The 71,664-nt window shown below is 54.3% G+C and overlaps 1 protein-coding gene across 1 annotated transcript; it reads right to left on the reverse strand.

Moving 5' to 3' along the window:
* Positions 1 to 18,149: 18,149 nt before the first annotated feature.
* selenoe (selenoprotein e) lies at positions 18,150 to 34,717 on the reverse strand. The gene is made up of 4 exons (XM_072516365.1): positions 34,496 to 34,717; positions 20,732 to 20,808; positions 20,314 to 20,392; positions 18,150 to 18,474 (listed from the first exon to the last, which is right to left on the reverse strand). The coding sequence occupies exons 1-4, from the start codon at positions 34,610 to 34,612 to the stop codon at positions 18,331 to 18,333; spliced, it is 417 nt and encodes a 138-aa protein (XP_072372466.1). The 5' UTR covers positions 34,613 to 34,717; the 3' UTR covers positions 18,150 to 18,330.
* Between the last annotated feature and the right edge of the window lie 36,947 nt (positions 34,718 to 71,664).

Below are 71,664 nucleotides of genomic sequence, written 5' to 3' on the forward strand. Positions count from 1 at the left end.
TGTGTGCCACGGTTTCCCGCCTCATCCGGAGTCTCCTCCTGCATTCCCGGTCCGTGAGGTCCTGGTATGACTGCCGGGGCCGGTACACACGGGGCGCCCTCGGGTGCCTCCGTTGCCGTGGGGCCGCGACGTCCTCCTCCCCCTCCTCGTCCTGTCGGTCAGGTGTCCCTCCAGCCTGGGCGGCTGCCGCCTGTCCCTCTGCGGCAGCCTGCGCCGCCTCTCTGGCACGCTCCTCCTCCTCCTCCTCCTCATCCAGGGCAACATAGACATTAGCGGCTGCCGCCACGGCGGCCAACATCGCTGGATGATCGGAAAACATGACGGCCTGGTGGGGGGGAGGAGAACAACGACATGTCATCGTTGCCCATATCCCCTCCTGCCCCCAGCCAGGTGGCATGGACCGCATGGGTCCAACTGTTGGAGGCTGGCACCTGGCCAGGTGGACCTACTCACTTGCCCTCGCATCCCCCTCCCCGGCACGGACCCCACATCCCCCTCCCCGGCACGGACCCCCCCAACCTCCTCCCCGGCACTGACCCCCCATCCCCCTCCCCGGCACGGACCCCCCCCAACCTACTCCCCGGCACGGACTTTCAACCTCCTCCCCGGCATGGAACCCCCATCCCCCTCCCAGGCACGGACCCCCCATCCCCCTCCCCGGCACGGACCCCCCCCAACCTCCTCCCCGGCACGGACCCCCCCCCAACCTCCTCCCCGGCACGGACCCCCCCCCCAACCTCCTCCCTGTCACGGACCCCAACCTTCTCCCCGGCACGGACCCCCCATCCCCCTCCCTGGCACGGACCCCCCCCAACCTCCTCCCCGGCACGGAACCCCCCCAACCCCCTCCCCGGCACGGACCTCCCCAAACCTCCTCCCCGGCATGGACCTACCGAAACTTCCTCCCCGGCACGGACCCCAACCTCCTCCCCGACACGGACCCCCCCCCCAACCTCCTCCCCGGCACGGACCCCCCCCAACCTCCTCCCCGGCACGGACCCCAACCGCCTCCCCGGCACGGACCCCCCATCCCCCTCCCCGGCACGGACCCCCCATCCCCCTCCCCGGCACGGACCCCCCCAACCTCCTCCCCGGCACGGACCCCCCATCCCCTTCCCCGGCACGGACCCCCCCCCAACCTCCTCCCCGGCACGGACCCCCCCCACAACCTCCTCCCCGGCACGGACCCCCCCAACCTCCTCCCCGGCACTGACCCCCCATCCCCCTCCCCGGCACGGACCCCCCCCAACCTACTCCCCGGCACGGACTTTCAACCTCCTCCCCGGCATGGACCCCCCATCCCCCTCCCAGGCACGGACCCCCCATCCCCCTCCCCGGCACGGACCCCCCCCAACCTCCTCCCCGGCACGGACCCCCCCCAACCTCCTCCCCGGCACAGACCCCCCCCCCAACCTCCTCCCCGTCACGGACCCCAACCTTCTCCCCGGCACGGACCCCCCATCCCCCTCCCCGGCACGGGCCCCCCCCAACCTCCTCCCCGGCACGGAACCCCCCAACTTCCTCCCCGGCACGGACCCCTCCCAACCTCCTCCCCGGCACGGACCCCAACCTCCCCCCCGGCACGGACCCCCCATCCCCCTCCCCGGCACGGACCCCCCCCAACCTCCTCCCCGGCACGACCCCCCCATCCCCCTCCCCGGCATGGACCCCTCTCCCGGCACTCCCCCGGAGTCCAGCCCACTCTAACCACCCCCCCCGCCGCACACACACACACACACACAACCCGAGACACACCTCTCCTCACACATTCAGACTGCGGCCACGCCATCGCCTGCCCCGAGCCAACCCCCCAGGCCGTCACTCACCTCCACGATGGTCGGCGTGAGCCTGGAGCACAGGGTCACGCCGATGAAAAGGAGGTTTAATTTACGTCGACGTGAACGGTCATCACGTCGACGGGACTTCGGCCCATCCGGAAGGGAGAATATCGCCAGTGCCACGCGGTGACAGGTGTGCCAGCAGGTGGCAGATGTGTGCCACGGTTTCCCGCCTCATCCGGAGTCTCCTCCTGCATTCCCGGTCCGTGAGGTCCTGGTATGACTGCCGGGGCCGGTACACATGGGGCGCCCTCGGGTGCCTCCGTTGCAGTGGGGCCGCGACGTCCTCCTCCCCCTCCTCGTCCTGTCGGTCAGGTGTCCCTCCAGCCTGGGTGGCTGCCGCCTGCCCCTCTGCGGCAGCCTGCGCCGCCTCTCTGGCACGCTCCTCCTCCTCCTCCTCCTCATCCAGGGCAACATAGACATTAGCGGCTGCCGCCACGGCGGCCAACATCGCTGGATGATCGGAAAACATGACGGCCTGGTGGGGGGGAGGAGAACGACGACATGTCATCGTTGCCCATATCCCCTCCTGCCCCCAGCCAGGTGGCATGGACCGCATGGGTCCAACTGTTGGAGGCTGGCACCTGGCCAGGTGGACCAACTCACTTGCCCTCGCATCCCCCTCCCCGGCACGGACCCCACATCCCCCTCCCCGGCACGGACCCCCCCAACCTCCTCCCCGGCACGGACCCCCCATCCCCCTCCCCGGCACGGGCCCCCCCCAACCTCCTCCCCGGCACGGAACCCCCCCAACCTCCTCCCCGGCACGGACCCCCCCCAACCTCATCCCCGGCACGGACCCCCCCCAACCTCATCCCCGACACGGACCCCCCCCAACCTCCTCCCCGGCACGGACCCCCCCTACCCCCTCCCCGGCACGGACCTCCCCAAACCTCCTCCCCGGCATGGACCTCCCCCAACTTCCTCCCCGGCACGGACCCCAACCTCCTCCCCGACACGGACCCCCCCCCCCAACCTCCTCCCCGGCACGGACCCCCCCCAACCTCCCCCCGGCACGGACCCCAACCGCCTCCCCGGCACGGACCCCCCATCCCCCTCCCCGGCACGGACCCACCATCCCCCTCCCCGGCACGGACCCCCCCAACCTCCTCCCCGGCACGGACCCCCCATCCCCTTCCCCGGCACAGACCCCCCCCAACCTCCTCCCCGGCACGGACCCCCCCCACAACCTCCTCCCTGGCACGGACCCCCCCAACCTCCTCCCCGGAACGGACCCCAACCTCCTCCCCGGCACGGACCCCCCATCCCCCTCCCTGGCACGGACCCCCCCCCCAACCTCCTCCCTGGCACGGACCCCCCCAACCTCCTCCCCAGCACGGACCCCCCCATCCCCCTCCCCGACACGGACCCCCCCAACCTCCTCCACGGCACGGACCCCCCCCAACCTCCTCCCCGGCACGGACACCCCCCAACCTCCTCCCCGGCATGGACCCCAACCTCCTCCCCGGCACGGACCCCAACCTCCTCCCCGGCACTGACCCCCCATCCCCCTCCCCGGCACGGACCCCCCCCCAACCTACTCCCCGGCACGGACTTTAACCTCCTCCCCGGCATGGACCCCCCATCCCCCTCCCAGGCACGGACCCCCCATCCCCCTCCCCGGCACGGACCCCCCCCAACCTCCTCCCCGGCACGGAACCCCCCCAACCTCCTCCCCGGCACGGACCCCCCCCCCAACCTCCTCCCCGTCACGGACCCCAACCTTCTCCCCGGCACGGACCCCCCATCCCCCTCCCCGGCACGGACCCCCCCCCAACCTCCTCCCCGGCACGGAACCCCCCAACCTCCTCCCCGGCACGGACCCCTCCCAACCTCCTCCCCGGCACGGACCCCAACCTCCCCCCCGGCACGGACCCCCCATCCCCCTCCCCGGCACGGAACCCCCATCCCCCTCCCCGGCATGGACCCCTCTCCCGGCACTCCCCCGGAGCCCAGCCCACTCTAACCACCAACCCCCCGCCCCCCCCCCCCCCCCCCCCCCCGCCGCACACACACACACACACACACAACCCGAGACACACCTCTCCTCACACATTCAGACTGCGGCCACGCCATCGCCTGCCCCGAGCCAACCCCCCAGGCCGTCACTCACCTCCACGATGGTCGGCGTGAGCCTGGAGCACAGGGTCACGCCGATGAAAAGGAGGTTTAATTTACGTCGACGTGAACGGTCATCACGTCGACGGGACTTCGGCCCATCCGGAAGGGAGAATATCGGCAGGCCGAAAATCGGCTGCCTTGCGTCGACCCATGCCATTCTCCGACGGCAGCGGCGCCATTAACGCCCCGCCGACTTTTCTCCCTTCGGAGACTTCGGCAACCGGCGGGGGCGGGATTCACGGCGGCCAAAGGCCATTCTCCGACCCTCTGGGGGGTCGGAGAATGACGCCCCAGGAAAGTCATGTTCCTGAGAGAATGAAGGGTAAGTATGGGAAGTTTAGGGAGCCTTGGACAATGAGGGATATTATGAACCTCGTCAAAAAGAAAAAGGAGGCCTTTGTACGGTCTAGAAGGGTGGGGGACAGTCAAAAACCTTGAGGAGTATAAAAAAAGTTGGAAGGTAATTAAGCGGGAAATTAGGAGGGCTAGAAGGGGGTCACGAAAAGTCCTTGGCAAGTAGGATTAAAGTGAATCTCAAAGCTTTTTATTCATATGTAAAAAGCAAGAGGGTGGCCAGGGAAAGGATTGGACCACTTAAGGACAGTGGGGGGAATCTATGTGTTGAGCCAGAGGAAATGGGCGAGGTACTAAATGAGTACTTTGCATCAGTGTTCACCAAAGAAAGGGACTTTGTGGAAGATGATTATTGGATAGGGTGTGTGGACAGTCTGGATCATGGTAACATCAAAAAGGAGGAGGTAATGGGTCTTTTAAAAGATATTCCGATAGATAAATCTCCTGACCCGGATGGGATGTACCCCAGAATACTGAGGGAAGCAAGGAAAGAAATTGCTGGGATCCTGACTGACATCTTTGTATCCTCATTGGCTACAGGTGAGATCTCAGAGGACTGGAGAATAGTTAATGTGGTATCGCTGTTTAAGAAAGGTAGCAGGGATAATCCTGGAAACTATAAGCCTGTGAGCCTCACGTCGGTAGTAGGTAAATTATTGGAGAGAATTCTCAGGGACAGGATTCATACCCATTTGGAAACAAATGGACTCATTAGCGATGGACAGCATGATTTTGTGAAAGGGAGGAAGTGCCTCACTAACTTGATTGAGTTTTCTGAGGAGGTGCCAAAGATGATTGATGAGGGGAGGGTACCTCATGGCAGACTGGTACAAAAGGTGAAGTCACATGGGATCAGAGGTGAGGCGGCAAGACGGATGCAGAAATGGCTCGGTCACAGAAGGCAGAGTGCAGCAGCAGAAGGATCTTTTTCTGAATGGAAGGTTGTGACTAGTTCCACAGGGATCGGTGCTAGGGTCTCTGTTGTTTGTAGTATGCATAAACGATTTGGAGGAAAATGTAGCTGGTCTGATTCGTAAGTTTACGGATGACACCAAGGTTGGTGGAGTGGCACATCGTGTTGAGGACTGCCAGAGGATACAGCAGGACAGAGATAGATTATCATAGAATTTACAGTGCAGAAGGAGGCCATTCGGCCCATCGAGTCCACACCGGCTCTTGGAAAGAGCACCCTACCCAAGGACAACACCTCCACCCTATCCCCATAACCCAGCAACCCCACCCAACACTATGGGCAATTTTGGACACTGAGGGAAATTTATCATGGCCAATCCACCTAACCTGCACATCTTTGGACTGTGGGAGGAAACCGGAGCACCCAGAGGAAACCCACGCACACACGGGGAGGATGTGCAGACTCCGCACAGACAGTGACCCAAGCCGGAATCGAACCTGGGACCCTGGAGCTGTGAAGCAATTGTGCTATCCACAATGCTACCATGCTGCCATGGAGACTTGGGCAAATAGAGAAATGGCAAATAGAGTTTAATCCAGGCAAATGTGAGGTAATGCATTTTGGTCAGTTGGACATAGAGGGGAAATATGCCGTAAATTGCAAAACTCTTAGGAATATAGAAAGTCAGAGATCTGGGCGTACAGGTCCACAGATCTTAGAAAGTGGCAACCCAAGTGGAATGCTTTTGTTCATTGAACGGGTCATCGAGTATGAAAACTGGCAAGTCATGCTACAGTTGTATAGAACGTTGGTAAAGCTGCACTTGGAATATTGAGCGCAATTCTGGTCGCCACACTACCACAATGATGTGGAGGCTTTGGAGATGGTGCAAAGGACATTTACCAGGATGTTGCCTGATCTGGAGGGCATTAGCTATGCTGGTTGTGGTCGGTGGGCCCGAAGAAAGTGTAGTCACCGGTGTGGAGATTGGCTTCAAGCAAGGAAGTGAGGCCCCGCTGAGTTGCGGTTCCCGTGACACTTGTGTCACCCCTCCCCCAACAGCACTCTCACCCCCACACTGCCCTTACACCACCCTCACCCCAACAACCCCTCACAACCACCCTCATGCCCACACCACCCTGACACCCACACCACCTGCACACCACCCCCCGTCCCTACTCCACCACCACCACTCCCCCCAGCCCACAGTCTAATCATGCGTCTTGTCTTGAGTCTTGCAGGAACTGCTGGTGATGGGGAAGGTCCTTGTGGTGCTCCCAGGCACAGCCACAGCCAAAGCCCTAGGTGTCAAGCAGGGATGGGGACACTGACACAGACGCGAGCCAGTGACCTGAGACCCAGGACGCCCCGGAGCTCGAGTCTGAGGATGACATGGATTTCCCGTCACAGCTGTCTCCCACCATCCACCAAAAGCCTCCACCAACCCTGAGACACTCACCTCGGTTGGGCACTTCAGTAAAGACGCTCCTGGGACACTATCTGTTGCGCACCACACAGCTACTCCAGTACATCAGGTGGAGGTAGGAACACCCAAGGGCTAGACGGTCGGAGGGCTGGCCGACCCCAGGGACTAGCTGTCCAGAGGGGTTTCGGGCATCTGGAATGGACAGTCCCATCGAATGTGGAGAAGCAGTCAGAGAGCCAGGAAGTACACGAGGGCTTGTTGGTGAGCATACAGCACCTGCAGGTGCAGGTGGAGGAGTCCAACTACCTTCAGGAACAGGAGATGGTGCCGGCATCCGTGCCTCCCAGGCCAACACCGCACTGGTGGTATCCGCAGTGGAGGCCTTGGGAGCGAGGGTTTTGGATCAGCGTGTCCAAAGCCTGGGGCATTCTGTGCAGGTGGTGGCCGAGGCCCAGGACAGAGCTGCCCTATCACAGGCAGCCATGTGCCACAGCCACCTGGACATCGCAAAGGCGCTCCTGAGCATGGCCCAGTCACAGTGGCCCATGGCTGCGAATGTCGTTGGCATTGTTGAGGCGTGGCGCCGAGGGATGTGGCGCATTCCCAGAGGGAGGTGGCTCAGTCACTGGCTGACGTGGCACAGACCCAGAAGGTGGTGGCACAGTGGCAGCGTGATGTGACACAGTCCCACACGGAGGTGGCCCACTCCTTATGCTCCATGGCCGTTAGCATGCAAACCCTGGTCAAGCCGGCTGCGGGTATCCAGGACTGGCAGTGCCAGGTGGTGGGGGAGGCTCAGGGGTTGGCTCCGCTTGAACCCCATTCCCATATAGTAGCCAGGGGGCCATCGTGCACCCTGAGGGAGGAGGAGGTGATTGTGCCGGTGACTCCCACAGCGGAGGTGCCGAATCACGCCCCTGGTCGCTGCATGGGTGTCATTGTAGCGGTCTCCATGTCGGTCTGTGGTCTCCGGATAGGCGTCATCAGCCACAGCTGCAGTGGATAACCCCTGTTCCCAGGAGCTAGCTCCCCAGCCAGTGGTCAGGAAGAGGTCGGGAATCATTGAATGTGTCAGGATGAAGGAGTCGTGCACACTCCCTGGGTTTCGGGTGCAGACGTGCATGATGTGCGTCTGATGGTCACATACCAGCTGCATGTTCATCAGTTTGTATAGAGCGGCCTGTCATCATAGGGCGATATGCATCCCATCGATCACCCCTTGGACCCAGGGCATCTCGGCGTTGATGACGAACCTCACTGCCCGGGCATCCAGGTGGGCTCGGTCCACATTGAAATAGATGTTTTGTGCTGACTGGGCATACAGGGTCTCCGTGATGGCACAGATGCACCTGTGCACCGAGCTCTGTGAGATCCCAGCCAGGTCACCACTCGGCTCCTGAAAGGACCCCATGGCGTACAAGTTGACGGCCTCCTAGTTCGGGTGTCCTTCCCAATACCCCCACCATCCAGGTGCACCATGATCTGGCAGATATGTCGCACTTTCCCCCTGCTCAGCTGGAGGCATCGATTGCATGCCCGGTCCGGCAGGTCCTTGAATGGCAGTAGCTGCCGGGAAGCAGGAGGCCTCATGCGGCGCCCCCTTTGCAGCTCCTCCTCCTTCTTCTCGGCCTGTTCGGCGACCGTCTGTCCATCCTCAGAGGCTGCCTCCTGTTCCTCTGGGGCACGCTCCACTGCTGCAGCTTCCTCCACCCCAATCAGCTCCAGCTCATACAGCCACAGTGCATCCCCCAGGGCTGCGGCAGCTTGCAGGAAGGCCACCATTGCTGGTTGTACTCTTTCCCCGATTGTGCCCCCGCCCATCCCTGCATCCATGGTGCAACGGTTCCCAGGGGGTGCCTCTGGGCCTCCCCCCCATCGCTGCTGCCAGTGGTACCATTGGCTGGTGCTGGTATGCTCCACGACCCCGCCCGGCGCCCCCAAGTAGGGGCTACTTGGGCGGGCCGCGTGATGCCTGCTGGCGGGGCAGGTGGGTGGTATGGTGGAGGGTCGGGCTGGGGTGCAGGGATGGTGGGGTGGAGGGCGGGATTGGTGGCTGAGGTGGGAGGATGGTGAGATGGAGGGTGGGCGCTGGTGGCTGGGGTAGGAGGATGGCGGGGTGGAGGGTGGGGGCTGGTGGCTGGGGTGGGAGGATGGTGGGGTGGAGGGTGGGATGCAGGGGTGTTTGGGTGGTGGCACCCATACGGCTGGTCTCACTCTGCAGAATCAGTGGCCAGGGTGGATGGTCAGTGGGGGGCGCAGCAAGATGGATGTTTTACGGGCCGCAGTAATGGCGGTTCATGCCTAGACACCGGCCCAGTCTCGTACGGGGTCACCCCGGCCCCACGGCCTATCCCCCCGTCATCCCCACCCCACCCCCAGCCCTGGTAGAGCCCCACCACCCCAGACAGCCCTCCTGTGTCATGAGCAGGAGCCCATGGTTGCAAATCTGAGTGTCCAACCTCCTCTCCCTCCTTCACGGCGGCTGTTTCCCAATTTTTAAAAGTACAAATGAACCTTGCCGTCTGGAATTCCCCCCAATGGAGGCGGACAATCGCGGAGGCCTCAGAGAATACCGGGTCAGGCCCACTAATAATGTGCCAACGCCGTTTAGTGTACGTGTGGAGTGGAACCCACAATGCGGTCAATGTGATGGAGAATTGCGATTTAGTGTGAAACCGGCGCCCACCACGATTTCGGCATCGGAACCAATTCTCCACCCAATCGCGTTTCCCAATTCCTGCGTCGGCCGATGTAGAGTCCCGTCCATGTCTCTGTAACCTCCATGTAGTCACAGCATGTACGTTGAGTCACTTCAAACCCAGGTGTCGGGCAGTCAATTTATCCTCTTGTAATTCAAGAGTTCAAAGAGCTCTAAGTACATAGAACATAGAAAAACAGCACAGAACAGGCCCTTCGGCCCACGATGTTGTGCCGAACCTTTGTCCTAAATTAATCATAGATTATCATAGAATTTACAGTGCAGAAGGAGGCCACCCAGACCATCGAGTCTGCACCGGCTCTTGGAAAGAGCACCCTATCCAAACTCAACACCTCCACCCAACACTAAGGGCAATTTTAGACACTAAGGGCAATTTATCATGGCCAATCCACCTAACCTGCACATCTTTGGACTGTGGGAGGAAACCGGAGCACCCGGTGGAAACCCACGCAGACACGGGGAGGACGTGCAGACTCCGCACAGACAGTGACCCAAGCCGGAATCGAACCTGGGACCCTGGACCTGTGAAGCAATTGTGCTATCCGCAATGCTACCGTGCTGCCCTTAAGAACAAATAAATCTACACTATATCATTTTACCGTAATCCATGTACCTATCCAATAGCTGCTTGAAGGTCCCTAATGTTTCCGACTCAACTACTTCCACAGGCAGTGCATTCCATGCCCCCACTACTCTCTGGGTAAAGAACCTACCTCTGATATCCCTCCTATATCTTCCACCTTTCACCTTAAATTTATGTCCCCTTGTAATGGTTTGTTCCACCCGGGGAAAAAGTCTCTGACTGTCTACTCCAACTATTCCCCTGATCATCTTATAAACCTCTATCAAGTCGCCCCTCATCCTTCTCCGTTCTAATGAGAGAAGGCCTAGCACCCTCAACCTTTCCTCGTAAGACCTACTCTCCATTCCAGGTAACATCCTGGTAAATCTTCTTTGCACCTTTTCCAAAGCTTCCACATCCTTCCTAAAATGAGGTGACCAGAACTGTACACAGTACTCCAAATGTGGCCGTACCAAAGTTTTGTACAGCTGCATCATCACCTCACGGCTCTTAAATTCAATCCCTCTGTTAATGAACGCGAGCACACCATAGGCCTTCTTCACAGCTCTATCCACTTGAGTGGCAACTTTCAAAGATGTATGAACATAGACCCCAAGATCTCTCTGCTCCTCCACATTGCCAAGAACTCTACCGTTAACCCTGTATTCCGCATTCATATTTGTCCTTCCAAAATGGACAACCTCACACTTTTCAGGGTTAAACTCCATCTGCCACTTCTCAGCCCAACTCTGCATCCTATCTATGTCTCTTTGCAGCCGACAACAGCCCTCCTTACTATCCACAACTCCACCAATCTTCGTATCGTCTGCAAATTTACTGACCCACCCTTCAACTCCCTCATCCAAGTCATTAATGAAAATCACAAACAGCAGAGGACCCAGAACTGATCCCTGCGGTACGCCACTGGTAACTGGGATCCAGGCTGAATATTTGCCATCCACCACCACTCTCTGACTTCTATCGGTTAGCCAGTTCGTTATCCAACTGGCCAAATTTCCCACTATCCCATGCCTCCTTACTTTCTGCAGAAGCCTACCATGGGGAACCTTATCAAATGCCTTACTAAAATCCATGTACACTACATCCACTGCTTTACCTTCATCCACATGCTTGGTCACCTCCTCAAAGAATTCAATAAGATTTGTAAGGCAAGACCTACCCCTCACAAATCCGTGCTGACTATCCCTAATCAAGCAGTGTCTTTCCAGATGCTCAGAAATCCTATCCTTCAAGTAGGGTGCTTTATAAAGAATAGAGGACTAGACACCAGTTAAATTGGCATGGGTGTAGCACATAAGATAGCATTAGGGCCTAGGGTGCAGTTGTTGTTTGTAGCATTGTCACCAATAAACACTGGTTCACCGACATTCAGAACAATCTCTCTCCGCAGGGTGTGAGGAGTGGGGTGGGCTGAGTTGGGTGCCGGGTGTATGCCGGTTGAGTGTGGTGGCGGTGTGTGGAGAGGTGGGGGAGGGTGAGGTGTGGGAGGCCGCTGATGTGGGATGCGTGTGTTGGAGAACGGCAGGGGGCGGGGCCCCCCAAGGCAGTCGTGGGTACCCCAGTGGCCACCCTTGGAGGCGGCAGGGGCCTGGGCCAGAGACGCGGGGGCACCGTGTGGTAGGGCCTACCCCGTGCATGATCCATCCTCACTCGCTCTGTCCGCCGCCCAAGACCCAAACCACCCCCCCCCACCCCGCCACCAAAAAGTCTGTGGGCCGGAGCGATGGAATGGTTAGTTAGAATGCAAGGATCAGCTGGGATGTGATACTGGGGTGGGAGTCAGACATTGTCAAACTTTGCAGAGCACCAGAGCTCATCGCAGAGCGGGTCATCCTCCATCCCATGGACCAGACCCGCTGATGCTGCTGGCCCAGGGCCAGTACCCTGTGGGGCAGCTGGTGGGAAGACTGGCGGGGGGATAGGGGTGCTGGAGTGGGAGTTGGGGGATGGGGTGCAGGGACGGGGCATTGTCCGTGAAAGTGGGTGGCGGGAGAGGGAGATTTTTGTAGTCGTGGGCTGGGATGGTTGAGCTGCCGGTGGCCAGGTCCCCTAGTCGACAAACCTGGAGGCGATCAGGTTGTCCTGTATGTGACGGCCCCGGCGCACACGTCGTACAGCCACCTGTGCCAGCCCCGCCCCCACGTCGCTGACATTTATTTTCACAGTAACTTCACGGCAGTGTTAATGTAAGCCTACTTGTGACACGAATAACGATTATTATTGTTATTATGTCCTGCCCATTCTGGCCCTCCTCCACATCCTTCTCGTCAGATGCGAAATGCCATTCCTCCACCTCCTCCACCAGCATGTTCCCTCCTCTGCTGTGCGATGTTGTGGAGGACGCAGCAGGCCACCATGATACGGGAGACTCTGCCAGGTCTGTACTGGAGGGCCCCTCCAGAGCGGTCCAGGCACCTGAACCCCCATCCCCACCTCTCCACACACCGCCACCACACCCAACCAGCACACCTCCTGCACCCAACTCAGCACACCGATGCACCGCTCAATGATGTCCCTGCTTGCTGCATGGGCATTGTTATAATGATAACCCCTGTTGCCCAAGAACGAACCCCTCACCTGGAGGAGCACCTTGAAGGTGTCGGGCACGGTTAAGTGTGTCAGGAGAAAGGCATTGTGCATGCTGCCTGGATAGGGAGCACAGACGTGTACAATTGAGGGAGTGGAATCCCTTCCAATTGATGAAGGGCACCCCCTCATACGCCGGTGTCCTTCGGGGGACATGCATCCCGTCAATCGCCCCCTGGATCAGGGAATGCCAGCGATGGAGCGAATCCTGCTGCCCCGACAATCTGGTGGGCTCAGTCCACATTGAAAATAATGTATTGTGCCGCCTGGTCATATAGGGCCTCCGTGATGGTGCGGATGCATCTCTGCACAGAGGTCTGTGAGAGCCCAGGGAGGTCCACACTCGGCACCTGGGAGGACCCCATGGCATAGAAGTTCAGGGCAACTGTCACCTTTTTTTATTTTTGCAATTAAGGGGCAATTTAGCGTGGCCAATCCACCTACCCTGCACATCTTTGGGTTGTGGGGGATGAGGCCCACACAGACACGGGGGAATGTGCAAACTCCACACGGACAGTGACCTGGGGCCAGGATTGAACCCGGGTCCTCAGCGCCATGTGGCAGCAGTGCTGACCACTGCACCACTGTGCCTCCTGGGTGACCGTCACCTTGACGGCCACCGGGAACGGGTGTCCTCCCCATCCTCTAGCGGTTCCAGATTCACCATGATGTCGCACAGTCCCCCTGCTCAGTCACAGTCGACAGCAGCACGTCTGGCCTGCAGACCCTCCTACGACAGGTGCTGCCAGTATCGACGAGACCTGACGCGATGCCTCCTTTGCACCTCCTTGTCTGCCTGCTGGGCGGCCGGCTCTCCATGATCACCGGCTGGCTCCCACTCCCCTGGGGCAGGCCCCAGTTCAGCAGGATCCTCTCTGCGCAGCTGCTGCTCATGTAGCTCAGTGCAACTGCCAGGGCTGCGTCAGCCAGGCAGATGCCAACCAAAATCCGTTTTCTGCAGCAAGTGAAGGGGCAGACATATTAGCATGGTGAGTACTCCCATGCCCAACCAGTTCCAAGGGGCTTGCACTGCGGCCGCTGCACCCGCTCAGCAGCCACAGTGCCCATTTCTCAGTTTTAATTACCACAAGTGAACTGCGCTGACGTCACTACCGCCAGGTGGACACAGAGCATCGCAGTAGGCTGGAGACTACCATTTTGGGCCCGATAATAATATGCTAACGGCTGTTACTGTACGATGTGCGTGCTCAGGCAAGCGTGGGACATGGAAAGTATTCATGCCGCCACCGAGGCGCCAACCTCAATTTTTCGGCCGGCGCCCAATTCACTGCCGTCGCTGGATGGAAAATACCGCCCAAAAACCCCTACAGGTAAAGTAACAACTGGCCAGCCATGTAACAGGCAGAGGATATTGGAGGACTTGCTTTGACGGTCAGGGATTCGGAACTAAACTCGTCAGCCAATTTTTGTTTAGCAACATCCTGAATCAATTGCAAAACATGTGGTAATTAGGCCATTGTAAAAGAAGCTCTTACATTTTTTTGGTTCGGTCATATCCTTCATTGTGGTTATTTCATATTGTGAATGAGGTGTAAAGACCGACCCTTATAATAATCGGAATTATATCAGGTAAAGATGCGATTGCATTAATATAACATTATTATGTGTGTGGCCAATTAAAAGAGAGAAAACTAACTCGCTCCCCTCCCGATCCTAGCCCCACCCCGTGACCTCTTCCCTCTGCACCATGCCCCTAACCACGCCACTGGGGGGCTTCCTGCCCCGCCACCCCTCTCACCCCCACCCCTGCCAGCATCACGCTCTGTGGCCCCTGTTCCGTATTCTCCTGCCGGATCTACCGTGAGTGCCCTCCTTGGATGGACCGCTTGCTACCCCGCCAGCCTTTTATGGATAACGGGGTTAGTTCATTTGGACAGATTTTTGGAAGAGTTACTGGAAAATAAAAATGGTTGCAAAAAGTGATTGCAGATTGAGTAGTTTGAAAAAGAAACGAATAATCAAACAGCATCTGCTTTGTTACCTCAGTCCCAGCAATTCAGCTCTTCACTGATATCGAACATCAGAATGCTCAAATATGTCACTTTACTTCCAGCAAATAAACACTTTTCCAATATCAAGTTCAACTATATTGTCAACTGTGGTCATTAATGCTGTGCATTTGCTAGTTTGTTGTCTATCTTAGATTTATCTCAGAACAATGCAGTGATGACTCTAGTTATAAATCCAAACCGGTTCATTTACAGAACTTTAAAACATATTAGAACTTACAGGATGTTATATATACTCAGGGCAGCACGGTAGCATAGTGGTTAGCACAATTGCTTCACAGCTCCAAGGTCCCAGGTTCGATTCCGGCTTGGGTCACTGTCCGTGCGGAGTCTGCACATCCTCCCCGTGTCTGCGTGGGTTTCCTCCGGGTGCTCCGGTTTCCTCCCACAGCCCAAAGATGTGCAGGTTAGGTGGATTGGCCATGATAAATTGCCCTTAATGTCCAAAATTGCCCTTAGTGTTGGGTGAGGTTACTGGGTTATGGGGATAGGGTGGCAGCGTGGACCTTGGGTAGGGTGCTCTTTCCAAGAGCCGGTGCAGACTCGATGGGCCGAATGGCCTCCTTCTGCACTGTAAATTCTATGATACACATGGGCCTAGATTTTCACTGAGCCAGAATGACATGGATCCCATTAAAAATGGCAACTGGGGTGTGATTCTGGGGTTTCAGATTTTTGGTAGAGACATTTAAGGCTGTGAACTGGTTTGGGTCAGAAGTCCACACCATGCATTCCTGACCTGGCTGGCTCCGTTGCAGATATAGACTGGTCCTAATACTCTGCAAAAAGATTTGGGCTAGATTTTCAATGTGTCACGATTCATGGCTCTTCAGAGATGCCATTAACCATAGTCTGCATGAAGGTAACTTTTAAAAGCTAAGTCTAAAGGTCTTTTTCATGCCACCTATACTAAGGTATGCCCCCCAAATAACCCCACAGCTTCTCATGTCTGATATGCCAAGTTATTCCATTCCACCCATGGCCATGGCCCCTCGTTCCCCCTATGCCAAGCTTTGGTGTTTCCATGTCCATGACCCACAATGCATAATATATAGTGAGGATGGGCTGAGAGCTCAGAAATCCATTAGCCTGCAGGAACCCCAGAAGAAATTTTACCTTTTTGACAGTTCTGGTTCTTTCACATCTGCTCTCAATTATACAAGGTTAAGCAGTTTCAAGTGCTTGCAGTTTCAGTTACTGGAATCTTTTAGAGTCGAGATGGATGACACTTTTATTGCACTGTAGTAAAATTACTTTTTAAAAACATAGTGAAAGGTTATGAATGATTGTTTCTTAAAGTTTTTTTACACATCCAAATGTCACTGTCATTTCATAGATTTCATACAGTGTCTAATGGGTCAATGGGCAAGGGAATGCTACAGCTTGGCATAGGGAGTATGAGTGGACATCAGGCTGTGTGGAAGGGCATACCTTGCACAGGGGGTTTGAGGAGTCATAGAGTTGGGTGGGGAATAAGGTGGCATTGATGGGGCACGGGGATATGTGGGAGGTGGGGGGTGTGAGGGGTGAGGGTTGGAGGCCCATTATGTTTTCATTTCAACTGGAATGAAAACCCACAATACCAAGGTCAGCCTTTCAAACTGCTTGCGTCAATGCCCGGCTGCCCCTGTGCTTCTCCAATCTTTTCCCCAGGTTGTCTCGCGCAACACCAGCCTGCACCCGCACCCCTCAATGAAAATCTGATCCTTGGGGGGAACTTTCTGCCAAGGGATGGAGGCCAAGCCAGGAATTGTCCCAGCTCCTGCAATTTGCATCAAGGATGACAATCCAGTCAAGCTGTGGGATTCTCCATCAGCAGGATCCTCTGCATCACCGACAGCGCACCCACTCCCATGGGTTTCCTGACAGTGTGAGGTGGCCACAATGGGAAACCCCAATGGCTGGCTGTGGGGACGGAAAATCCTGCTACAAGCAGGGGTGCACCTCACCAGAAAACGGAGCTGGCGGGACAGAGAATCCCACCCAAGGTCTCTGAAGGAAGCCTCATTCTTTCTGGAACATTCTTTGTGTGGTTTCAGTACTTAACTATCTCATTCCATGAATAGGTTTAAGCAATCAAGAACAGTTACAAGAATCAAAACACTATTTAACTTAGTCAAATTCAGATCAGTCAAACCATTGAACAGTACAGTAAAAGCATCAGATGTTGCAGACCCCTGTAGTTTTATACACTTTTGATGATCAGTCAGAGTCTCTCTCTTTAAGATCTCTGTCCTCCAATTTGTGGGAATCTCTTTCTTTGAGTGCAATATAAGTCTTTGAGATGTTCAATCATTTAGATCCTATTTTAGGAAATTGGGTTGGTTTACTATATTGACAAGGCATACCATCCAATGAAGACTCTTTTAAAACACAATACCCAATTTTCTGGAACACCATCTTATCTCAGCTCAAGACCCATCTTTATAACTATAAATAAAAGTAAAGTAGCCATAGTCCCCGATGACCATACGCTGCTTTACCCTTCTAGGGGGGGTAAGAGCTGACTGGTGGTGATTTAACCTGAGGATAACCACAGCTCAGGTAAGAGGCAAGCTGGAGAAGGCGGGCCTTTATGAATGACCTCAGCCGTTATGGGAATTGAACCCGTGCTGTTGGCCTTAGTCTGCATCACAAATCAGCTGGCAACCCACTGAGCTAAACCGGCCCCCTTCATAACTAGTGTCACTCACAGTATTGCATTATCTCTGTTGTTTCCCTTGATAGCCTGTGTCTCAGTCTCTCAGCTTGCTAAGTTCAGCAAGGTTAATTTTAAAAGACTGACAAGCGTCTTTCCAAGTTTCCCAAGGCATGCAGAATGTCAAGCTTAAAACTTAAATCAAAGGGATTTTTGTTTTGCCCCACAGCCCACTGCAGTCAAATCATACTGGGATGTTCAAACAAAAAGCAACATAAACAACTGTAGGAGTCTATGCTAGGTGCTAGGTGCCCCTCCCTGTGACTCCGATGTTGCAGTGCCCATGATCTGTGATAATGGAGGACTAATGCTGCCAGTGACATTGCTGAAGCGCCTGTCAGTGGAAATCTGCACTGGGATAATGTGACCATCTAGACTGTTTAATGTGGTGACGTTGAAGCGGATAGTCTGAATGGCAGAAATCTGAATAGCCAACAGATGTGCACAGACTTGTTCAAAAGGATGATATACTTCACTATAGAGGATCATGGGGCTGCCACTCTCTCCAAGGTTGATCGTTCCTTCCCCTTGTACCCAGTAATGCTCAGTGAAGAGGAAAATATTATATCAGGTTTAACCCCCCCTTGTATTCCCCACAGATTAGCAATTAAGGGAGCTCTTCTAAGGAAGGAGGCAGAGAGGATACAACTAAGTTAATATGGTGTATAAGAGCATAATGAGCACCATCATTTTGTTTCCTAGCAGATTGCTGGAGGCGCACCACTGTGAAGGCACCTTGGAGGTGTTATTACGTTAATGATGGTATATAAATACAAGTTGCTGATGTACTGGGCTCCTACCAGTATACTGTGTGTCATGCAAGAGCGCTGCCTTGAGAAAGTAGGTCAGATTTGGGACCAAGAACAGAACATATTACAAGGTTTGAGGATGAGTGTATGGATTTTTTTATTGAACAAAAACCTTTAGCATTTGCCACACCAAGAAGCAGCCATTCAGCTCGAGCCCCGACTATTGGCGGCCTTTCAGGCTCGAACATCATCCATGCTTTTTGGAAGGGATCTTCACACTGAACGTTTGGTCACCGCAATGGTGCCCGCTGATCTACAGCTCGTCTCGCGGAGCTTTCAATGGAAAGTGCTGGAATTCCTTTGGTACTTCCTCCCCCTTGGCTGATCTTTTGTAGAAGCCCATGGATTCGAGAAGAGCAGAGAGTTTGTCCGCTGTCATGTCCCTTACCAGGTAACTCTGAAGGGAAGGTGAAGCAGAAAACGTTGAGAACACAGTCCGCAGTGGATACCCGTCTCTATGAACCGTTAGTGCACACAACAAGAAGCCAGATCAGAACAATTACCTTCAACCACAAACAAGAGATTGTGGTAAAATTACATAGCGTTTAATTATCGATTATTATCGACGCCCAGAAATAGAACATAGAACATTACAGCGCAGTACAGGCCCTTCGACCCTCGATGTTGCGCCGACCTACGAAACCACTCTAAAGCCCATCTACACTATTCCCTTATTGTCCATATGTCTATCCAATGATCATTTGAATGTCCTTAGTGTTGGCGAGTCCACTACTGTTGCAAGCAGGGCATTCCACGCCCTTACTACTCTCTGAGTAAAAATGTTGGTGCAGTTCTGCTGAGAGCAGAGTAGGTTAAGGGGAGATTTAATAGAGGTGTTGAAAATCATGAGGGTCTTTTATAGAGTAGCTAAGGAGAAACTGGTTCGATTTTCAGACAGTCAGTAACCAGAGGCCACAGGTAATTGTCAAAATGATCAGAGGAAATGCAAGGTAAAAGCAAATTGCACAGCAACGTGTTCTGATCAGGAGAGCACTGCCTGAAGTGGAAAGGCATAGAAGCAGATTCGGTCGTAACTTTCAAAAGAGGGATTGGATAAATATGTGAAGGGTAAAAAAAATGGCAGGGCTATGGGGAAAGAGCAGGAGAGTGAGATTAATTGGAGAGCTCTTTCTAAAGCTCCGACACAGGCACTATGGACCAATTGGCCTCCTTCTGTGCTGTAAGATATTATTATTTGTAGCTGCTAGCTTTGTGGTTTGGGGAGTTAAAGGCCATCATCAGAATGAAGCACTGCTCTACAATTCTTTATCTTTACAAGGGAGGAAAGACGTGCTACACTACCAGGGCCGGGCGTAGATGCTCCTGTATTAATCAACCTACTGACATCACCATGAAAAGTGGGTTTCTATTGTATCGCTGGAAAACCAAAGATCAGATCCCCAGCCTACTTCTGAAATCAACCAAGAATTTGTTATCCTTTATGAAATTGTTCTCCGTCAGGTGCTGACTGCAATTGCTCACTGCAAAACCTGTCTTCATACAACAGGTCAGCGTATCAGTTACAAACTATTCTCACTCCCTTTCATTTTTTATGGATAATGAGTGCAAGCATTTATTGACCTACATCCTCTGTGCATTTCTCACTGTCTCCATCATTCCCTTTCCGCATCTGTTTCTCCATCCTGTTCATGCACACTCTCTTTTTTCTCTTTTTTCTTTTTGTCTTTCCTGGCACAGATCAATTTCTGCATTCCTCTCTGTCTCGTTCTATTTATCTCTGTGTCTCAAGCAGGATGTATAAGAATACCTTCACTTTTTGATCAAGATTTTCTCATTCTGTCTGCTGCTATTGGACTAAACAATATTGGTATAAAAGAGATAGATCCCCAGCTTTCTCTAGCTAGGGCAGCACGGTGGCACAGTAGTCAGCACTGCTGCCTCACAGCGCCAGGGACCTGGGTTCAAATCTGGCCTTGGGTCATTGTCTGCGTGGAGTTCACACTTTCTCCCCATGTCTGCGTTGGTTTCCTCTGTGTGCTCCGGTTCCTCTCCTAATCCAAAGATGTGTAGATTAGATGGAGTGACCATGATAAAATTGCCCCTTAGTGTCCAGGGATGTGTAGGTTACAGGGACAGGATGCTCTTTTGGAGGATTGGTTCTGACTCGATGGCCTCGAATGGCCTCCTTCTGCTCTGCAGGGATTCTATGATAATTCTGATATCCACCTTTTTCTCCAGATGTTGCATAGAAATTCAAACATAAGTGGATACTGACCTTGACAACTTCGTCCTTCAGGTTGTAAAAGAGGAGTTTGGGTTCCTTGTCATCCTGTAAGTTATACTGCAGATTATGACTGAAGGACAAATTTAAGGAAACTTGTTCAGAGAGACAGAGAGAGGAAGCATTGGACAAGTTGCCCATTCTGCGCCAACTCGTAAACTGATGGGTCTGCCAATTACACAGTGAGTGTCCATTACTGCTTGAGTAAAGTTGAATATTGTGAATTTTAAAGGGTACGCAGAATGTATAACAGTATTCTTTAAGCTTGGTAATAATAATTCCTGAATGTGAAAGCTTTGAATCGAGAAGATTAGATACTGTGCTCACAGCCATGATGAATCCCACAGATGAAAGAAAGAATAGGATGGAATATGTCAACTTGTCTCCTCTCTACAATCATACAAAAGGATACTACAATGCCAAACGGTTCAGCAGGAACTGGTACAGCTCTGGTATCTTCTTAATTGATCATCCAACCAAACTTGGTGCCTATAAAACAACATCAAAATGTGGGATCAACAGAGCGCAGAGCAGAAGAAATGATCTTAATCTGGTTGGTTGTGCTAACTGATGTCTCTGGATAGTGCCTTTAATATTACAACTCACCATGAGTGTAACGCCTGTCAATTCTGCTCCTTTGTTCCACTTTCCCCATTCTGGCTTTATTGGGACCAATATCAGACATCAGTGTTAGATATCCAGCATTCTCTCCTGGTGTACCATTTAACAAAGGGTTGGTTCCTGGTCTGAACCATTGCTTGTCTACAAGTCTTACCCCAACTTTGGGTTTCTGCCTTTTATTTTTGCTGGTTCCGCACATGTCACCCCTCCAGGTAAATGCTGTTGATGGTTTTTGATGTAATCTGAAGCCCCGTAAAATCTGTCAGAATCTTTGTCACCCAATTGTGATGCTCGCCTTTAATTGATCCCATCTTTTTTATGGCTGAGTTGCACTCAGTTTTTCTTTCCTACTGGTGAAACTTGCACTCCGGGGTTTTATACTAGTGTGGTAATACCAAGTAGTGCAGTACCTGAGAGGTGGATGCCCATTGGCTAGACCTAGGAGTCTACCATTGGCTAATGTACATAGCACTGCCCTGAGAGGCGGGGTATAAGAACCAATGCCGTCCCAGCAGCCTTCACTTACTGTATCGAAGCTGCTGGGTACAGTTCTAGCTGATTAAAGGCTATTAGTTATGACTCACCTTGTCTCGAGAGTATTGATTGTGCATCAATTTAATCAGCTATTACTTCTGAAAGGGTGGATCTCCGCATCAAGTCGGAGTGTCTTCAGCTCAGCCCCCACGCAGACAACTCCGCTGCTATCTTCAAGCCCTGGCTGGCGTGTTTTAAGAGCTTCATCGACGCGGCTGCCGACACCCCCACAGAAAGGCAGAAAATGCACCTTCTACGCTCCCGGGTCAGCCCTGCAATCTGCCCTCTGATCGAGGAGGCGGAGAATTATGCTGCAGCTATCGAGCTGCTAGAACGACATTACATCCGTCCTCTGAACCAGGTCTACGCCTGTCACCTGCTGGCAACTAGAAGGCAGAGCCCAGAAGAAACACTGGAAAACTTCTACCGGGCCCTACTAGTGCTGGGCCGAAACTGTGGCTGCCCAGCAGTTACGGGGAACGAGCACACGGAACTTTTAATTCGGGACGCTTTCGTGGCAGGTATGGCTTCCCCCGACATCCGCAGAAGGCTCCTTGAAATGGACACACTGGGCCTCACTGAGGCACGGGCCCTGGCAGGGTCCATGGACGTTGCGTACAAAAACGCACTGGCTTTTGCTCCCGGACGCACGGTGCCCCCCTGGGCTGCGTGGCACCCCATTGCGGCAGCCCCCCAGATATTCCCGTTCACCCCCGCAGGCCTGTGCGGCAAGACGGCCCGTTTTCACCGCCGGCCAACACTGCTTCTTCTGCGGCCAGGCGAATCATCCCCGCGCGTGCTGCCCGGCCCGCACCGCCACCTGCATAGAACATAGAACGATACAGCGCAGTACAGGCCCTTCGGCCCTCGATGTTGCACTGAAACAAAAGCCATCTAACCTACACTATGCCATTATCATTCATATGCTTATCCAATAAACTTTTAAATGCCCTCAATGTTGGCGAGTTCACTACTGTTGCCGGTAGGGCATTCCACGGCCTCACTACTCTTTGCGTAAAGAACCTACCTCTGACCTCTGTCCTATATCTATTACCCCTCAGTTTAAAGCTATGTCCCCTCGTGCCAGCCATTTCCATCTGCGGGAGAAGGCTCTCACTGCCCACCCTATCTAACCCCCTGATCATTTTGTATGCCTCTATTAAGTCTCCTCTTAACCTTCTTCTCTCCAACGAAAACAACCTCAAGTCCAACAGCCTTTCCTCATAAGATTTTCCCTCCATACCAGGCAACATCCTGGTAAATCTCCTCTGCACCCGCTCCAAAGCTTCCACGTCCTTCCTATAATGCGATGACCAGAACTGTACGCAAGGGTGCGGCAAGAAAGGCCACTATGTCGGGGTCTGCCAGGGCCGCGCCGTGGCAGCGGTCTCCAGCGACTATCGGCAGCCTTTGTTTCAGGTCCCGGCCGTCCAAGGCCCACCGCCACCCTCCTATCCCCTGGCCGCATGCGATCCACGGGCACGGACATTTTGCCCCCCGGCCACCACGCTGGATGGGTGGGCGCCACCATTTTGTCCCTCGCCGCCGCCATCTTCTGCATCCCCGGACTCCATGTGCGACCCGTGGCTGACGCCATCTTGGATGGGGCCTCAAGCCCCCTGCACAGCCGACTCCACGCTGCCCAACCAGAACTTCCCCTTGCTGCAGCTGGCCTCCGTTACCCTGGACCGGCCTCAAGCCCCCAGCACAGCTGACTCCACGCTGCCTGACCAGAACTTCCCCTTGCTGCAGCCGGCCTCCGTTACCCTGGACCAGAGTCAGCCCCGGACGCCAGCGAAAGCCACCACAACGATCGCCATTAATGGCCACGTGACGTCGTGCCTGATCGACTCCGGGAGCACGGAAAGCTTTGTCCACCCCGACACGGTCAGGCGCTGTTCTCTTGTCACCCATCCCGTAAACCAACGGATCTCCCTGGCCTCCGGGTCACATGCAGTGGAGATAAAGGGGTTCTGCCTAGCGAACCTCACTGTCCAAGGCAGGAAATTCCGCAATTTCCGCCTGTAAGCTCTGCCGCACCTCTGCACAGCCCCCTTCTTGGGCTGGCTACAAAGCCTGACCTTTAAATTTGGCGGCCCTATACCCCCCCTTACTGTCTGCGGCCTCCTGACCCTTAAGGTTGACCCGCCTTCCCTGTTTGCGAACCTCACCCCGGATTGCAAACCTGTCGCCACCAGGAGCAGACGGTACAGTGCCCAGGACCTGACCTTCATCAGGTCCGAGGTACAAAGGCTGCTGAAGGAAGGGGTCATCGAAGCAAGCAACAGCCCCTGGAGGGCTCAAGTTGTGGTGGTAAAGACCGGGGAGAAACACAGGATGGTCATCGACTATAGTAGACCATCTACAGGTTTACGCAACTGGACGCGTACCCTCTCCCCCGTATAGCCGACCTGGTAAACAGGATTGCGCAGTACAAGGTTTTCTCCACGGTGGATCTCAAGTCTGCCTACCACCAGCTGCCCCTCCGTCATGGTGACCGCCAGTACACTGCCTTTGAAGCAGATGGGCGGCTCTATCACTTTTTAAGGGTTCCCTTCGGTGTCACGAACGGGGTCTCGGTCTTCCAACGTGAGATGGACCGAATGGTTGACCGGTACGGCTTACGCGCAACATTCCCGTATCTTGATAACGTCACCATCTGCGGCCATGACCAGCAGGACCACGACACCAACATCCGAAAATTTCTCCAGACCGCGAATATCCTTAATCTGCCCTACAATAAGGATAAATGAGTGTTTAGCACCGACCGTCTGGCCATCCTAGGCTACGTAGTGCGAAATCGAGTCATAGGCCCCGACCCTGAGCGCATGCGCCCCCTCATGGAGTTCCCCCTCCCTCACTGCCCCAAGGCCCTAAAGCGCTGCCTCGGCTTCTTTAGCTATTATGCACAATGGGTCCCTAATTAAGCAGACAAGGCTCGACCCCTGATCCAGTCCACAACCTTCCCCCTGTCGACGGAGGCCCACCAGGCCTTCTGCCACATCAAAGCGGACATCACAAAAGCCACGATGCGCGCCATCGACGAGTCCCTCCCCTTCCAGGTCGAGAGAGATGCGTCCGACGTAGCTCTGGGGGCCACCCTCAACCAAGCGGGCAGGCCCGTGGCTTTCTTCTCCCGCACTCTCCACGCTTCCGAAATTCGCCACTCCTCGGTCGAAAAGGAGGCCCAGGCCATAGCAGAAGCTGTGCGACACTGGAGGCATTACCTGGCCAGCAGGAGATTCACTCTCCTCACGGACCAACGGTCTATGGCCTTCATGTTCGATAATGCACAGCGGGGCAAGATTAAGAACGACATGAACTCTCCACCTACCATTACCAAATCTTGTACCGTCCCGGTAAGCTGAATGAGCCTCCTGATGCCCTGTCCCGCGGCACTTGTGCCACCGCGCACGTGGACCGCCTCCGAGCCCCCCACGAGGACCTCTGCCACCAGGGGGTCACTCGTTTCTTTCATTTAATTAAGACCCGCAACCTGCCCTACTCCATTGAGGAGGTCAGGACAGTAACCAGGGACTGCCGAATCTGTGCGGAGTGCAAACCACACTTCTACCGGCCAGAGAGAGCACATCTGATAAAGGCTTCCCGTCCCTTTGAACGCCTCAGCATGGATTTCAAGGGCCCCCTCCCCTCCACCGATCGCAACACATACTTCCTGAACGTGATTGACAAGTACTCCCGGTTCCCATTCGCCATCCCCTGCCCAGACATGACCGCAATCACCGTCATCAAGGCCCTCCAGGGTATCTTTACACTGTTCGGTTTCCCCGCATACATACACAGTGATAGGGGGTCCCCCTTTATGAGCAACGAACTGCGTCAATTCCTGCTCAGCAAAGGCATCGCCTCCAGCAGGACGACCAGTTACAACCCCCGGGGAAACGGGCAGGTAGAAAGGGAGAACGGAACGGCCTGGAAGACCGTCCTGCTAGCCCTTCGGTCCAGGAATCTCCCAGTCTCCCGCTGGCAAGAAGTCCTCCCAGTGGCCCTTTACTCCATCCGGTCGCTGCTCTGTACTACCACAAACCAGACACCTCACGAACGTCTCCTTGTTTTCCCCAGGAAGTCCTCCTCTGGGACCTCGCTCCCAACCTGGCTAGCGACACCCGGACCCGTCCTGCTGCGGAAACATGTGAGGGCGCACAGGTCGGACCCTGCTGCATGCCAACCCCCACTACGCCTACGGAGCGTTCCCCGACGGCCGCCAAGATACGGTCTCCCATCGGGACCTGGCGCCCGCCGGAGCCCCACGCGCACCCGCACCATTGCCCCCACCCTCCCCGCAGCACCTGACCGGAGGGTCAGTACTGCCGCCGCCCCTACCCAGCGCCAAACAGGCACCGACGCCCCCTACAGGCGCCGCCACCCTCCTGCCCACTTTTCGCCCCAACATCGCCGCCTAGGGGTGACAAAGCTGCCGGGGAGGAAGACACCACATTCCCGGAGCCACAACCGCCGGGGCCCCCACCAGGATCATCGCCGAAGCCCAGACGCTCCAGAAGGACGACCAGGCCACCCGATCGACTGATTGCTGCACCATAAAACAAAAAAAACTTTCTCTGTTACCCTCGACATCACGGTACCTCCATACCTGGTCCTACCATGCAAAAGGCGACAGTAACGCTGGCCATCACCCCGCTGGGTTCTTTTTTAACAGGGGGTGAATATGGTAATACCAGGTATTGCAGTACCTGAGAGGTGGATGCCCATTGGCTAGACCTAGGAGTCTACCATTGGCTAACGTATAAGAACCAATACCATCCCAGCAGCCTTCACTTTCTGTATCGAAGCTGCTGGGTACAGTTCATGCTGATTAAAGCCTATTAGTTATGACTCACCTTGTCTCGAGAATAATTGATTGTGCATCAACTAGTGACTGAGTTGTTCCAGAATAATTGGATATAGACGGCTAACTTTCCATTTAACTGAACCTCGCGAGATGTCGCGATCTGGAATTCGGCCTCATTGGATGTGATCCAAATCAGCATATTTAAATGAATTATAAGGTTCATTTAAATACGTTTGCACCGTATTCCCCCGGGGCCCGGGAACTAATGAACTCCCCAGCGAGTCCTCGACCGGGCGGCGTTTAATACTGGCCCACACAAACACGGACCAGTTGAAAAAGCAGCTTGGAGACACACAAGTGGTTGGTCTCTGGGCAGGGTGGTACCCTGGCACTCCCACTGGAACACACCCATTTTGGCCCTGCCAGCCTGGTATCTTGGGATTGCCATCCAGGCACCCTAGCCAGCCAGGGTGGCATGCGGGCGGTGCCAAGTCAGATTCCAGGTTGCCCATGCCAGGGGTCGGGACAGGGTGCCTTGCCCTGAAGAAGTGGGTGAGGGGGGACTCGAGGACCATGGAAGAGGTAAGTTGGGTGCATTGGGGTGGGGGGGGGGCGGGGGGTGACCAGAGGCTGTGGTAGGGATGCTGATGGGGGGGTGCGGGTGGAATGATCGGAGCTGCCTTTAAAAATGGTGCCCCAATCCGTGAGTAAGTAGTCTTCCTGGGGAGCTGAGTTCGTCAGTGCAGGAAATGATGTAAGTGCGGTCTTGATGGGATGTTCCTCGCCGAGGCCAAAACAAAGAACAAAGTGCGGTTGAATCGCGCTGCAGCCGCCAAGGAACACCCTGCCAAACTCGCCCAAAAGCAGACTTTGATTTTTTTTTCCGTTCAATTTCTCTGTCTTTAATTCAAGAAAGTCTTTAAATTGGCTCCTCTTTAAACATAACTGTTGGGTGTGAAAAAGATATACAAGGAAAATGGAACCTTGGAGATTAAGTCTTGTTGCTACCAGTAAAGGAGGTTGTATAAAGACAGGGGCCGGGATTCTTGCAAACGGCGGCTAAGTGTTAATGCCGGAGTAAACACCGCAGTGTTTCAGGCCGGTGTCAATGGGCCTCTTGGTCCAGCGATTCCTTGCCCACAGGGGGCCAGCACGGCGCCGGATTGCTCCGCGCTGCTCCAGCTGCCGTATGCGGCCCCGCACCGCCGGCTGCGGGTCCGTGCATGCGTGCAGCGGCTGCTTCCGCGCCAGCACTATGCAACATGGCGGAGCCACAGAGCGGACCGCCGCGGAAGCAGGTAGGTTCCCCCCAGATCGCACGCGCCCGCCGATCGGTGGCCCCCAATCGCGGGCCTGGCCGTCATGGAGGCCCCCCCGGAAACCGATCCCTCTGCCCCCCCACCAGGACGGCCACCGCAGCCGCGACTCCGAGCTCCCGCCGGATGGAACCATACGTGAACCACGCCAGCAGGAACTCAGCCGGTCGACCGTGGGAGCCTCTTTCAATGGCCCCCGACCGGCCCTGCGTCGACCGCGCACGACTGCCACCAATTCTCTGGTCGCCGGAGGTTTGCGTCCCGGCATCGGACCCAATCGTGGGTCTGATGCCCCATTCTCCGCCCCTGCGCCGAGCGCGATTTCGGCACTGAGGCACGGGGAATCCTGGCCAGGGAGTGGGATTTTCCACACCTTCCGCCACATTTTGCGCCGTAGCAGAGGGGGACCAATATTGTTCAGTGGCAGGAACTTCTGATCCCGCTGTCAACAGGACTTCCCACTTTTTCCCCTGTCCACCCCCCTCCCAACCCCCCTCCCAAACCCCCCCTCCCCGCCACTGGGAAACCAACGGCAAGAGATCCAGCTGACAGAAACAGAATTCCGGCCAGAGATTCAGTCACCCCTCCTCGCCCGGGTTTGTAACGATTTGGGGGCATCCCAGCCAGATCGTAACAAATCGAGGGGTCTCACCCGGATCAACAAAATTGGGGAACCTCACTTGGGGGTGGTCATAACAAAAGAAGCATGTTGGAAATGCAGAAATGGGTGAGAGAACATCAGACGGAGATGCCAGAAGCCATGACGTGAAGTGAGTGACTGCCCTTGACATCAATGCACCATCTGAACAAGTGTGGCATCAAGGAGCTCAAGCAAAACTGCTGTCAATGGGAATCAGGAGAAAACTGTCTTCTGGTTGGCGTCATAACTATTACAGAGGAAAACGGTTGTAGATTTTGGAGGTCAGTCATTTCAGCTCTGGGTCTTCACTGTAGAAGTTCCACAGGGTAGTGTCCTTGGCCCAACCATGTTCAGCTGCTTCATTAATCCCCTTCACTCCAGCATCAGAAGCAGGGATGTTCACCGACTAATGCATAATGTTCAGCACGATTCGCAATTCCTCAGATACTGAAGCAGTCCACGTCCACATGCAGCACGATCTGGACAATATTCAGGCTTGTGCCAGGCAAGTAACATTCATGCCACAGAAGTTCCAGGCAATGACTGTAACAAGAGAGAACCTAACCATGGCCACTTGACATTCAATGGCATTACCATCACTGAAAACCCCACTATCAACATCCCGGGGCTTACCATTGACCAGTAACTGAGCTGGATTGGCCATACAAATACTGCGGTAAGAAGGGCTGTTCAGAGATTGGAACAGCCCGGTTGGCGGGCACCCCCCCAGCGATTCTCCGGCCCGGATGGGCCGAAGTCCCGCTGTTAGAATGCCTGTCCCGCCGACGTGGATTAAACCATCTCTCTTACCGGCGGGACAAGTCGGCGCGGGCGGGCTCCAGGGTCCTGGGGGGGGGGGGGGGGGGCGATCTGGCCCCGGGGGGTGCCCCCACGGTGGCCTGGCCCGCGATCGGGGCCCACCGATCCGCGGGCGGGCCTGTGCCATGGGGGCACTCTTTTCCTTCCGCCTTCGCCACGGTCTCCACCATGGCGGAGGCGGATGAGACTCCCTCCACGGCGCATGCGCGGGGATGCCGTGAGCGGCCGCTGACGCTCCCGCGCATGTGCCGCCCGGCAATGTCATTTCCGCGCCAGCTGGCGGGGCAGAAATCAGTCCGGCGCGGGCCTAGCCCCTCAAGGTTAGGGCTCGGCCGGTCAAGATGCGGAGGATTCCGCACCTTTGGGGCGGCGTGATGCCGGACTGATTTGCGCCGTTTTTGGTGGCGGACATCACGCCGCTAACGGAGAATTTTGCCCCAGAGGTGGGGAAGCTTTTGAAAAAGATACTGAGGGACAGAACATATGGACATTTAGAGAAAAATGGACTAGTTAGTGGCAGGCAGCACGGAGTCATGGACAGAAATCTCCACCCTGCCGCACCACATTTCTGCCCCGACCGGCCGGCGGGAGTCTCCGTTACGCCGGCCGCTCAATGGAGTTTCCCATTGTGGGGCAGCCCCACGCTGTAGGGAAACCCCCGGGCGCCGGCAAAACGGAGAATCATGCCGGCGGAGAATCCCGGCCCATGTCTCACCAACTAGATTGAGTTTTTTGGAAGAGGTGACAAAGAAAATTGATGAGGGAAGAGGTGTGGATGGGGTTTATATAGAGTTTAGTAAGGCGTGTGACAAGGTCCCACATAGCAGACCGGTACAAAAACTAAAATTACCTGGGATTCAGGGTGATCTGGCTAGATGGATGCAGAACTGGCTTGGTTATAGAAGATAGAGAGTAGCGGTATTTTTTAGAATGGAGATCTGTAGCTTGTAGTGTTCCACAGGGATCAGTGCTGGGACCTCTGTTGTTTGTAGTATATATGAATGATCTGGAGGAAAATGTGGATGGTCTGATTGGTAAGTTTGTGGATGACACGATGATTGTCAGCACGGTAGCATTGTGGATAGCACAAATGCTTCACAGCTCCAGGGTCCCAGGTTCGATTCCGGCTTGGGTCACTGTCTGTGCGGAGTCTGCACATCCTCCCCGTGTGTGCGTGGGTTTCCTCCGGGTGCTCCGGTTTCCTCCCACAGTCCAAAGATGTGCGGGTTAGGTGGATTGGCCATGCTAAATTGCACATAGTGTCCAAAATTGCCCTTAGTGTTGGGTGGGGTTACTGGGTTATGGGGATAGGGTGGACGTGTGGACCTTGGGTAGGGTGCTCTTTCCAAGAGCCGGTGCAGACTCGATGGGCCGAATGGCCTCCTTCTGCACTGTAAATTCTATGATTCTATGATTCTATGATTGGCGGAGTTGCTGATAGTGCCGAGGATTGTCAGAGGATGCAACAGGATATAGATAGATTGGAGACTTGGGCACAGAAATGGCAGATAGAGTTTAATCCGGACAAATGCGAGATGATGCATTTTGGAGGATCAAATATAGGTATGAATTATCCTCTAATTGGCAGAACCCTTGGGAAACTTTAACATACAGAGGGATCTGGGAGTGCAGGTCCACTGTTCCCTAAAAGTGGTAACACAAGTGGCCAAGGTGATTAAGAAAGCATATGGCATACTTGCCTTCATCAGCCGGGGCATTGAGTACAGGAGTTTCAAAATCATGTTGTAGCTGTATAAAACCTTAGTTAGGCCGCATTTGGAGTATTGCGTGCAGTTCTGATTACCACATTATTAGAAGGACGTGGAAGCTTTGGAGAGAGTACAAAGAAGGTTCGCCAGGATGTTGCCTGGTCTCGAGGGTGTTTGCGATGAGGAGAGTTTGAATAAACTTGGATTGTTTTCACTGGAAAGACGGAGGCTGAGGGGAGACCTGATAGAGGTCTACAAAATTATGAGAGGCATAAACAGGGTAGATAGTCAGAGGTTTTTTCCAAGGGTGGAAGTGTCAATTACAAGGGGGAACAGCTTCAAGGTGAGAGAGGGAAAGTTTAAGGGAGATGTGCGGGGTAAGTTTTTCACGCAGACTGGTGGGTGCTTGGAACGCGCTGCCAGAGGATGTGGTAGAAGCAGGCACATTAGCAACATTTAAGAGGCATCTGGATGGGTACATGAATAGGAAGGAAATTGAGGGATACGGACAACGTAAGGGGAGGTGGTTTTGTTTATAGTTCGGGCATCATGATCTGCACAGGCTTGGAGGACCGAAGGGCCTGTTCCTGTGCTGTACTTTTCTTTGTTCTTTGTTCAACGACATGATTGACACCCCATGCACCATCCTTCAACATTCACTCCCTCCACCACCAATTCACCAAGGCTCCTCCATCAACATTTTCTGAGTTGCATTTTCTCCCATCTAGAAGGAAAAGGGCAGAGGATACATGAGGACACCACCGCCTGCAAGTTCCCCCCGCCCCAGGTCACACGCCATCCTGACTTGGAAATATATTGGCGTTCCTTCACTGTCGCTGGGTCAGGTTCCTGGAACTCCCTCCTCCACAGCACTGTGGGTGTCACCTTCTCATGGGTAATTAGGGAGGGCAATAAATGCTGGCATAGTCAGTGATGCCAACATCCTGTGAAATAATTTTAGAAATGCACAGACTGGCCCAAAGGCTGGAGGAGTTGGACCATGTTTTGTCTGCTGTTGTGATTCCTGCAAGCAAGTGTTTGGCTACCTCTGTGGACAGTGTGACAGTTGTCTTGGAGGCCTGGGTCCAGCAAAACAAACAGTGTGTTACCATCCCCAGCTGATGTCAATATTGGACAAATCAGATCCAAGAGTGAAACCTGACTTGATAGATGCTAATTCCTTTTTAGGAACCGTAGAGTTGTTACTGAACAAATTCACAGGAGTCTGCACCTAAATGTCGTAATATGAAAAGAAAGATAAAAAAGTTTTCAAGGCAAACAGATACAACTTTTGGCACTTGTAGATATATGTTTAATTGCACTGTGTTCAGGTTTGCTGTATTTAATGATAAACCATTTATTGTCTCATTTTGTCAGTAGTGTGATCATTGAGTAGTCAGAAATCAGTCTTGGCATCATCTGTGAATGTGTGCCCCAGGCACGTATCAAGCAACCCAGCAGATATTGTGCACTCAAGCTTGAGCCCTCTAAGAATGGTTTCTGTGCAGCATTTGTAGTCGTCATTGCAGGTCCTGCTCGGATCCTGATGTGAGGAGGATGAAAAGAGACTTCAAGGGAGTTTGACAGGAGAGGTGAGTGGTCAGGAACATGGCAGATGGAGTATGAGGATCAAAACGTGAGTCTGTGTACTATGACCAGAGGAATAGCTAACAGGAGTCTTTCCTGGATGGTGAGATATTGGGAAGTGTGAGTGGCCAAATGGATCTGTCTGTCCCTGTTCAAACGTAACTGTGAGCTCACGTGTAGGTGCAGCCAACAAGTGCGGCAGCAACTGTCAAGTTGTCTTTGGTTGCAAGAGAGATAAAGTGTAGGATTGAATAGGTCTGACTGAAGTTGACTGCAACTTTGGTGAGTCCTCACTTATTGTCTGTCCTGTGCTTCTCCTTACCTAGAGCAGCAACTGACCTTGCATAAAGTGATTACAGCCAAGTTTCATCAGGCAGATTCCAGGGGCTGGGGGATTATCCCATGAGGTGAAATTATCGCAGCTCCCAACCTTGCTGGGATTTTGATGCTATGAGACCCATGATTAAAGAAGCAAACCCGCTCATGTGTGGCCTTAGCTATAGAGAGGAGAACACAACTGAGCATAATTCTCATCCGGTTGCTTCATAATTACTAGGGTGTCAGCCAATTGTGCTCACCTTGAACACGTCCCACCTGAAAATATCTTCCCTCTCACTTTGTGTATTGACAGGCATGGAGCATTGGTGCTGTGAAGAAGATCCTTAGAAAATGGTTCACGTAACTTTCCAGAAAGTCTACCCTCCCCGTGTCACCCACCAGCTTCCCCCCATCAACCTTGACTCACCAATATAAACATTCTTCTCCCCTGTCATCCTTGAACCTCCCCTGTTATCCTTGCACCTATAACCATCAGCCTCCACATGCCTGCTTTCCACTCTGAGCCTATGCCCGTGACCATCCCCATGCCCACCCTGACTCTGACCCCTCCCATTATCCAAGCCAGCTGTTTCGACCACGTCCGCGACCCATACTCCCTTGTAAAGATTATTATTATATTATATTGAAATCTTCAACTACTCAACTATTACCCTGGACCTGTCATCCTACTGCATCCTACTCTCCCTCTCACGAAGATTGTTCCTTCTGTTGCCCAGTACCTTCAGTACCTCAGCACCCCACCACAGACAACATGGACCCCGCTCTCTAGGACCATCACTCTCTCTCCCACCATCCTGACCCAGAGTACCTCTCCCACGTCCAATTACAGGACCTCCAGACCCTCAAAGCAAGGCCCTTCGCTCCATCCTGCATCTGTGCACCCTTGCTTTCCATCTCTGCCTCCCTCCCTGCTCCAGGCAGTCTGTCTTCCTTCCCCGGACAGCCTCCCAGCATTCCATGTTGGGAAGCTAATTTTTGGCCTCCCGGTAAATTAAGTTTCCCCACTCGCCAAGCTTCCCACTGCTGACGGGGCTGGAAGATTCCAATCATGGATTGGAGCTTCAGATGACTATACTGGCATAAACTCAAGATGCATTGAATAACATCCGATATATACAGTGCTGGCATTTCATAAAAAAAAGGCCTACTTCTATACAGTGTATCTGGATGGATTAGTTAATGGTCTTCCTCATGCATAATCATCTTGTAACTTTATAGCCTCCATTCGTTTGGCAACGTGCACTTATATCCTGTTCTTGGTCTTTTATTTACACATCACACTGTTCAGTTGTCTCTTTCAACTTGCTCTGGCCAGCATTGGCATCTGATCAAAAGCTTTGTTCATTATCACTCACTTTCCATGTGAATATCACTTTGTCAAGAAGGATTATTGCGTATTTAATTGTGAGCAATGACAACTTAGCTGCTATGATATCTTACTCTCACCTCCAGCCGCTTAGTCATCTCTGGTCTAACCTTTCATCTCTTGAATTTCTCAATACTAATGTTCCTATCTAAACTTTCTTTTCTGCTTCGGAACAAAGATATTCACAGTTCTCCTCACCACATTCTCACTCGGTAAAAACTAAGACAAGCCACATCATCCCATATTCCAACTCAGTCTTGGGACTGAGGGATCCTACCTCCCATAGCCTCCAAATCCTTCTGAAATATACTTAAGGGACAAGGCCTCCACCACTTGGGCAACTCCGCCTTCACTTGGTTTCCTTTCTCCCGCTTTGTCCTGCAGTGTGAACGTCGCCTTCTCCCCAGCTTCTTAACGATAAAAGCAGGTACTTACAAATAGTGCTGCTCGAGCTATTTCCATTTCTTCCTGATTCACCTCTTCTGCTGCTTTTTGTCCACCAGCGTGGTGGATCATCAACGCCAAAGCACACAACAGCAATGCCGACAGCATCTCTTCTACCTGGGGCAAGAGGCAAACTGAGGACCACGTGGCACATTCATAACTTATAACAGGCTTGGACTAAGCCACTGTCCTGAGGGAGGAGACCCAGTGAGCACCGAATACAAATATACATTACCCAATTTGAGATAAACAGCCTGGGTAGATTACTTTGTTGCTGTGCTGAGTTTATTAATGAGTGTAGTCAGCTCAAGTCAGACACTTGACCTGTGTTCAACACAATTTATCTTCAGGGAAATGGTTTGTTCCTTGTCTGACCTGCAACAGGTGTCGCCACAGTTTTTTTTCCCCAGGTCGGTGTAATGTTTAGTCAATGCAGCAACCACACGTCAGCAGTACAACTGAGGGGCTGCCAAGTTACCAGCAGAAAGCTGGGGAATCAGCTGGCGTGGCTGTTTGCTTGAGTCCCGCGACAGCAGCTTCGAGGGAAGGTATGTTTTCTCATCAGGAAGAGAAAGAAGCAACATTTCAGAGCCACAGACGACAAATGCCAAACATACCGCAGCAATTATATAAGCTTTCAACAATGCGGAAAAAACGCCAGTCGCTTCTAGAAGAATACTGGCAAATTTTCCATCCCCTGTCATGTGACAACTTTAAGTATCACTGGAAATGCCGCCTCCGGACTTGCCCTGCTGATATTTGGTGGGTTGGGGTGTGAAGTGGCCAGTCGGATGGGCACAGAGAGGTATCAGGGTCTAACTGACAATACGTGACCTCTCTTGCATCAGAAAGCTTCCTGTTACTATTGGGAATCCTGACTGTCAAGATTCAAACATGGCGGCAAACTCGCACCTGGTCCATTTTGGTGCAACTGCTGCCTTACTCTTGAGTGTAAACAGGCTGGCAAACTCACACCCAGTTACCGAAGATTAATGCTCTGAGGAAACCTGATCGTTACAAAAAAGATTGGCAGGCATTCAAGTCACCTGATGTTCCAGAGGTTTCTTTTGGTGGTTTTAAATGTTGTGTCAAGCACTGTTGAAAAATAGTGAGCGCCTCACATCCCACTGACACCACAGTTATGGACATCCACACTTCCAGGGTCTCATCACTTGTTGGTGTCATGAGAACAGTCTGCAAATTCCTTCTTCTTGCACCCCTGGTTGGTCCCCAAATTCAATCCTCTGTAGCCTTGGAGATGTTCCAAAATTTTGCAGCCCATCTCCTACTTTCACCAACTCTCTATCACTCCTGTGCTTGCTGACCTACTTTGGCTCCCAGTTTAGCAATATCGTGACTTCAACATTTTCATTGTTACCATCGGTCCCCAGGTAAGAGGCAGGATGCTCCAATTGCCGACGCCGAAATCGCAATCAGTGATTGGCCAGGGAATCACTTTTGACTGCGAAATTGGGGGCGGCGCCTGTTTTCGAATACTCCACTCCCTCCAAAATGGTGTCATCGCTGACCATTTGGTCGTAATACTAGACACATGCTCCGGACATAGCCTCAGAATGGGAGAATCCAGCCCAAGGTTTCTCAGATTTGTTATCCTGGACGAGATTCTTCAATTTGTTATACTCCAGATAAGATACCCCCAAATTCTTAAGCCTCCAGGTGAGGAGGGATGAGCAGGCTCCCTTTCTTTATTCAATCGCCTTAGTTGGTTGCAGAGATATTACTTCCAAAAGCGATCCCTTCCCTTGTGGACACTTTTTCCCAGTGCCAATATATTTACATTTAAATGAAGTCAATTTAACCAGACTTCCTTGAGTTGAAGGACGTGTGTGTTTATTCACTACTAAATGTGAGGAATAGAATGGAACACACGCACAAACATTTACAAATATTAGAAATGAGAAGTGAGTTCAAAATAAGTTGAAGGAAAATATACAAATCAGCGTATAATTTGTCCTTGAGGAGTAGATGGTGAAACACTGTAGCCATTGAGATTCATGATTCCAGTAGTGCTGCCTTCAGCAGTTGAATAGTTGGTTTCAAGATTCCAGCATCCTGAAGTTCAGCTGAGATGTTGTCTAGCTTTCTTTTGAGCCCTAGCTTTGCTGACTTGGCTTGCATCAGCAGCCAGAGAGAGAACAAGACTTTTATTTTATCTACCTCAGAGCAGGGGTGACTGCTGCTGTATTTATACTTCTGTGGCACACACTCTGATGCACTGAGCACTAGTCCCAAATGGCAATGTTTTCCAGCTACCTTTTATCCCAGTTCCTTGGATATTTCTGGAAGGCGAAAATCCCACAAACCATTAATTAAAAACAAAACAAATTTAGAGTACCCAATTATTATTTTTTCCAATTAAGGGGCAATGAAGTGTGGCCAATCCAGCTACTCTGCACATCTTTGGGCTGTGGGGGTGAAACCCACGCAGACACGGGGAGAAAGTGCAAACTCCACACAGACAGTGACCCGGGGCCGGGATCGAACCTGGGTCCTCAGCGCCCTAGGCATCAATGCCAATCACTGGGCCACCCAGCTGCCCTCACAAACCATTCATGACATTACATGTATGATATCATTCCTGCTGAGTTGATAATCAGCTTCCATTATCTCCACAGGAGATGGCAGTTTGTTTCTGTATGGCTTGCATGCCTTTGATCTGTCCCTTTCTGGAAACTGAGTGTAACTTCCATTGTCTCTCTCTCTCTTATTATCACCCAATGGAGCAATTCAAACAGTGACAAAATTTACATTCCCAGAATTTACATCCTCATCTATCTATGGTTTGTATATCCATTTTTAAAAACGCATTTAATTTAAAAGTTCAAAAGGTCCATAGGTAATTTAGAGTTTTGTCCCCACCATCCTGATATAATCATTGTTTCCACATTCCTCCATGGCCTCACCACTCTTTGAGTGGAATCTTCCACTCTAAAGTCTAAGCTTGGTTGCAGACGTGGAAGTGAGAATGATTCCTGCTGGGGTGGGGGTGAGTGGGGGGAATGGCTGACTATGTGCGATCTTGCACTAGTCAGCTCATTGAGCATGCATATGCGAGCAGTTTGTCGCTTCACGCAGTGGGGGCAGTTAGACAGGAAGTCACAATTCCTGCTGCAACCTCATGTGATTGAAGGTGCAGGCGCCGTATCTAAAGGACACCCAGGGAGCCTGCACCACCCCTTCCAACACTTGCCTGGCCACTTACCCAGCCTTTCCCGCTAACCCTTCCTCCTTTCCTTGGTTGCACTTCCATTCACCCGGTCTCAAGTGGAGGCTGGCATTTACAGACGATCCGCCAGAGAGGACAATGCAGCGGGAACTCATCGTTAATCATGAGAGATGTCTAACTCGACTGTTGCACGCCACTTTGTCCATAGCTGACAAAGTGAGCGTTCTAATTTCTCGCTGGCAGGGAACTTTATTTGGAGGGGGAACTTAATTCTGGTGAGATGACCTTTTATCAGGTATTTTTTTCCCCATAGAATTCCTACAGTGCAGAAGAAGGCATCAAGGGGAGGTTGTGGAAGCAGATACATGAACAGCGTTCAAAAGGCATTCCAGCAAATACATGGAGAGGATGTGTATAGAGGGAAATGGCACTAGGATGTGCTGCGGGTTTTGTCCAAGGATGGTATCATGACCGGTACAGGCTTGGAGGGCCGAAGGGCCTGTTCCTGTGCTGTATTGTTCTTTGTTCTTTTAGGCCATTCAGCCCATTGAGTCTGCACGACCCCCTGAAAGAGCACCCCACCCGGCCTCAATCCCCTGCTCTATCCCTGTAACCCCACCTAGCCTACAATCTTTGGACTGTGGGAGGAAACCAGACGAAACCCACGCAGACACGGGGAGAAAGTGCAAGCTCCACACAGGCAGTCACCCAAGGCCGGAATCGAACCCAGGTCCCTGGAGCTGTGAGGCAACAGTGCTAGCCACCGTGCCAACTCATCTAATTATGGCCTTTTGGACATCCCTGAATTTAATCACTGGACAATTGTTGGCAACCCTTTCAGTTGACGATAGGCCCTAAACACCAGAATTTCTTTCCTGCATCTCTTTGCCTCTCAACCTCACTTTCCCCCTTTAAGACATTCCTGAAAATCTACCTCTTTGACTAAGCTTCGGGTCATCTAACCTCATACCTCCTCATGTAGCTCAGTGTTACAATGTTTTATAATGCTGCTGTGAATCTTTGTGGAGACGTTTTATTCTGTGAAAGGTGCTGGTTGGCATTGGTGCCGCTAATGGTTTGAACAGCCAAGCACTTTTTTTTCGCAATAAATGTTTCAAACCCATGAAGACTTGAGGTAAAGTTTGAAAGTACAAAGTTAATCCCAGAGGACAAATACAGCCAGCGTACATTAAATAATTAATGTAACTCACAGCTCCAAAATATGCAATGTGGTAATTTAATATTAACAACAATTTAATAATGAAATATTCATATGGCTTTAACTTCTATTCCCAGGAGTAAGTTAGGAGATGCAGTCAAATCGAAGGTTTGGGATGGTTGATATATAGAATACAGGCACTAGGAGTGAATTACATGCTGCAAGGGCTTAACAATGTATGCAAATTAATGAATACCTGAGAGTCAGTTACAGGCTAAGAATCTAATCAAGGACTGGAATGTTTCACATGTGGAATAATGGATCTGAGAGACTGAGTTACAGGCCAGAGGGTCACTCAGACTGAGAGACATCTGTTACATAAGAGCCTACTTGTTCAGACTATTTGTTCACTTGTGAAGCTTTTTCTCTGCTTCCAAGACACACTTCAGTTAGCACGAGACTGTGATTCTTAGCTTCCATTTTTGGGATCAGACAGATTCTTTTTTCTTTAATGGACTGTGCTGATCTTTCTCAGCAACGCTCTTTTTAAATCTTTTTCTTAAAGTTTTACATTTTTACACTGTACATTTGTTAAAGAAAGATGAAACGGTTACAATTTGCAAGTTAATCTTTTTCAGTATCACCCCCCCCCCCCTTCCCCCTCTCCCTCCCTCCTTGCGCTGTTTCAGGGTCTGTTCTTTGACCCTTTCACCGTGGGTGGTTGTTTGGTGATTTTATGTGTGCACTGCCCTCCTTCTCCCTTCTCCCTCCTTATCGCTTGGCCTCCCCTCCCTTCTTCTCGCCTCTTCCCATCCTGTTGTTAGCCTGCGTTTGATGGTTCTCTTTCGGGTGGCTTTGTGTTGGGTCCTCTGGGACCTGTGTCGGCCACTTTCTGGACTCTCCCTTGTTGTTTCCTCTGGTCTCACCCCCCCCCCCCCACCCCCCCTCCCCCACAATTTCCCCCCCTTCCATTCCTGTCAGCTCCCTCTGGTCCTGGTGGCTCCCGTGCGTCCCCCTCCTCCCCTGCTCTATAAGCCCTCTTCCCCAAATATAGTTCTGGCTGGTATGATACCCCAAAGACTACCACTCTCGGGCATGGCTCCACCCTCACCCCCACCACCTTGGACAGAGCCTCGAAGAAGGCTGTCCAAAATCCAATAAGTCTGGGGCAAGCCCAGAACTTAAGGGTGTGTTTGGCTGGGCTTCCCTGGCACCGTTCACATTTATCCTCCACCTCCGGAACAAACTTGTTCATTTGGGCTCTTGTCAGGTGTGCTTTGTGCACCATTTCTAGCTCCATGAGACTTAGTCTTGCGCAGGAGTTGACCCTGTTCGGTGCTTCGCTCCAGAGTCCCCACCCTGTTTCCGTCCCTAGCTCGTCCTCCCATTTTTCTTTTGTTCTGTCCAGTGGGGAGCGTGTCCTTACTAAAACTCGTCCGTAAATGTCCCTGCATTTCCCCTTTCCCAGAGAGTCGACGTCCAGTAACTCCACCAACATTGTGTCTGTCGGGATCCTTGGGTACGCTGTTGCCTCCTTGCGGAGGACGCTTTTGCCTTGCAGATGTCTGAGTTCCTGTCCGTTCGGTAGTTCCAGTCTCTCTGTCAGTTCCTCTAATGTTGCTAGTCTGCCCCGTGTAAAAGTCCCTAGCCGTCAGTTCCCCCCATCCTGTCTCCACCTCTTAAAGGTGGCATCTAGCATGGCTGGTGGAAACCTTCGGTTGCTGCAGATGGGGGCCATGGTGGACTCCTCGGTCAGACTGAAGTGCTGACTCATCTGGTTCCAAGTTCTCAGAGTTGCTGCCACCATTGGACTTGTTGAGTGCATTGCTGGTGGGGTTGGGAGTGTTGTTGTGGCCCGGAGTGTCGTTCTTGTGCAGGAGGACTCCTCCATCACCACCCATTCCGTAATTGGTTCCTTCACCCACCCCTCACTCTCTCGGCTGTGGCTGCCATGTGGTAGTATTGCAAGTTTAGGAGGACCAGGCCTCTCATGCTTCTTCTCCTTTGCAGTACTGTTTTGAGGATTCTTGGATTTTCCCCTCCTCACACAAACGCCATAATCATATTGTCTTTTGCTTGGAAAAAGGCCTTGCAGATGTAGATCAGTATGGATCTGACCCTGGGCAGTTTGCTCATCTTGATCATCTGCACCCTCCCCTCCAGGGAAAGCAGGAATGCATCCCATTTTTGTAGGTCCTTTTTTACTTCCTCTGCCAGATTGGCCAGTTTCCACTTATTGTCCGTGTCCAGTCGCGAGCTATCTGGATCCCCGGTAGCGGAGTTTGCTTCAGGCTATTTTAAATGATAGACCATCCAGCTTTGCTCCGCCCCCTCTCGGGTTCACCAAAAATGCTTAACTCTTGTCCAGGTTGAGTTTGTAGCCTGAGTAGGCTTCAAATTCTCCCAGGAGCTTTGTGATTTCTTTCATGCCGCTTTGTGGGTCCGAGATGTAGATGAACAGGTCATCCGCATAGAGTAAGACTCTTCAGATTCCCTGTCAGCCTCCATCGTCATGCAGGGTGGTCAGCACCAGCTCAATTGCTAGGGTGAACAAGAATGGGGACAGTGGGCATCCTTGCCTTGTGCCTCTGTGCAGCTGGAATTATTCAGAGCTGGGGGTGTTGGTCTGAAAACTCGCCTTGGGGGCTTTGTACAGGAGTTTCACCCATGAGGTGAACCCTGCCCCCAGCCCAAACTACTCTAGTACCTCAATGAGGTACTTCCATTCGACTCTGTCGAGGGCCTTCTTTACGTTCAGGGAGAAATGAAAATGGCTCATTGTCACAAGTAGGCTTCAAATGAAGTTACTGTGAAAAGCCCCTAGTCGCCACATTCCGGCACCTATTCGGGGAGGCTGTTACGGGAATCAAACCGTGCTGCTGGCCTGCCTTGGCCTGCTTTCAAAGCCAGCGATTTAGCCCTGTGCTAAACAGCCCCATAAGGAGAGGAGAGGATCACCTCTGGTGTTTTCTCCCCGGACGGGGGTCAGTATCACATTCAGCAGCCATCTGATGTTCGCGGTTAGCAGTTAACAGTTAACAAAGCCTGTCTGGTCCTTGTTATATCCGTGGTAATATGTTATATTCTTTGTCCTTTGTTCCAGAATGATCCAATGTATTGTTGACAAAGAATTCACCAATCAAAAGATTGAAACAAAACTAATTTATTGTACACTATTAATTAACTGAAGTTCAAACACTCTACTGAGCTACATATGATAATTAAGTAATATTGAATCTGTCTTGCAGTACTCATTGATCTAAATCGTCACTATCTACACTATGATCTAACCTTGTGTTAACTCTGTCTAATCTAATCTCCTTCTAATGCTTTCACCATGCTTCTCCATGCAGCTTTTCCCAGAATTCCCTCAGGGTCTGACTTCAATACAGAGAAGTGGTAGCACCCTCTGATTTTGATTTACACAGAGATGTAATAATTAACCCTTCACTAACCTGACTATATACGTATCGTTACAGTCCTCTGTGACCGCCTTGGTACACAGTTCTCCAGACACTTGGCCAGGACTTTGGGAGTATTTTTGCGTCCACATTGAAAAGCAAAATGGGTCTGTATGACCGGCATTCTGTTGGGTGGTTGTCTTTTTTGGGTATCGGTGGTATAGTGGCCTGTGTTAGCGTTGAAGGCAGGGTGCCCCTCGCTAGTGAATCTGTGAACATCTCCCGCAGGTGCGGGGTGAGTGCTTGCGCAATGTTTTTTAGAAGTCCACTGGGAACTCATCAGGTCCCGGTGCCTTCCCCACCTGCATGGAGTTGATGCTCTCCATGGTCCTATTGATGCTTCCAGCTCCCTCCGTCTATCGTCCCCCACGACTGGCATGTCCAGACCATCGAGGAACCGTTTCATCCCGAATTTCCCCACTACAAAGAAGTTGATGCGGGTGTAGACCTTGTGTACTGGTGAGAAGAACGAGTATTCCTTTCTCACCTGGGTGCATGAAGCGCCATGTGTTCACTGCCCATCTGCTCCATAAACGTTCTCATGCCAGTCGAGTTCCCTGTTCTGGGGTGTGATCTGTCCATCAGTGGGTCCTGTACACAGTCACTGTTCTCATAATGAGGCTGGGCCCCGAGCTCCGGGTTTTCACTTTGTCCAGGGGACACCCAACATGGCCGCCAACTGTGTGTACGTCAGGTGGGTGTGCCCCTGCACTCTGGGGTTTCCCTTTGTTTAGGGACCCTCCAAAGTGACTGATTACGGTGACATCATGTTCCATCTTTCCGAACTTGACCTGCTGAAGCCAGTCCAGAGCTCTTTCAATCCTTATTGCTGTGTTCCCTCATGGTTTCGATTTCCCCATTCTATCCCAGTCTCTGCCCTCCTGTGCCCACACCATGCCCCCCTTTGTTATCTGCCCTCTTACCTTTCCAACCCTATCCCTATGTCATGCCCCCCCCCCCCACTCCCGCCAGACACTCTCTCCCCGCATGGCGATGTTCCGCGGCCTCCCTCTCTCATGCTTCCTGGCGCTAGCTTTCCCCCTTGTGTTGTGGCCCCCTGCCCAGGGTTGATTTGACCTCCTGCTATGCTCTTTCAGTTGGTGTCCTCTCTGTCTCCTCCTCAACCTCCCCTGTGCTGTGCTGCCCTCGCCCTTCCTCCTTATGAGCTAGATCCCTTACTCATAGTGAGGCAATGCAGTCCCGCGCTAAGGAAGGAAAGTACTGTACACATCCCTGTCAGCATCAACGGGGGCTGAGTTGGAGATGGTTAGCAGTTTCAAATTCCTAGGGGTACACAAGTCCAAAAATGTGTCCAGTTCTACCCACATCGACGCTACCACCAAGATAGCACAACAGTGCCTATACTTCCTCAGGAAACTAAGGAAATTCGGCATGTCTACATTAACTCTTACCAACTTTTACAGATGCACCATAGAAAGCATCCTATCTGGCTACATCACAGCCTGGTATGGCAACTGCTTGGCCCAGGACGGCAAGAAACTTCAGAGAGTCGTGAACACAGCCCAGTCCATCACAAAGACCTGCCTCCCATCCATTGACTCCATCTACACCTCCCGCTGCCTGGGGAAAGTGGGTAGCATAATAAAAGACCCCTCCCACCCGGCTTACTCACTCTTCCAACTTCTTCCATCGGGCAGGAGATACAGAAGTCTGAGAACACGCACGAACAGACTCAAAAACAGCTTCCTCCCCGCTGTCACCAGACTCCTAAATGACCCTCTTATGGACTCACCTGATTAACACTACACCCCTGTAAGCTTCATCCGATGCCAGTGTTTATGTAGTTACTATGGGCGCGGTTCTTCGAAATGGAGACTCAGTGTTCGCGCCTTCGTGAACGCCGTCGCGTTTCACGACGGCGGCAAACGGCCGCGGGCAGTAGCGACTCTGACCCCCCAGGGGGCCAGCACGGCGCCGGAGCAGTTCATGCCGCTCCAGCCTCCCTTCCCGGCGCCAAATGGGCGTCGCGCCAACCCGCGCATACGCAGCTGGGCCGCGCCAACCCGCACATGCGCAGGCACTTCTTCAGCGCGCCGGCCCCGACGCAACATGGCATAGGGGTTCAGGGGCCGGCCGCGGGGGGGGGAGAGAAGCCATCGGACGCCCCCCGGTGAAGAAGCGCTTTTCCCCGCCCCACAGGCCGCCCCCGACCCTTCGCGCCAGTGTTCCCACTGGCAGCGACCAGGGGTGAACAGCGCCGGGGGGACTCTGCCATTTCCGCGTGGCCGCTCAGCCCATGCAGGCCGGAGAAACGGCGGCCCAGCCGCGGACAGCGCCCACGACCGGTGGCGCGCCAAACGCGCCGTCGCAAATGGCGCCGATTCTCCGCACCTCAAAGCGGTTGCGGTGATTCTCTGGCCCGGCGCGGTGCTGGGAGAATCATTGTGTACCTTGTGTTACCCTATTATGTATTTTCTTTTCTTTTCTTTTCATTTCATGTACTTAATGATCTGTTGAGCTGCTCACAGAAAAATACTTTTCACTGTACCTCGGTACACGTGACAATAAACAAATCCAATCCAAAATTGTCCATTTTGGTCGCTTTCTCGTTGCGTCTTCCTCACGGCTGCCTCATTTGCCTTTTGTCTGGTCTGTTCGTCTGGATGAACTTGTCCGCCTCTGCTGGGGTAGTAAAATAGTGCTCCTTGTTCTCGTACATCATCCAGAGCCTGGCTGGGAATAACATCACAAATTTAAATTGCTTTTCCACAGGGCCGACATTGCGTGATTGAATTTGGCCCTGCTCTCTGCCAGGTCTGCTCCAATGTCCTGGTATACCCTCATCTTGTATCCCTCCCAACTGCGTGCCTTCGTCTGCCGAGCTCACCGCAGGATCCTCTCCCGATCCTGGTCCCCATGCAGCTAACCTATTAACGGCCTCAGCTGCTCCCCGGCCTTGAGCTTTAGTTGGAGCGACCTGTGGACCCTGTCCATCTCTGGCGGCTTGGGGAAGCTGTCCCTTCCAACCAGGCTGCCCAGCTATCACGGGGGGTGGCCGGGGACCCCTCGCCTCGTGGGACTGCCGACCCACTCGCTCGCTGCTCGTGCCCGTATCCAGTTTCTGGCTTCCCTGTGGCCTATCGAGCCACTACTTCCTGACATTCTTTTCCTCTCTCTTGTCTTTGTGGGTGAGGGGATGAATGAGTCCTATTTTTAGGGCTAAATTCGGCAAAAATGCCTATTTTGCTGTGTTCTGGAGGAGAACCACCTGATGTGCGACTGTTTAGCACATCCCTGTCACCGAACATTATCTTTCTCAATAACGACCTAAAACCACAAATCTTGGGCGGGATTCTCCGACCCCCCGGCGGGTCGGAGAATCGCCGGAGGGCGGCGTAAATCCCGCGATATTCTCTGGCCCCCCCAAAATTCCGTTGACGTGAATTGCGCCGCGCGCCTCTGAGAATGTCGAGGAACGCGCGACACAACGGGCCCTGGGGCCGCCCCAATTCTCCAGGCCGTGGTCACGCCGGCGGAAATCAAACCACCTATTTGATGGCATCAACCAGCTGTGATGGTTGACGCCGGCCAGCGCGGAGGTAGGGGTCGGCGTGGGGCGGCCACCGGAGAAGTGACGGCATGGCCGCAGGTGGAGGGAGAGGGTCGCAGGAGCTGTTGGAGTGTGCGTGCTGGGGGGGGAGGGGCAGGGGGTTGGAGGGAGGGGCAAGGGGGCGAGGGAGGGGCTGGGGGGAGGGAGGGGCTAGGGGAGAGAGGGAGGGGCTGGGGCAGGGAGTCGCTGTGGGTGGGGGGCTGGAGGGAGGGAGGGGATGGGGAGGGAGGCGCTGGGGGGGTAGGGAGGGGCTGGGGAGGAGGGGCTCGGGGGAGGGAGGGGCTGGTGGGAGGGAGGGGCTGGGATGGGAGGGAGGGGCTGAGGGGGAGGGGTGAGGGAGGGGCTGGGGGGAGGAAGGGGCTGGTGGTTGCAGGGTCTGGGGGGAGGGAGGGAGAGGCTGGGGGAGGGGTGAGGGGCAGTGGAGGGGCTGGGGGAGCAGAGGGGCTGGGGGAGGGGAGGGCGGGGTTGGAGAGGGTGTGTGATGGAGAGGGTGCGTGATGGAGAGGGTGCGTGATGGAGAGCGTGCGTGATGGAGAGGGTTTGTGATGGAGAGGGTGCGTGATGGAGAGGGTGCGTGATGGAGAGGGTGTGTGCCGGGGAGGAGAGGGGGGGGGTGTTGGGGAGGATGGGTGCCGGGTGGGGGGGGTTGGGGAGGGTGCGTGCTGGGGAGGAGGAGCGGGGGTGAGGCACGATCAATTGGACAAAGACGATAGTTGAATCCAACTGAGGCTTTATTGCTATCAGATGTGTGGCCTCCCACAGCAGCTGGCGAAATGGCTGCTAGTTGGAGGACACGCATATTTATATCCCGCCTCCTGGGCGGAGCCAGCAGGCAGGGACTACCGGCGAACCTGTAGTACAGGTCCTCCCGTACAACACATAATACAGGTTCAACAGTGTTTTACCACATTCACCCCCTGTTAAAAATTGAGTCCGGCGGGAGTGGTGGATAACGATATACAACAATGAATTAATAGTTACAAGATTTGAGCAAACAAGTGTCCTCTGATGTCCGGTGGACCGGTCAGAGGTTTAGCCGGCCCGGGGCCTTAATGTTCCTCTGGGAGCGACGCAGTGGTGTCGGCGATGTTGGTGCTGGTCTGGTCGAAGTGACTCCGGGAGCGTGCCGAAATCCTCTTCATCATCGGGCGTGGGCAGAGGGGGGACGGACGGTCCTGGGGGGGGCTGTTGTGAGCGATGGGGGAGGGGATTGTGGCGCCAGGGGCGAAGGAGGTGGTGAGGGGGTGGAACCTGTTGGTGCCAGGTCCCTGAGGGAGACAGTATCCTGGCGGCCATCTGGGAACGCCACGTAGGCATACTGGGGGTTTGCGTGGAGCAAGTGCACCCTCTCCACCAACGGGTCCACCTTGTGGAGTCGGTCGTGCTTACGAAGAAGCACGGTTCCCGGAGCTGTGAGCCAAGTCGGGAGTGACGCCCCGGATGTGGACTTCCTGGGGAAGGCAAAAAGACGTTCATGGGGTGTATTGTTAGTGGCAGTGCAGAGTAATGAGTGAATGGAGTGGAGTGCAACAGGGAGGACCTCCTGCCAGCGGGAGGCCGGGAGGTTTCTGGACCGTAGGGCCAGCTGGACGGCCCTCCATACCGTCCCATTCTCCCTTTCTACCTGTCCGTTTCCCCGGGGGTTGTAGCTGGTCGTCCTGTTGGAGGCGATACCCCTGCTGAGCAGGAACTGACGCAGCTCATCACTCATGAATGAGGATCCCCGTCACTGTGGATGTAGGCGGGGAAACCGAACAGAGTGAAGATTGTGTTGAGGGCTTTAATGACGGTGGCAAAGGGGAACCTGGAGTATTCGGCGATCACACTGAGAAAGTATGTGTGACGGTCGGTGGAGGGGAGGGGGCCTTTGAAGTCCATGCTGAGGCATTCAAAGGGGCGGGAGGCCTTCACCAGGCGTGCGCGGTCCGGCCGGTAGAAGTGCAACTTGCACTCCGCACAGACCTGGCAGTCCCTGGTGATTGTCCTTACTTCCTCGACGGAGTAGGGCAGATTTTGTGCCTGAATGAAGTGGTACAACCGTGTGACTCTTGGGTGACAAAGGTTGTCGTGCAGGGCCCGGAGTCGGTCTACCTGTGCGCTGGCACATGGACCTCGTGATAGGGCGTCTGGGGGTTCGTTGAGTTTGCCGAGGCCATACATAATCTCTTATTATAGGTGGAGAGCTCGATTCCCCACCGCAAGATTTTATCATTTTTGATCTTGCCCCGCTGTGTTGAACATGAAGGCTACCGACCATTGGTCAGTGAGGAGAGTGAATCTCCTGCCGGCCAGGTAATGCCTCCAATGCCGCACAGCTTCAACGATAGCTTGGGCCTCCTTTTTGATGGATGAGTGCCGAATTTCTGAGGCATGAAGGGTGCGGGAGAAGAATGCCACGCGCCTGCCTGCCTGATTGAGTGTGGCGGCAAGGGCGACGTCTGATGCGTCGCTTTCTACTTGGAAGGGCAGTATTCCATCTATAGCATGCATTGTGGCCTTGGCAATATCAACTCTGATCCGGGCGAAGGCCTGTTGGGCCTCGGCCATCAGGGGAACTGGGTGGACTGTATGAGTGGGCGGGCCTTGTTCGCATAGTTTGGGACCCACTGAGCGTAGTACGAAAAGAACCCCAGGCAGCGTTTGAGGGCTTTGGGGCAGTGGGGGAGGGGGAGCTCCATGAGGGGGCGCATGCGGTTGGGATCGGGCCCCAGAACTCCGTTCTGGACCACATAGCCGAGGATGGCTAAGCGGTTTGTGCTGAACACGCACTTATCCTTGTTGTAAGTTGAGGCATGATCAATTTGGCTGGAGATGAAGTTGAATTCATACTAAGGCCTTATTAGTGTCAGATGTGTGGCCTCCTACAGCATCTGACGAAATGGCAGCGAGCTGGAGGCCACGCATATTTATAACCCGGCTCCTGGGCGGAGCTAGCATGCAGGGGCCCAGGTGAACCTGTAGTGCAGGTTCTACCGTACAACCCTTAATATAAGAACACAGTGGTTTGCCACATAAGTGAGGTTTAGCAGAGTAGCGGTGTGGAGAAATTTAGCAAGGTTGGCATCGTGGTCCTTGTGGTGGTATGTATTAGGGGTCATGTGGGACTGTGAAGCCGAGATGCTATTGGCTGACAGATCCCGGGTCCTGGTTGGCTTCCGACTCCTGGCTCCGCCCTGAAGGTGGAGTATAAGAACCCGAGCTTCTCCCCGCAGCTTCATTCTGTTGCTGAGCTGCTGGGGACAAGCATCGCTTAATAAAGCCTGGATCGACTTCATCACTTCTCGTCTCTCGTAAGTCATTGTGCGCTACAGTCCTGCTGATCATGGTCGCAGATGGTGACGTTGCCTAGGTACGGAAAGGTGGCCCGCAACCCGTAACGTTCAACCATTCGGTCCATCTCCCTTTGGAAGATTGAGACCCCGTTTGTGACACCGAAGGGGACCCGAAGGAAGTGGTATAGGCGGCCGTCTGCCTCGAAGGCTGTGTATGGATGGTTCGATTTACGGATGGGTTGCTGGTGGCAGGTGGATTTCAGGTCTACCGTTGAGAAGACCCGGTACTGCGCAATCTGGTTAACCATGTCAGATATACGTGGGAGGGGGTACGCGTCGAGCTGCGTGTACCGATTGATGGTCTGGCTGTTGTCCACGACCATTCCGTGTTTCTCCCCAGTTTTCACCACGACCACTTGTGCTCTCCAGGGGCTGTTGCTGGCCTCGATGATGCCTTCCCAAAGCAACCGCAGGACGTCGGACCCGATGAAGGCCTTACCCTGGGTGCTGTACCGTCTGCTCCTGGTGGCGACTGGTTTGCAATCTGGAGTTAGATTTGCAAAGAGGGAAGGTGGGTCGACCTTTAGGGTCGCGAGGCCGCACACAGTAAGAGGTGGTAAGGGCCCACTGAATTTCAGGGTTAGGCTCTGGAGGTTACACTGGAAGTCCAGGCCGAGGATTAGTGCAGCACAGAGGTTAGGGAGGATGTAGAGGCGGAAGCAGGTGAATTCTACGCCCTGGACCATGAGCGTGACCGTACAGTATCTCCGGATCGCTACGCAATGGGATCTGGGGCCAGGGAGATTTTTTTGGTTGGCGGGGTATATCGTGAGGGAGCAGTGCCTTACCATATCCGGGTGTATGAAGCTTTCGTTGCTCCCGGAGTCCAGCAGGCAGGAGATTACATGTCCGTCGACTTTCACGCTGGTGTATGCGTTGGTCAGGTTATGCAGACAAGACTGGTTGATTGACATGGAGGCGAGTCTTCGTTGGTCATCGGGTAATGGGGCGGCTGGTGAGCCCGGGTCCTGGAACACTGCTGGCGCCCATGTGCTGAGGGGTAGACAAGATGGCGGCGCCCGAAAATCTTGAGGGTTACAAAATGGTGGCGCCCATGGAACGCACATTGCGGGGTGGAACAAGATGGCAGCGCCCATGAAATGCACATGCCGCGCGGAGGGGAAGATAGCGGCACCCACTGGCCGCACGTGGTCTGAGCGGGGGGGGGTGGTGGCGTGCATTGTCCGTGACCGAGGGGGGTGGGGGCAATAGCGTCTACTGAGCGGGCCTGGCACACCGCGGCGAAGTGGCCCTTCTTCCGCAGGCTTTACAAAGGCAGCGCGTGCCGGGCAGCGACTACCAGCAAACCTGTAGTACAGGTCCTACCGTACAAAACCTAATACAGGTTCAACAGTGGTTTACCACAGGGAGTTTGGGGAGGAGGGGGGGGTGTTGGGGAGGGTGCGTGCCTTGGAGGAGAGGGTGGGGGTTGGGGAGGGTGCATGCTGGGGAGGAGAAGGTGGGGGTTGGGGAGGGTACGTGCCGGGAATGTGGGGGGGAGGGTGCGTGCCGGGTGCGTGCCGGGGAGGAGGGTAGGAGGTGATTGGGGAGGGTGCGTGCCGGGGAGGAGAGGGGGGGGGGGTTGGGGAGGGTGTGTGCCGGGGAGGAGGAGGGGGGGGGGGTTGGGGAGGGTGCGTGCCGGGGAGGAGGGGGGGTGGTTGGGGAGTGTGCGTGCCGGGGAGGAGACGGGGGGGGGGGGGTTTGGGGAGTGTGCGTGCCGGGGAGGAGAGGAGGGGGGCCGGGGAGGGCGAGCGATGGAGAGGGTGTGTGCAGGGTGGGGGGTTTAGTGACGTGCGTGCCGGGGCGGAGACGGGGGGGGGGGTATTGGGGAGGGTACGTGCCGGGGAGGAGGGGGGGTGGTTGGGGAGGGTGCGTGCCGGGGAGGAGAGGAGGTGGGCCGGGGAGGGCGAGCGATGGAGAGGGTGTGTGCAGGGGGGGGGGGTTTAGTGACGGTGCGTGCCGGGGAGGGGAGGGGTGCCCGCCTGGTCATGTGCCAGTTGGCAACAGTCGCGACTATGCAGCCCATGGAAATTGGCTGCGGTTGGGAGGGGGGGGGGTATATGGGCAATGGTGACATGTTGTCTATCCCCACCACCCCGCCCCCCCACCCCCACCCCCTGTGGGCCGTTATGTTTGGTCATCTCCCAGCGATGGTGTCCGCTGTGGTGGAAGCAGATCTTCTACATGTTGCCCTGGGGGAGCTGGAGCAGCAGGGTGCAAGGGAGACGGCGGAGGCTGCCGCAGAGGAGCGTTCCGCAGGGAGGCAGGTGGCAGCCACCCATGCTGGAGGGCCGCCTGCATGACAGGACAAGGAGGAGGGGGAGGTAATGGAGTCGCCTGATGAGGCACCGTGTGTACTGGCCCCGCTCGTCGTACTAGGACCTCACGGACCGGGCATGCAGGAGGAGACTCCGGATGAGCCGGGAAACCGTGGCACACATCTGCCACCTGATGGTACACCTGGCACTGCGTGGCACTGGGGGAGGACACCCTCTCCCCGTGGCCGTCAAGGTTATGGTGACCCTGAACTTCTATGCCACGGTGTCATTCCAGGTGCCGAGTGGGGACCTGTCTGGCATCTCGCAGGCGTTGGTGCACCGGTGCATCCGGGCCAGCCAGGATGCCCGGGCAGCGGGCTTCGCTGCGGCGGCCAGGATATCCATGATCCAGGGGGCAATCGATGGGATGCACGTCGCCTTGCGGCCACCTGCGAATAACAGTGCCGTGTTCAGGAATAGGAAGGGGACCTAGTCCATGAACGTGCAGGTGGTCTGTGACCACCGCATGAGGATCCTGTACGTCTGCGCCCGGTACCCGGGCAGTGTACATGACTCATCCGTATTGGCGCAATCTTTCATCCACACCATGTTCGAGGGACGCCACCCCTGGCTGAGGTGCTGGTTGCTGGGCGACAGGGGTTACCCATTGCGGGCGTGGCTGATGACGCCTGTACGGAGGCCTGACGCGGAGAACCGCGACAACGATGCCCATGCAGCGACCAGGGGTGTGATAGAGAGGTGCTTTTGGCTACTAAAGATGCGCTTCAGGTGCCTGGATCGTTCTGGAGGGGCCCTCCAGTACCCATCAGATAGGGTCGGCCGCATCATTGTGGTGTGCTGCGTCCTACACAACAGAGCCCAGCAGAGGGCGATGTGCTGCAGGCAGAGGAGGGGGAAGGGAGGAACAGCAGGACAAGGCGTAGACCTCCCCAGATGAGGAGAATGGGGGCAATGGTCAGGACAGATGGGCTGGACGTGGATGGGAGGCTACCCACCGTTACCAGCTGTGCCAGCGGGCACGGGACAGGCTGATAGCCGCTCGGTTCACGGACTAGGGGGGGGTGGGAATCGCCGAGTATGAGCACAGACTGCACATTACGGCACCAACCTACCACCCTTACCCCACCCACCCACCACCAACCAACCTCACCCCACCCACCCAACACCAGCCACCCTCACCCCACCCGCATGCACACCACCCCTCCATTGCACATCCACCTGCGGCACAACGGGCCGGGCTCACACGGTCGCCGGTGGAAGCGTGTCTATTGGAAGCCATGGAGGATGATGACAACCCGCCCTGCGATGAACTCTGGGCTCTACATCGTTGGACAATGTCTGACCCATGGCCACAGTACCACCCTCCACCCGGACCGTCCCTGCATGCGGCCATGACACTGCAGTGCACGGTCCCGTCGTCAGTCCGGAGGGATGGCGAGGGCGACCCAGGGGGAGGGGGGGCACACTCACCTGAGGCCGACGTTCTATCACCCCTCACACCACCCACTGGTGCTCACCTCCCACCACACCCCCGCACGCATCGGACAGAGCACAGAGGCAGCTTCTGTAGGTGTGAAAGTGATTTTAATAACAAACAGTTCATCCACGTGCCCTAGTCCCAGAACTAATCTGTGCCCTGCACCTGTGCCAACTTACTCAGTGTCTAATTTTTAGGCCTTACGGGCCCTATGACTACGTCTAGGTGGTTCCCCAGACGGTACTGCAGAATTGGAGGTGGACTCCTGTGATTCCTGCCCTGTGACTAGGGACCCTTTGGTGGCTGTTTCCTGGGGCGGCCCGGCCTAGATGGGCCAGGCTGCGGCACGGGTGACTGGGATGTCGAGCTGCCAGCCTGTCCTACCCGTTGCCCACCAAATGCACCTGGGACGGAAGGGGGGGAGTCCGAGGTGTCGCGGTGTTCCGGGACCTCCACTACAGCACCTCCTCCTCCCTTGCAGTGCCTGATGGCCCCTGGGCCTCTACATGGGTCGGGGATGCGAACGAACCGAGCACATGACGCTCCTCCGACACCTGGCGCTGCCAGTCCTGGAGGCCCGTGCTGGTATCAACAAGGGTCTGCAAGTTTGCAGCCATGGAGCTCAGGGAGTTGGCCATCCCTGTCTGTGTCAGGGTGACGCCGGCCAGCACCTGGGCAATGGCACCGATGCCCTCAGCGATGGCCTGCAGAGACTGGGCCATTGCCTGCTGAGACTGGGCCATGGCCTGCTGAGACTGGGCCATGGTGTTAAGACTCTGCGATCTGCTGCTGGCTCTGGCTCATGGCTGCCTGTGAGCGGGCAGCCATGTCCTGGGCCACGAAAGCCCCACACCTTGCAAACTGCGACCCATGTCTGACACCATCGCACCCATTGCCTCCACCACGGACGCCACCCGTGCGGTGTCAGCCTGGGTGGCACGCATGACCGGCACCACTCCCTGCTCCTGCACGCGGGTGGACTCCTCCACCTTCGTCTGCAGCTGCCGCAAGCTGGCCGTCACCCCCTTCGGTCGTCCCTTGGTCCGTGACTGCATCGGGTCTACGGGTGGGTGTGGTAACTCCAGGAACCCGGGACCCGTCTGGGCAGCAGATGGTTGCCTGCGCCGGGCTGCCCTCCGACCGCCCGGCCCCTCGGCTGCTCCTACCTCCACCTGCTGTACCGGGACGGCTGTGTTGTGCGCACCGGTTAGTGTCCCCGATGCCTCATCGCTAAAGTGCCCAACCGATGGTGGAGGGTGTAGGAGATAGCAGAGGCGTAATGGCGTGCTCCTCATCCGACCCGAAGTCCGGGGTCCCCTGGAGTGGTGATTCCTGTCCATTCGTCCCCTGTGTGTGGGTGTCAGGTGCGTCAGTGTCCTGGCATCGGTGTCCTGTGTGTTAGTGTCCTGTGTGTCAGTGTCCTGTGTGTCGGGTCCTGTGTGTCGGGTCCTGTGTGTCAGTGTCCTGTGTGTCAGTGTCCTGTGTGTCGGGTCCTGTATGTCGGTGTCCTGTGTGTTAGGGTCCAGTGTGTTAGGGTCCTGTGTGTCGGTGTCCTGTCTGTTAGGGTCCTGTGTGTCGGTGTCCTGTGTGTCAGGGTCCTGTGTGTTAGCGTCCTGTGTGTCAGGGTCCTGTGTGTTAGCGTCCTGTGTGTCAGGGTCCTGTGTGTCAGGGTCCTGTGTGTCAGGGTCCTGTGTGTTAGCGTCCTGTGTGTCGGTGTCCTGGGTGTTAGGGTGCTGTGTGTTAGGGTCCTGTGTGTTAGCGTCCTGTGTGTCGGTGTCCTGTGTGTTAGGATCCTGTGTGTTCGGGTCCTGTGCGTCAGTGTCTTGTGTGTTAGGGTCCTGTGTGTTAGGGTCCCATGTGTCAGGGTCCTGTGTGTTAGGGTCCTGTGTGTCGGTGTCCTGTGTGTCGGTGTCCTGTGTGTTAGGGTCCTGTGTATCGGTGTCCTGTGTGTTAGGGTCCTGTGTGGCAGTGTCCTGTGTGTCAGGGTCCTGTGTGTTAGGGCCCTGTGTGTCAGTGTCCTGTGTGTCAGGGTCCTGTGTCTTAGCATCCTGTGTGTCGGTGTCCTGTGTGTCAGTATCCTGTGTGTCAGTGTCCTGTGTGTCAGTGTCCTGTGTGTCAGTGTCCTGTGCGTCGGTGTCCTGTGCGTCAGTGTCCTGTGCGTCAGTGTCCTGTGCGTCAGTGTCCTGTGTGTCAGTGTCCTGTGTGTCAGGGCCCTGTGTGTCAGTGTCCTGTGTGTCAGCGTCCTGTGTGTCGGTGTCCTGTGTGTTAGGGTCCTGTGTGTTAGCGTCCTGTGTGTCGGTGTCCTGTGTGTCGGTGTCCTGTGTGTCGGTGTCCTGTGTGTCAGGGTCCTGTGTGTTAGGGTCCTGTGTGTCAGTGTCCTGTGTGTCAGTGTCCTGTGTGTCGGTGTCCTGTGCGTCAGTGTCCTGTGCGTCAGTGTCCTGTGCGTCAGTGTCCTGTGCGTCAGTGTCCTGTGTGTCAGTGTCCTGTGTGTCAGGGTCCTGTGTGTTAGGGCCCTGTGTGTCAGTGTCCTGTGTGTCAGGGTCCTGTGTGTTAGCGTCCTGTGTGTCGGTGTCCTGTGTGTTAGGGTCCTGTGTGTTAGCGTCCTGTGTGTCGGTGTCCTGTGTGTCGGTGTCCTGTGTGTCAGGGTCCTGTGTGTTAGGGTCCTGTGTGTTAAGGCCCTGTGTGTCAGTGTCCTGTGTGTTAGGGTCCTGTGTGTCGGTGTCCTGTGTTTTAGTGTCCTGTGAGTTAGGGTCCTGTGTGTCAGGGCCCTGTGTGTCGGTGTCCTGTGTGTTAGGGTCCTGTGTGTCGGTGTCCTGTGTGTTAGGGTCCTGTGTGTCAGTGTCCTGTGTGTCAGTGTCCTGTGCGTCGGTGTCCTGTGTGTTAGGATCCTGTGTGTTAGGGCCATGTGTGTCGGTGTCCTGTGTGTTAGGGTCCTGCGTGTCGGTGTCCTGTGTGTTAGGGTCCTGTGTGTCGGTGTCCTGTCTGTTAGGATCCTGTGTGTTAGGGCCCTGTGTGTCGGTGTCCTGTGTGTCAGGGTCCTGTGTGTCAGTGTCCTGTGTGTCAGGGTCCTGTGTGTTAGGGCCCTGTGTGTCGGTGTCCTGTGTGTTAGGGTCCTGTGTGTCGGTGTCCTGTGTGTTAGGGTCCTGTGTGTCGGGGTCCTGTGTGTCGGGGTCCTGTGTGTCAGGGTCCTGTGTGTTAGGGTCCTGTGTGTCAGTGTCCTGTGTGTTAGGGTCCTGTGTGTTAGGGTCCTGTGCGTCGGTGTCCTGTGTGTTAGGGTCCTGTATGTCAGTGTCCTGCATGTCAGGGTCCTGTGTGTTAGGGTCCTGTGTGTCGGTGTCCTGTGTGTTAGGGTCCTGTGTGTCGGTGTCCTGTGTGTCAGGGTCCTGTGTGTTAGGGTCCTGTGTGTCGGTGTCCTGTGTGTTGGTGTCCTGTGTGTTAGGGTCCTGTGCGTTGGTGTCCTGTGTGTCAGTGTCCTGTGCGTCGGTGTCCTGTGTGTCGGTGCCCTGTGTGTCGATGCCCTGTGTGTCAGTGTCCTGTGTGTCAGTGTCCTGTGCGTCGGTGCCCTGTGTGTCGGTGCCCTGTGTGTCAGTGTCCTGTGTGTCACTGTCCTGTGTGTCAGTGCCCTGTGTGTCAGTGTCCTGTGTGTCAGTTTCCTGTGCGTCAGTGTCCTGTGCGTCAGTGTCCTGTGTGTCGGTGTCCGGTGTGTCGGTGTCCTGTGTGTCAGTGTCCTGTGTGTCAGTGTCCTGGGCATCAGTGTCCTGTGTGTTGGTGCCCTGTGTGTCGATGCCCTGTGTGTCAGTGTCCTGTGTGTCAGTGTCCTGTGCGTCGGTGCCCTGTGTGTCGGTGTCCTGTGTGTCGGTGTCCTGTGTGTCAGTGTCCTGTGTGTCGGTGTCCTGTGTGTCGGTGCCCTGTGTGTCAGTGTCCTGTGTGTCAGTGTCCTGTGTGTCAGTGTCCTGTGTGTCAGTGTCCTGTGTGTCGGTGCCCTGTGTGTCGGTGTCCTGTGTGTCGGTGCCCTGTGTGTCGGTGCCCTGTGTGTCTGTGTCCTGTGCGTCAGTGTCCTGTGCGTCAGTGTCCTGTGCGTCAGTGTCCTGTGCGTCAGTGTCCTGTGTGTCGGTGTCCTGTGTGTCGGTGCCCTGTGTGTCGGTGTCCTGTGTGTCGGTGTCCTGTGTGTCAGTGTCCTGTGTGTCAGTGTCCTGTGTGTCAGTGTCCTGTGTGTCAGTGTCCTGTGCGTCAGTGTCCTGTGCGTCAGTGTCCTGTGTGTCAGTGTCCTGTGCGTCAGTGTCCTGTGCGTCAGTGTCCTGTGCGTCAGTGTCCTGTGCGTCAGTGTCCTGTGTGTCAGTGTCCTGTGCGCCAGTGTCCTGTGCGTCAGTGTCCTGTGTGTCAGTGTCCTGTGTGTCAGTGTCCTGTGCGTCAGTGTCCTGTGCGTCAGTGTCCTGTGTGTCAGTGTCCTGGGCGTCAGTGTCCTGTGCGTCAGTGTCCTGGGCGTCGGTGTCCTGGGCGTCGGTGTCCTGTGTGTCGGTGCCCTGTGCGTCAGTGTTCTGTGTGTCGGTGCCCTGTGTGTCGGTGTCCTGTGTGTCAGTGTCCTGTGCGTCAGTGTCCTGTGTGTCAGTGTCCTGTGCATCAGTGTGCTGGGTCGGCTGCGACGGGGCCTGTTGCTGTGGCTGCCCTCCTCGTCGCTGGGTGTGGCCCGCCGGCGTCGCCGCACTCGCACTAGATGTGGGTGGCGTCCGCCTGGTAATCCGGGTCTGTCTCTGGCTCGTGGCCGTCCTGGAACGTCCTGGGGGCGGCGTCCACCTGATGGGCCGAGTCTGTCCCCCCTTGCCCCATATGCCCCCTCCCCATATCCCTCCTTCCCCTATATCCCCCCATATCCCCCATATGGGGGAAGAGGAATATGGGGGAAGGGGGGATATGGGGGAGGGGAGATATGGGGGAATGGAGGATATGGGGAAGGGGGGATATGGGGAAGGGGGATATGGGGGAAGGTGGGTATGAGGGGACATGGGGGAAGGGGAGATATGGGGGAGGGGAAATGGAGGATGGGGGGATATGGGAAAAGAGGGATATGGGGAAGGGGAGATATGGGGAAGGGGGCTATGGGGAAGGGAGGATATGGGGAAGGGGATATGGGGGAAGGGGGATATGGAGGAAGGGGATATGGGGGAGGGGGGTATGGGGGGAGGGGGGTATGGGGGGACATGGGGAAGGGGAGATATGGGGAAGGGGGAAATGGGGGATGGGGAGATATGGGAGAAGGGGGGATGTGGGGGAAGGGGGATATGGGGAAGGGGATATGGGGGAAGGGGGGATATGGGGGAGGGGGGATATGGGGGAAGGGGATATGGGGGAAGGGGAGGTATGGGGGAGGGGGATATGGGGGAACGGGGGATATGGGGAAGGGGGGATGGGGGAAAAGGGGGCAGGCAGTGGGGGGTCTCACTTGGCACTGCGCAGCGGGCGGACAGTTTGCTGGGTCTCCGGGGGGGGGGGGGGGGGGGTCTTTTGTGCAGTGACGCGTGCGCGTCTGTGACGGGTGACGTCATCGTGAATGGCGCCACGCTGCTACTCACCCATTCCGGGCCGGAAAATTTGCGACGTTTCGGGGGGCCTGACGCCGGAGTGATACGCGCCGTTTTGGCGCCGGGTTCGGGTAATCGCGCTGATTCACGGAGAATCCAGCACCAGTTCTTTAAAAACACATAAATATTGCCTGTACCTCGTGATGTGCAGCATTTTTGAGCCTAAACATTTTTAATCAATTTTAATTATTAGCAAAGGAAATATTGGAACGCAAACCCAGGTAATATATGTTTTTGAATTACGGGCAGTGACATTGTTCATATGTCAGTGGTTTGAAGTTGTTGCTTAGCCTTTGCTAGTTCTCTAGGTTGGCTGAAATGCCATTAACTGCTGATGTCTTCTGTATTTGCCAGCTTGACCAATAATTGTGTATGTCTTGAACAATTGCAGCAAGTGTCCATTGGGTGGTGCAGTTTGCCCATGAACCGAATAGGCCCTGTGACAATCTCGTACCTCAAGTGTAAAATCACCGTAACATTGAGATCATCACCATCGGCAAAATACAGACTCTAAAACAACGTCACAAAACTCTCCCAGATCCACTTAAGAGTGCTCATACAGGGGAGACTCTTCACATTAAGAGAAATTCTGTTAAACATTTTACAGCAAACATTTAGTGCAATATAATTTCTATAAAGGCCCAAGAGGTAAGTTAAATTGGAGTTTTACTTTGGTTAAAGGAAACGGCCGCTACAACGGCATACAACAGCAGGTCTTGTTCGGGTCTATCGAGAGAGCCAGTCCTGGAATGGGCCAGCTTTTAAAGTGTAAGTAATGGGCAACTAGTGGGAAGCTCGTACACTGTAGGTCCCACGGGGAGATCGATCAGTGTGTCCCTCTTGTCATAATATACACCAGTATATCATGGTGCAGACACACACACTGATGGACACACAGCAAGACTAATCAACACACACAACACCGCAGCCAATCACCAGTTTGAGCACACTCACTATAAAGACAGAGGGCATCAGAGTTCCTGCTCATTCGGGATGCAGCCTCTCAGAAGGACAGAGCTTACAGCTTACAGCACAGATCTCCACCATGTGCTGAGTGCATAGACTGGTTCGGACTGGCATAGGTCTTTAGTTTAATCTAACATTGTGTTAACCCACAGTGAAAGTATGTTCAACAGTTTCTAACTGAATAAAATAGTGTTGTACTATTTTAAGTGTTGGTGGCCTGTATGTGTTCCACAGATCCAAAGCACCCAACACATCATGGTACCAGTAGTTGAGGGATGTTAGAACTTCTTAGACCTACCTGCAAGTGATCTGCCTTCCACCAGCATACAGTCATCCTGCAAAATGGACAGCGTCTGCCCGCTGCCGCCGCTCCGTATCACCGGTAACCTAGGGGCCAACTGGAAGATATTCAAACAACGCTTCCAGCTCTATCTTGAAGCCACAGACCGGGAAGCTGCCTCAGACACCAGGAAGATCACTCTCTTCCTATCCACGGCCGGGGAACATGCCATCCACATTTTCAATTCTCTCACCTTTGCTGATGGTGACGATAAATCAAAATTCAAGACGGTCTTCCTTAAGTTTGACACTCACTGGGACATCGAGGTGAATGAAAGTTTTGAGCGCTATGTTTTCCAACAGCGTTTGCAGGGTAAGGATGAACCTTTCCAGTCCTTTCTCACCCACCTCCGCATCCTTGCGCAGTCCTGTAATTACGGGCCCACCTCTGACTCCATGATACGCGACCAGATCGTTTTCGGTGTTCAGTCAGACCCCCTACGGCAGCAGCTCCTCAAGGTAAAGCAGCTCACCCTAGCGACTGCCATCGAGACCTGCGTGCTACATGAACACGCCACTGGTCGGTATTCCCACATCCAAGCGGCTGAAACGGCGCGGCAAGGTCTCCACGAGGCAGAACAGGTCCAAGCAATCGAGCAACTCCAGGGCGTCAGCCTGGATGAGGGCAGCCATTTTGTGCGATTTTCGCGGACTTCCGCGCTTTTCGCGGACTTCCGCACTTGTGCGCACCGAATGAGGGGACGGCGACGTCGACGATCGTACTGCGCAGGCGCGATGGCGCAACGAACGTACTGACACTACAACGTGTGGCAACTGTGGCTCCGCCCACTTAAAGCGGCAATGTCCTGCCAAATCCCGACGATGCATGCGATGTCACAAACTTGGCCACTATGTTGCTTTATGCAGATCAGCTCAGCCTGCCAACTCTTGTTGCTCTAGCCAGCCTCGCAGGAATGTCCGGGCCATTCAACCCATGTGTGGCGCACAAAGACTCCGTGAGACGAATAGAGTGAAGTCGATGAGGCTTTATTAAGCGTGTCTGTTCCCCCGCAGCTCGATAGTAGAATGGCCTGCGGGGGAGGACTCCGGCTTCTTATACTCCGCCTTCAGGGCGGAGTTAGAGGTCAACGGCCAACCAGGACCCGGGATCTGTCAGCCAATGACATTAGGGCTACCAGTCCCACATGACCCCTAATACATACTACCACATTCACCCCTTGTCAAAAATGAACCCGGCGGGGTGATGCTTCGTATGGTGGTAAGGATTTACAGGGCTGGTCCTGGGAGGAAAACATTCACATGGCAATACAGTATTGTACAATTTTGTCCTGTTTCAACTATTTACAGAAGGTATCGGGAGAAGCAAAATGTTCTTGTGAAAAGTCCATATATTGATTCAGATCGACGCCACGAGTCGGTCGGGCGGTCTGGTCGTCCGTGTCGATCGCCTCGGCCCCGGTGGTGGTGGTGGTGGTGGTGCTTGTACCGGTGTTGTTGTCTCCGGGAGCCTTACGGTTTCAGCTTGGGCTTTATTCTTGCTCGGGCCTGAGGGGAGGGGAACCGATCCTCCTGGGAAGGGGGCGGTCGCGGGGTGCGGCGGTGGCAGGAAGGGGGGGGGTTGGGTGAATGGTGTCGGGGGGGTGTGTGTGTTGCCGGCGGGCGCCAGATCCCGCAGGGAGACCGTGTCCTGTCGGCCGTCGGGGTACTCCACGTAAGCGTACTGCGGGTTCGCGTGGAGGAGGTGAACCCTTTCGACCAACGGGTCCGCCTTATGTGCCCGCACATGCTTTCGGAGCAAGATGGGTCCTGGGGCCGCCAGCCAGGTCGGCAGCGACGTTCCAGAGGAGGACCTCCTAGGGAAGACGAGGAGACGCTCATGAGGCGTTTGATTAGTGCTCGTACATAATAGCGACCGGATGGAGTGGAGAGCGTCCGGGAGGACCTCCTGCCACCGTGAAACTGGGAGGTCCCTGGACCGTAGGGCCAGTAGGACGGTCTTCCAGACCGTGCTGTTCTCCCTCTCTACCTGCCTGTTCCCCCGGGGGTTGTAGCTGGTCGTCCTGCTTGAGGCTATGCCCTTGCTGAGCAGGAACTGGCGCAGCTCGTCACTCATGAAAGAGGACCCCCTGTCGCTGTGGACGTTTGCGGGGCAACCGAACAGTGTGAAGATGGTGTTCAGGGCTTTAATGACTGTGGCCGCGGTCATGTCAGAGCAGGGAATGGCGAATGGGAAGCGGGAGTATTCGTCCACCACATTAAGAAAATATGTGTTGCGGTCGGTGGAGGGGAGGGGCTCTTTGAAATCGAGACTAAGGCGTTCAAAGGGGCGGGAAGCCTTAATCAGGTGCGCACCATCCGGCCTGAAAAAATGCGGTTTGCATTCCGCGCACATGTGGCAGTCTCTTGTGACTGTACGGACCTCCTCTAAAGAGTATGGGAGATTGCGGGACTTGATAAAGTGGAAAAACCGAGTGACCCCCAGGTGGCAGAGGTCCTCGTGGAGGGTTTGGAGGCGGTTAATTTGTGCGTTGGCACATGTGCGCGGGATAGGGCATCGGACGGCTCGTTCAGCTTTCCGGGACGATACAAAATCTCGTAGTTGAAGGTGGAGAGCTCGATCCTCCACCTTAAGATCTTGTCGTTTTTGATTTTGCCCCGCTGTGCATTATAAAACATGAAGGCTACCGACCGTTCGTCAGTGAGGAGGGTGAATCTCCTGCCGGCCAGGTAATGCCTCCAATGTCGCACAGCTTCCACTATGGCTTGGGCTTCCTTTTCCACTGAGGAGTGGCGGATTTCTGAGGCGTGGAGGGTTCGGGAGAAAAAGGCCACGGGTCTGCCCGCTTGGTTAAGGGTGGCCGATAGAGCTACGTCGGAGGCGTCGCTCTCGACCTGGAAGGGGAGGGACTCGTCGATGGCGCGCATCGTGGCCTTTGCGATATCCGCTTTGATGCGGCTGAAGGCCTGGCAAGCCTCTGTCGACAGAGGGAAGGTTGTGGTCTGTATTAGGGGGCGGGCCTTGTCTGCGTACTGGGGGACCCATTGGGCGTAGTATGAAAAAAACCACAGGCAGCGTTTCAGGGCTTTTGGGCAGTGCGGGAGGGGAAATTCCATGAGGGCGCGCATACATTCGGGGTCGGGGCCTATTATCCCATTGCGCACTACGTAGCCCAGAATGGCTAGCCGATTGGTGCTAAAAACGCACTTGTCCTCGTGGTACGTGAGGTTCAAGGCTTTGGCGGTCTGGAGGAATTTTTGGAGGTTGGCGTCGTGGTCCTGCTGGTCGTGGCCGCAGATGGTTACATTGTCGAGATACGGGAATGTGTCCCGCAACCCATGTTGATCAACCATTCGGTCCATCTCCCGTTGGAAGACCGAGACCCCGTTTGTGACGCCAAATGGGACCCTTAGGAAATGGTATAATCGCCCGTCTGCCTCGAAGGCTGTGTACTTGCGGTCACTTGGGCGGATGGGGAGCTGATGGTAGGCGGATTTGAGGTCCACGGTGGAGAAGACTTTATATTGGGCAATCCGATTGACCATGTCGGATATGCGGGGGAGAGGGTATGCATCTAGTTGTGTGTACCTGTTGATGGTCTGGCTATAGTCTATGACCATCCTTTGTTTCTCCCCTGTCTTTACTACTACCACCTGTGCTCTCCAGGGACTATTGCTGGCCTGGATTATGCCTTCCTTTAGTAGCCGCTGGACTTCGGACCGAATGAAGGTCCGGTCCTGGGCGCTGTACCGTCTGCTCCTAGTGGCGACGGGTTTGCAATCCGGGGTGAGGTTCGCAAACAAGGACGGGGGTTGCACCTGGAGGGTTGCGAGGCCGCAGATAGTGAGTGGGGGTATTGGGCCGCCGAATTTGAACGTAAGGCTCTGTAGATTGCATTGGAAATCTAATCCCAGTAAGGTGGGGGCGCAGAGTTGGGGAAGGACGTTTAGTTTGTAGTTTTTGAACTCCCTCCCCTGCACCGTTAGGGTAACTATGCAGAATCCTTGGATCTGTACGGAGTGGGATCCTGCAGCTAGGGAAATCTTTTGTGCGCTGGGATAGGTAGTCAAGGAACAGCGTCTTACCGTGTCGGGGTGGATAAAGCTCTCCGTGCTCCCGGAGTTGACTAGACATGGTGTCTCGTGGCCGTTTATTAGCACCGTTGTCGTCATCGTCTGGAGTGTCCGGGGCCGAGCTTGATCGAGCGTAATTGAAGCGAGACGTGGTTGTAGTAGCGGAGTGGGGTCCGTTGTTGCCGTCCAAGATGGCGTCGGGGATGAACAAAATTGCTGCCCCAATACATCGCACATGGCTGGGGGGTCACAAGATGGCGGCGGGGGTGGACAAAATGGCCGCCCCCACGCGTCGTACAGGTCTGGGGTGGTCCAAGATGGCGGCGCCCTTCCTCCCCTCGTGGTGGCCGGGACCCAAAATGGCGGCGTCTGCAGGTCGCACATGGGGCGCTGGGGGAGTTGGGGAGCGTTAGGATCGCGCGGGGCTCCCTCATCTCCGGGGACAGCGGTGGTCGGGACCCAAGTTGGTAGCGCCGGCGGGTCAGACGTGGGGCGCGGGGGGGGGGGGTTAGGGGGGCGTTAGAGACGCCCAGAACTCCCTCTTCTCCGTGGAGAGTGGTGGTCGGGACCCAAAGTGGTAGCGCCGGCGGGTCATACATGGGGTGCGGGGGGGGGTTGGTTGGGGAGCGTTAGCGGCGTGCAGGGCTCCCTGTTCTCCCGGGACCGCGGTGGTCGGGACCCAGAGCGGCTGCGCCTGTGGGTCGTACATGGTGCGCTGGGGGGGTTGGGGAGCGTAAACGGCTTGCAGGGCTCCCTGTTCTCCCGGGACAGCGGCGACCTCGCGGGACCGGCACACAACCGCGAAATGGCCCTTTTTCCCACAGCTCTTGCAGATCGCTGCGCGGGCCGGGCAGCGCTGTCGGGGGTGTTTCGCCTGGCCTCAGAAATAGCAGCGGGCGCCCCCGGTGCGACTTGGCGTTTGGACCGCGCAAGCCTGTGGGGTGTCCGGGGGGGGGGGGGGGTGGGTTTGTCGCGACGGGTACGTACGGAGCCCAATGGGCTGCCGCGCGGTCGGGGCCGTAGGCGCGGGTATTACGCGCGGCCACGTCTAGGGAGGCTTCTAGGGCCCGGGCCTCTGAGAGTCCTAGCGACTCGCTTTCTAGAAGTCTTTGGCGGATCTGGGAGGAATTAATACCTGCCACAAAAGCATCGCGCATTAACATGTCCGTGTGTTCATTTGCGTTCACCGAAGGGCAGCTGCAGGCTCGTCCCAAAATCAGCAGCGCGGCGTAGAATTCGTCCATCGATTCTCCGGGACTTTGCCGTCTCGTCGCGAGCTGGCAGCGAGCGTAGATTTGGTTAACTGGGCGGACATAGAGACTTTTCAGTGCTGCGAACGCCGTCTGGAAATCCTCCGCGTCTTCGATGAGGGAGAAAATCTCCGTGCTCACCCTCGAGTGCAGGACCTGTAGTTTTTCGTCTTCTGTGACCCGGCCGGTGGCCGTTCTGAGGTAGGCCTCAAAACAAGTCTGCCAGTGCTTGAAGGCTGCTGCCGCGTTCACTGCGTGGGGGCTGATCCTCAGGCATTCCGGAATGATCCTGAGCTCCATAGTCCTTTTTAGACACGCTTAATAAATTGTGGCACACAAAGACTCCGTGAGACGAATAGAGTGAAGACGATGAGGCTTTATTAAGCGTGTCTGTTCCCCCGCAGCTCGATAGTAGAATGGCCTACGGGGGAGGACTCTGGCTTCTTATACTCCGCCTTCAGGGCGGAGCTAGAGGTCAACGGCCAACCAGGACCCGGGATCTGTCAGCCAATGCCATTAGGGCTTCCAGTCCCACATGACCCCTAATACATACTACCACACCATGGTCACCGAGTTCCATGGTATGTGTAAAAAAGCCTTCCGGCAAATTGAGAATTTGCATTGATCCCAAGGATCAAAATCGCAATATCGTGAGAGAGCACTATCCAATTCCCAAGCGCGAAGAGCTCACATGTGAGATGGCTCGCGCCAAGCTCTTCACCAAACTCGACGCCTCAAAAGGATTCTGGCAAATCCAGCTCGATAAATCCAGCAGGAAACTCTGCACATTTAACACCCCCTTTGACAGATATTGTTACAACAGGATGCCGTTTGGGATCATCTCTGCATCAGAAGTGTTCCATAGGATTATGGAACAAATGATGGAAGGTATTGAAGATGTTCACGTCCATGTCGATGACATAATCATTTGGTCCACCACCCCGCAGGAGCATGTTCGTCACATCCAGCGCGTATTCAGACGTATACATGAGCATGGCCTCCGCCTCAACAGGGCCAAATGCTCTTTTGGTCAGACGGAACTCAAGTTCCTCAGGACCACATCTCCCAATTGGGTGTGCAGCCGGATGCGGACAAGGTAGCTGCCATCAGAGCTATGAAAATGCCAGAGGACAAGAAGGTCCTCCGATTTCTGAGCATGGTCAATTTTTTAGGGAATTTCATCCCTAACCTCATCTCTCATACCACGGCTCTCAGGAACCTGGTCAGGAAGACGACAGACTTCCAATGGCTCCCTGCCCACGAGCGCGAATGGAGAGAACTCAAGGCAAAACTGACCACGGCCCCAATCTTTGCTTTCTTTGATCCAGCAAAGGAGACCAAAATTTCAACCGATGCCAGTCAATCCGGCATTGGGGCAGTGCTCCTTCAACGTGATGAGGCCTCATCATTGGCCCCCGTTGCATATGCGTCACATGCCATGACCCCCACGGAGCAGCGCTACGCGCAGATAGAAAAGGAGTGCCTGGGCCTTCTGACCGGTGTTGTTAAGTTTCACGATTATGTCTACGGACTTCCTCAATTCACCGTCGAGACCGACATCGCCCGCTGGTCAATATAATACAGAAAGACATGACCAACGTGACGCCTCGCCTCCAGCGTATTCTTCTCAAGCTCCGGCGATATGACTTCCAGTTGGTATACACCCCAGGCAAGGACCTCATAATTGCTGACGCTCTCTCCAGGGCAGTCAACACTCCATGTCACCCAGCGGGATTTGTCTACCAGGTTGACGCCCATATGGCATTCGCGGCCTCCTATCTACCTGTCTCGGATGAACACCTCGTCCAAATTCGCCGCGAGACGGCGGCTGACCCCTTGCTACAGCGTGTCATGCGCCACCTAACGGACGGGTGGCTCAAGGGCCAATGCCCTCAATTCTATAATGTCAGAGATGATCTGGCGGTAGTAGACGTGGTTCTTCTAAAACTGGACCGCATTGTCATCCCGCATAGCATGCGCCAGCTTGTCCTGGAACAACTACACGAGGGCCACCTTGGCGTGGAAAAGTGCCGCCAACGGGCCCAAGAGGCAGTGTACTGGCCCGGCATTAATGAGGACATAGCCAACACAGTGCTCAACTGTCCCACTTGTCAGCGCTTCCAGCCGGCCCAACCACGTGAGAGCCTGCAGCCCCATGGGTTTGTCACGTCACCTTGGACCAAGGTGGGCATCGACCTGTTCCACGCGCTGGGTAGAGACTAAGTCCTGATCGTGGACTACTTTTCGAATTACCCGGAGGTGATACGGTTGCACGACCTCACCTTATTCGTCATTCGTGCCTGTAAAGAAACCTTTGCTTGACACGACATCCCGCTCACGGTTATGTTGGACAATGGTCACTGCTTCACCAGCCAAGAACAGTCCAACTTTGCCAGGCGGTACAATTTTGCCCATGTGATGTCCAGTCCCCTGTACCCCCGATCCAACGGCAAAGCGGAGAAGGGAGTGCATATCGTCAAACAGCTCCTATGCAAGGCTGCTGATGCTGGGTCTGATTTCTACCTCACCTTGCTGGCCTATCGCTCCGCCCCACTGTCCACTGGCCTGTCGCCAGCCCAGTTACTCATGAGTGGCACCCTGAGGACGACGGTGCCGTCCATCCATGTCCCCGACCTCGACCACGTTCCGGTCCTTCGCCGGATGCAGCTGTCTTGTGCACAGCACAAGGCGGCTCATGACTCCCGTGCAGCTGATCTCCCTGCTCTGGCTCCAGATGACAATGTCCGCGTCCATCTTCCGGATGGTGGCTGGTCTGCAACCGCTGTTGTCCTTCGGCAGGTGGCCCCCCGCTCGTTCCTGGTTCGTCTACCGGATGGCTCCATTCTGCGCCGCAATCGACGCACCCTTCGTCTCGTTCCACACTCGCCACGTGATCCTCCACTGTCGCCTCGCCCTCCTGCTGACCCTGCCACGGACTCTGCAGAGCTCCCGGTCACTCTGCTTCCCCCTGACTTTGACGCAGTCCAGCCCGCTCCTGAACCGGCGGCTCTCGACCCACCCTTGAGGCGGTCAACCAGAATTCGCCGCCCACCTCAGAGACTAAATTTATGAACTTTTCGAATTTATGGACTCTCTGAATTGTTTTGTTGCTTTGTTTGATCGTTTCCCTGGTTTGTATATAGTGTTAATCTCGTTACTCTTGTTGCATACTGCTTCTCTGCACCAGGCACCTTCCCATGTAAATAGCTTTGTTCTCATGTACGTAGTCCTGTAAATATGTCTTCGCACTCCACACGTAGTTCGGAACATTCTCACCACACATTATTTAATGCCACACACATACATTTCTTTGTAAAAGGGGGATGTCATAATATACACCAGTATATCATGGTGCAGATACACACACACTGTTGGACACACAGCAAGACCAATCAACACACACAACACCGCAGCCAATCACCAGTTAGAGCACACTCACTATATAGACAGAGGGCATCAGAGTTCCCGCTCATTCGGGATGCAGCCTCTCAGAAGGACAGAGCTTGAATATGAAATGAAAATGAAAAATGAAATGTAAGCTTGCAGCTTACAGCACAGATCTTCACCATGTGCTGAGTGCATAGACTGGTTAGGACAGGCATAGGTCTTTAGTTTAATCCAACATTGTGTTAACCCACAGTGAAAGTATGTTCAACAGTTTCTGACTTAATAAAATAGTGTTGCACTATTTTAAGTGTTGGTGGCCTGTATGTGTTCCACGGATCCAGAGCACCCAACGCATCACCTGTGTGCCTCGTAGGGGCTATTACATCCTCCCCACCCCCTCCAGTCTGAAAGTTCCTCATCAGTAGTCAGCTGAGGGGGCCTTCTTTGCCACTTTGCATGTGGCTGCACCTCTGCCAATTGTGGGGCTGGGTCAGGGGGCGTATATCGATCTCCTTTGCCGAGTAGAGCGACGGGGGATCACTACCAGGGGCTCGACTCTGGTTGCCACACTGTCCTCTAGTGCCAATGTATCAATGTACATGTCCAAGGCCAAGACATCGTCTTGGATTTGTTTATTGTCCCGTGTACCGAGGTACAGTGAAAAGTATTTTTCTGCGTGCAGCAAAAACAGATCATTTAGTACATGAAAAGAAAATACATAATAGGGTAACACAAGGTACACAATGTAAATACCGAGTCACAGGCATCGGATGAAGCAGACAGGGGTGTAGTGTTAATCAGGTCAGTCCAGAAGAGGGTCATTTAGGAGTCTGGTAACAGCGGAGAAGAAGCTGTTTTTGAGTCTGTTCGTGCGTGTTCTCAGACTTTTGTATCTCCTGCCCGATGGAAGAAGTTGGAAGAGTGAGTAAGCAGGGTGGGAGGGGTCTTTAATTATGCTGCCCACTTTCCCAAGGCAGCGAGCGATGTAGATAGAGTCAATGGATGGGAGGTAGGTTTGTGGATAGACTGGGCTGTGTTCACTGCTCTCTGAGTTTCTTGCGGTCCTGGGCCGAGCAATTGCCATACCAGACTGTGATGCAGCCAAATAGGATGCTTTCTATGGAGCACCTGTAAAAGTTGGTAAGAGTCAGTGTGGACATGCCAAATTTCCTTAGTTTCCTGAGGAAGTATAGGCACTGTTGTGATTTCTTGGTGGTAGCATCGACGTGGGTGGACCAGGACAGATTTTGGAGATGTGCACCCCTAGGAATTTGAAACTGCTAACCATCTCCACCTCGGCCCCATTGATGCTGACAGGGTGTGTACAGAACTTTGCTTCCTGAAGTCAATGACCAGCTCTTTAGTTTTGCTGGCATTAAGGGAGAGATTGTTGTCGCTACACCACTCCACTAGGTTCTCTATCTCCCTCCTGTATTCTGACTCGTCGTTATTCGAGATCCGGCCCACTATGGTTGTATTGTCAGCAAACTTGTCGTGGAGTTGGAACGAAATTTTGCCAGGCAGTCGTGTGTGTATCGGGAATATGGTAGGGGGCTAAGGACGCAGCCTTGCGTGGTTCCGGCGTTGAGGACTATCGTGGAGGAGGTGTTGTTGTTTATTCTTACTGATTGTGCCCTGTGGGTCAGAAAGTCAAGGATCCAGTTACAGATTGGGGCGCCAAATCCTAGGTTTTGGAGCTTTGATATGAGCTTGGCCTTGGATGCTGGTTCATGGTGGGTTGCGCCTCCTGACTGTAGGATGGTATAAATATCGGTGAATGCATTGACATGTCCAATGTTGTTTCCAACAAGGTGGGTTCCCAACTATTAAGGTGGTCCATATGTTTCTGTACAGTTGCCCTTGGTTCTGACTTTGCATGAAACCAGCTTCATTCTCTCCATCACAACCTCTGACAACTAGGCGTTGTCCCAAAATTATGGGTATGGACGGCGTTTCCTGGTTTGAAAGCCGTGGTGGAGATCATAGAATCATAGATCATAGAATTTACAGTGCAGAAGGAGGCCATTCAGCCCATCAAGTCTGCACCGGTTCTTTCAAAGAGCACCCCACTTAAGTCCACACCTCCACCCAATCCCCGTAACCCAACCCAACCTTTTTGGACAGTAAGGGCAATTTATCATGGCCAATCCACCTAACTGCACATGTTTGGACTGTGGGAGGAAACCGTAGCACCCGGAGGAAAGCCACGCAGACACGCGGAGAACATGCAGACCCCGCACAGACAGTGACCCAAGCCGGGAATCGAACCCGGGACCCTGGAGCTGCGAAGCAACTGTGCTACCCACTATGCTACCGTGCCGTGCCGAGATGGTTGCACATCACCAAAATCACCAACAATCTGTCCTGGTCTACCCACGTCGACGCTACGTCCAAGAAAGCACAACAACGTCTACACTTTCTCGGAAATTAAGGAAATTCGACATATCCACATTGATTCTTACCAATTTTTACAGATGCATCCTATCTGGCTGCATCCTACCCTAGCCTGGTATTGCAACTGCTCGGCTCAAGGCCATAGGAAACTACAGAGAGTCATGCACACAGGCCAGACCATCACACAGACCTGCCTCCCATCCATTGATTCTGTCTACACCTCCCGCTGCCTTGGAAAAGTGGGCAGCATAATCAAAGACCCCTCCCACCCGGCTTACTCACTCTTCCAACTTCTTCCATCGGGCAGGCGATACAAAAGCCTGAGAACACGCACTAAAAATTTCAAAAACAGCTTCTTCCCTGCTGTTACCAGACTCCCGAATGGACCGATCTGATCTCTTCACACATCTTCTCTACTGAGTAGTACTGCCCTCTGTATGCTTCACCGATGCCTGTGTCTATATATTTATATTGTGTACTTATGTTTGCCCTATTTTTTTTTTCACGTATGGAATGATTTGTCTGGACTGAATGCAAAACAAAACGTTTCACTGTACCTCGGTACACGTGACAATGAAACAAATGCAATACAAATATCGATAAATGGCCTTTCATTGAGTTTTCACAATTGAAAATGCCTAGGACCATTTCCCCGACACAATATAAACATACCAAAAGTATTGAGCAAACACTTTCTAGTGAAGACTGTTCTCCATCAATGAGCCTGGCACCCAGGACCTCATACTG

Source organism: Scyliorhinus torazame, chromosome 1 (genome assembly GCF_047496885.1).
Source record: "Scyliorhinus torazame isolate Kashiwa2021f chromosome 1, sScyTor2.1, whole genome shotgun sequence".
Classification (NCBI taxonomy): Eukaryota; Metazoa; Chordata; class Chondrichthyes; order Carcharhiniformes; family Scyliorhinidae; genus Scyliorhinus; species Scyliorhinus torazame.